The sequence below is a fragment of the Canis aureus genome, chromosome 33 (assembly GCF_053574225.1).
Source record: "Canis aureus isolate CA01 chromosome 33, VMU_Caureus_v.1.0, whole genome shotgun sequence".
NCBI classification, from domain to species: Eukaryota; Metazoa; Chordata; class Mammalia; order Carnivora; family Canidae; genus Canis; species Canis aureus.
In genome coordinates this window covers 36976084-37048172 of record NC_135643.1, presented here as the reverse complement: position 1 = coordinate 37048172, position 72089 = coordinate 36976084, and the positions used below count along the sequence as shown (strand labels likewise).

The window sequence follows — 72089 nt, the reverse complement described above, 5'->3', positions numbered from 1 at the left end:
CCCCACAGGGAGCCTGCTTCTCCCTCTACCTATGTCTCTGACTCTTTCTCTCTGTGTCTCTCATGGATAAATAAATAAAATCTTAAAAAGTGTTTGGAATCGAAGGGACTTATATTTCAAATAATTAGCTTTGGCACTTGTTGCTTTGACAACCAAATTATTTAAACTCACTATTGGCTCTGGTTTTCTTGTATGCAAAATGGAAATGTAGATATTACCTTGTGAGTAACATAAGGCATGTTACCCTTAGTATAATGCTTGGCTTATAGGAGACACTGTCCACCTTGTGCCCATCTCTCATGTTTTCTTTTCAGTATATCTGCATCTTTTGTCCACCCACATAGCAGGCCAGAGGTGCTGAGGAATTATGACCCTGGTGAGAAGCCATAGCCTCATAACCAGTGACATACTAGAGTAGATGTATAAAAACCTCAATGTTCTCACCCCTGAGTTGGGACAATTCTGAGGATTGCATCCCACACTGGCTCCCAGAGATTTCCTAGCAGATTAAACTCCTGTCACCCACAATAGATATTGGCTTGATAAGCTGCCTTCTTTCCCCTATTTCTTTATCCCACTGTCCTACCTACCAGTATTTCTTTTCTAGATAAACATCTGAACACTTGTCTCAGGTACTATTTCTGTGAAGCCTAAAATAAGAGATTAATGAATAAGTGATTCTAAGCATTTTTGCTTTTAGGTTGTTATCATTACCAAGAGTTATTTTATTAATTGGTTTATTAGTTATATTTACAACTCCAGTCAGGTTGGCTTTTAAGACCTATTAACGTTTTATATTCATGCTAATCCTGTTGTATCTTCTTACCTGTTTTACACACAAATGAAATTGCCACTCTTTCTTTAGGTCATACCTCAAGTCCTATGCCCCTAAATAAAATATTTGATGATTTCAGCCCTCTACTAGACTTCATAACGTACTGTATTGCATCTTAATTCCTCCAGCTCAACTATACTTCTGTGTCACTTTTCAGATTAGAAACTGGATTTTTTTCATATTTCTTCCAGTGTAAAATTCAGACTATAGTGTAATAAGAACTTTCTTGATAGAATAAGACAAAGGTTGAGAGATAATTTCAGGATGTTCAACAGATGCATGAGTATGTGGCTCAGTGCTCTATGAACGTGGTTCTGGGTAGAGGAGTTGAGTGTTTGAATAGGTCTTCCACCCAATGCAGATATAGCCTCATTTGAGTCAATGCCTCACCCACTACCTCAGGTGCCTCATGTTGTAGAAGTCTTGCACCAAACATGTTATAGGGTGTGTCACTTCATCAAGAACAGAAGAAAACCGAGGACACCTGGATGTTTGAGTTACACAGACTTTCTGCCCTAAAACAGACACAGAGAGCTTTGAATAAAATTCCCTGAGAGATTACTGGGAGTCCCCAGAATAAATTTAAGTAAAATTCAAACTACTAAAAATTTTATTCTGTTGAGAATTATTAGGCATCCTTTAATAACATAATGAAACAGTCTATGGTATTTGTGTATTTGCTTTATTGTGCCTGCCAAGGATACACACAGGATTGTTTACATAGTCACACCATAATTTTATTAGATGTTTATTGTTTTTGCTCCTTTTTTCTTTACACATAATTTAAATTTTCCTCTTTTAAAAAGATTTTATTTATGTATTTATTTCAGAGAGAGAGAGAGAGAATGAAGAGGGATAGGGGCAGAGGGAGATAGATAACCAGGCTTACTGCTGAGCAAGGAGCCTAATATGGGGCTCATCCCAGGACCCCTGGATCATGACCTGAGCCGAAGGCAGATGCTTAACCTCCTGAGCCACCCAGGTGCCCCTTAATTTTTTTTATTTTAACAAACTTTTTTCACGTATGTATTATAATCACATTCACTGAAGTATTTTTTAAAGCATATTATATAAAAGTTGGGAAGAGAGGAAGAAAGTGGATAGAAAGAAGAAAAGAGATGCGAACAGCTTACTGTTTTTAGGTTTTCTCTTAGTTCTTGGGAATCTTGGTATGTAAAATATGGTCTTTCTCTTAAAAAAAAAAAAGAAAAATTTCTCTTAAATTGACAAAGGTCAATAGGAAGTATTTTTAAATTCAAACTTTATGTGCATCGTACATTGTGTGTGTGTATATATACGCATATGTATATGTATATATATACATAGCATGCATGCATAAATATAAAACGTGTATATACATATATACAAACATACAGGGCAGCCCCGGTGGCTCAGCAGTTTAGCGCCGCCTGCAGCTCAGGGCGTGATCCTGGGTACCCGGGATCGAGTCCCGCGTCGGGCTCCCTGTATGGCGCCTGCTTCTCCCTCTGCCTGTGTCTCTGCCTCTCTCTCTCCTCTCTGTGTATTCTCATGAATAAATAAATAAAATCTTAAAAAAATTAAAAAAAATGTTTATACAAGCATACACACACACAAACAGGGAGGAAAAGGTTAATATACCACCTTACTCACTACTAAATACCTCATGTCAAGAATTTGGGTGAGCTAGCTTAGGTAATGTTTCCACCCTTTGGACCAGTCATTGTGCACATAGACTCTTTTGGAAATTAGAAAGGGGCATTATTCTAAAAGAAGATGAGAATTATTTCCAGAAAAAAATAGAGAAAAAGTACCATGCAGATAAAAACAATGAATCATTGGCTGGAAATTTATTATTTTATTGAGGGGCAGATAATATTTTAGGTTTTATAGGCTATAAGGACTCTGTCTTAATTATTCATGTCTGCCTCTAGTGTAAAATATCTAAACAAATAGCTTTTATGTTCCAATAAAATTGTATTTATGAAACAGGTGAGTACCTGAATTTGGCCCACTGGCTATAGTTTTCTGACCCCAGAGATAGGTCTTCATAATCTGTACATAAACACAATATGGTATGATAAGTTATATAATTGATTCTAAACAGCTCTGAAGGCAAAGGGAAAAAAAAATCTCAGTGAATGAGTAGGATGCTACAGAGATAGTAAGCTTTGAGTTCAATGAAAAAGTAGATGGAGTATTCCAGCAATAAATGGAAAGAGCTGTTCTAAGCAGAAAAAAAGAATATGAAAATATATAAAGCCATGAAAGAGTACCAACATATTTATGAAATAAGAAATGCTTTATGATAGAAAAAAAATTGGAGGATTATAGTTTGGATATTTGTGATTGTAAGGAAGTTGTGGCCAGATTGCTGTGGCATTTTATGCTATCAGGGTAACATGACATCTTTTTTTGCCAAAAGAGAACAGGGGAAGTCAATAACTAGTATTTTTCAATTTTCCTACCATCCCATCTTTCACATTCAATTCTAGAATTTGAGGCCTTTCTCTTGTATCATGAGCTCTATTATCAATCTTAAATTATAACATAAGCTCCTTATAGAAAATTGTGAATATACAAAAAAGACATAAAAGTAAAACTGAAATAAACTACTGTCAAAGAATATAAAGCCAATATCATTGTATATCATGAAATGTGTATCAGATTTCAATCATAAAAAACCCTTTCTTTAATGATTTTTAAAACTATAAAAATATTTTGAATAAAAGTTATTTTTAGTAATTGGAATTTTAATGTGCAAGATCTACTTAACAAGAAGTATAGTTATTTACAGAACGATATCCTGGAAACAATAGAGATGAGCTCTGTAGACTTCAGAAGCCAAGAATAAGGACAGTAAGGATATAAGCCTATCAGACAGAAAATGATGTTGGAATAACAAATAGCAGTAGATAGTCCAATATTGAGTGGTATGTTATAGATTAAAAGTCTTAGGGAAATTATTGTTGCCAGCTAAAAAAATGAAATGTTTTGAAAATGTGTCATTTCTGTCAAGTATGTCAGCTAGATATTTATTCATTAAACAAATGAATACTTACAATGTGACTGGAGCTTTTGGAGGTACCACACCTAGGAATTCAGTGGTGAATGAGAAAGAGGAGTCCCTTTCCATCTTGGTGCTTACATCCTATTGTGGAAGCAGTTGCTAAACAAGCAAACATACAATACAATTTCAGAAAGTTATATGAGCTTTAAGGAAAATAGAGAAATGTAAACAAGATGAAAGTCTGTAGTGAAGGCAGCCTTTTGCAGACTATTCCAGGAAGAAGTCTCCTCAGAGGTTATATTCAAAGGAGACAGATAGTAAGGGGAGCAAATATTTCAGGTAGTGAGAAGCAAAATTACAGCATCCCAGGTGGAGGGACTTCACTGTGTATTCAAAAATTTGGCTCATGTTTGTCATTCATTCCTCCAAGGAAATCCTTGAAATTTCTCACGATGGGAGTGTGTTATTCACAGTGAGTCCCTTAGTTTATAATAATGAAATAACTCAGGTGGAGTCTAACCACTCCAGAAAAGCCAACTATGTGATTAGAGGAGTGGGACTTTGGCCCAGATGCTAGCAGGTTTCCTGGGAGAGGAGAACTGGGAGTTGAACTTCATCACTGGCCAATGAGTTCATCAGCCATACCTATGTAATGAAACTCCAGTAAAAATTCAATAAAAACAGCAAGGCTTGAGTGAGGCTTCCTGATTGGTGATATGCATCGATGTACTAGAAGAATGATGATACTGAGGACAGGGAAGCTCCATGTTATATACTCTCCCATCCTCACTCTATGTGTCTCTTCACTTGGCTGGTCTTGATCTGCATCCTTCATAATAAAATTGCACTTATAATTAAAGTGCTCTCCTGAGTTCTGTGAGTCATCCTAGCAAATTATGAAATCTGAGAAGGCATTGAGAGCCACTGGGTTTGTAGCCAATTAGTCAGTTATGCAGGAGGCTGGTGAACTCATTGGCCATGATGAAGTTGTAGTTGGTGTAGGGTTTTTTTGGAGATTGAGCCCTCAACCTGAGAAGTCCACATTAACTCCAGGTAGTTAGCATTTGAATTACACTGCAGAATTTAAGATAAAGGAAGAATAGAAAGAAGACAAATTTGTATTTGGAAAAAAGCAAGAGAGAAAGATAAACATAGGCCAAATTCTGAGGTGAAGGTACAAAATATGAAGTTCAGATGTTTTCCTAAGTGCTATGGAAGCTTGTAAAGTACTTTTAGCAGATGAGTAATGGAAATAGAATTATGGCTAAACATTATCCTAGATGCTATGTGGAAACATGGAGACTGATCTGAGGCTAAAACGATTCTCCTAGTGAAGATAATCCAGGCATTGTGACAGTGTAAATGGAGATGTTGTGATTTATTTTGCCGTTAGAGATGACAGGGCTTGCTGTTGCATTACATATGGAGGAGAAGGACTGGGATAAATGAATTTTTCTTAGGTATTGGCCTTAAAGTAGTAATTATTCACATGAAGAATGATGGGAGAGGAACTGATCTATTAAGAGGGATAGAGTGAATTGTGTGTATCTTACTTGCTTTGTATAGTAGCAGAATAATGACTCCTCTAAAGATGCCTACATCCTGATCACTGACACCTATGTATATGTTACCTGACACAGCAGAGAGGAATTAAGGTTGTGGTTTCCAGATGCTGGAAAAGTCAAGCAAATGGGTTCTTTCATAGCACCTCCAGAATGGAATCCCATCCTTCTGACACCTTGATTTTAACCCCAAGGATGCCTGTGACATAGTTCTAATCTACAGAAATGTATTATAATAAATTTGTATGGTTTTCAACCAGTAAATTTGTGGCAGTTTGTTAACAGTAGCAATGAGAAAATAATAAACCTATTAATCATCCAGGTTCAGGTTTTCAGAAAGAAGGTAATTTATAAATCTATAGTTCAGAGAAGAGGTTGGATATAGAGATGTAGGTCTGAGGGTCAAGGACACATTAACAAAGGACAGATATGCAAGAAGAAGTCAGATATCATCAATGTGCTGGGATAGATACAGTCTTGCCTTGCGGATGTCTAATATCACATAATTACTTTGCAGGATCATAGGTGAATTACCTGGCTGGGTGTCAAGAGATGCGTGTAAAACTTTTTTTTAATGCCTGGCATATCTTTTATATTGTGAATAATTTTGTTTAAAATTGTTCAAAGCAATACTTATACAGATTTTATATTTTTCATTTAGTACATTTTTAACACTTCAAACCTGGTATAAAAAATTAATATGTATGCAGGACACAACGGAAATTTTTAAAAGATGTAGTCAGTCTATAGTGGGAAGGTTGGAAGGTTTTCTTTGTTTTCTTTCTCCTTTACATATAATTTCATGCTTCTTGACAACTGCTGAGGAAATTCCAAGACAGCTCTGATGAAGTACAAGGAGAAGCAATTTTCTCTTTGCCAAGCAATGACTACTATCTCTCAAAGGATCACAAAATGAATATTAATTAATATTTTTAACAGTTCTAGACTCTGCCAGGCCAATTGCTTTGAGAGATGATCAAAGTTATTCCACATAAATTGTCAGCAATTAGAGTCTGTTCCCCTTTGTGTAACACATGTATATCATACGTTATCCTAGAGCAACATTATATTAACTAGTCAAATTGTCATTGTCGAACCACTTGTAGCATGAGAGTTACTGCCCCTGCCATCAGCAGTATTTCCTTGAGACAATAATGAATTCTGTGGAACCAATCTTATTCTGTCCAGTTGAAAAAACTTTGCTATTTATCATGAGTAGAAAAGGGCCATTTTTTCCTTGAAAAAGTAAATGAAAGTGAAGTGAAAAAGAAGCATTGCTGGGGCATACATCTTGAGAAAGCTGCTTCGTGAGAAAAAATAAAGCAAGCGGTAAGAAGAAGCTGGCCCTTTACAGTCAGGTGATGGCTTTCACTGGCAGCAGTTAAGTTTAAAGACACCATGAAATTGTGTGACATTGCATTGAAAAGCTTTTAGACCTCTCTTTGGATACAAAATGCAGGTTTCATGTAACTTTTATCTCTCCAAGCTAGTGGAGAGGAGGGCAATGATATTTGTACTTTAGAGCACACTGAATTACTGTTACAGAATCTAAATGCAGCCATATATATAAGAATTGGTTACAACTTATTTTATATTTTTTTAAACTGTAGTACTTCAAAGACTGGTGTTTCTTTATACTAAGAATTGGCTGCTATATAAATATTTTACCTGAACCCAGTTGCATTATTTATGTTCTATAAAAATAAAAAAAAATTACTGCTCCAATTACAGTCCTTCCAGCATTTGCAAAAAAAAAAAAAATTGCAACTTTATATTAGGGAGATTTGACCAAACTATGAGTATAACTCTGGCAACACTTGTTTGTAATAAGAAGTCTGCTTTGATGAAAAATGAACACTCATTGTGTATTATTCAGGGTTCTAGATGTCTTCAAGCACTGTGAAAGTAAACCACATTTCTCTCCTTCCTGAAGAGTTGAGGAGTTTGCCTTCATTTGTCTTCTGGACAGAGGTCATTATCTGTTGATTTTTATTTGATGATAATATGAAATTTGAAGTATATTCTTAAAGTGTACAATTTGAAAGGCTTAGATATGTGTATACATTTCTTGATCCATCACCACAATCAAAATGATGAGCATATCCATTATTACCTAAAGTTTCCTCCTGCTTTTTTGCAATGCCTCCTTCTGGCCCCCACACCTCAGCCCCAGACAACTGATCTGCTTTATCAAAATGGGTCACTTCACATGATTTTGAATTTTATATAAAAGAAATCTCAGAGCATAGATGCTTTATTTTAGTCTCATTTTTTTTTCACTCAAAATAATTATTTTGAGATCCATTATATTGCAGAGTGTATCAATGGTTAATTTGTTTTTACTGCTGTGTAGTATTCTATTGTATGGAAACCCTACAATTCGTATGTTTATTTACATATTGAAGGATATTAAAAATAAAGTCATTCTGTGATTATAACTTGCATTTGCCCAATGTTAATGATGTCAAACATGCTTTCAAGGGTTTGTTGGTTATCTATCTTCTTCCAAATCTTATGCCCTTAAAAAATTGTATTGTATGATTCATAATAAACCTTATTAAGAGTTTGAGTTTTTAGGGCTTTATCTAAAGAACTTATTCACTGTGCCTAGGTGGCTCCTTCAGTTGAGCCTCTGACTTTTGATTTTGACTCAGATCATAGTCTTGGGGTCCTGAGATCGAGCCCAATCTCAGGCTGTGGGCTCAGCATGGAGTCTGCTTATCCTTTCCCTCTTCTCCTCTCTCTCTCAAATAAGTAAATAAATAACATCTCAAAAAATAACATATTTTGGACACAAGCTCTTTATGAAACACATGATGTGCAAATATTTTCTCCCAGTTAGTAGTTGCCTTTTCATTCAGACATGAAGGAAGAAAAAATGTGCCAAATATCTTTTTCTTGTCTGACCAAGAAATTTTACAAGTATGCATGCTTCACAGAAATACTCAGGAGTCAATAATAATATTATATCAAGCAAACACTATAATTGTAGAATTTGGATAGTTAGAAGCCATAAATTGTTTAACAACAGAGCACGCTTCAATCTCTGAAATTTAGGTATCTTAAAAGATTTATTTCCAAGGAGAATTTCGCAGTAACAGAAAGTAGAATAGGATTGTACTTTTTTATATATAAACCTCTATATTTGACAAGAAATAAACCAGTATTTTGGGAATATTCTCAATACTTTATCAACTCTAACTTTATGAATTTCAACTATTTTTGCACCTGTGTAGTTGTGAGAAACAATATATTTTTTTCTTTGATATTATTTTTCATCATCATCATTCTCAAGGCTGAGCACTGTAATTCCACAGTTAACACCAAGGCCTAAAACACTTAAACTTACATTATAGGAAAACAAAATGGCAAAAAAGATTGTGTTACCAAATAGAATATAAGACATTTAATATTTGGCTAATATATTGGGAATCATTTGTTTGAAACAAACAGAAATATATCCAAATGAGCCTAAGTAAGCTGAAACATATTTTGGGACTTATGAGCAAAAACCACAGCAAGGCCTTATAAAAAAACAGAAAGTATACACCTCCAGAAGAATTGATGCATCATTTCTTCTTTTCTCCTACTCTTTAGGGTCAAATGATCTATTTCCTATTCGAATTGATCATTTGTTTATTCATTTCTTGTTTCTGCTGGTAAACTCCTTCTTCATGGTTTGATCAGTACGTACCCAATGTTGCAACTCCAGTGTAGCAATCTTAACACTGGGTCAGCCTATATTTTAGGACTGGGCCTCATGTATAACCGAAAGAGGTCTCTCCATATCCCAATTCCAATTTCCTGAGACTGAGTGGTTGGTAGAACCTTATAGGGCAAATATCCATCTTGATGGTATTAATGATAAACAAAGTAGGTGGTGCTGGAGGGAATTTGGACATATTGTTTTGTCTGTACACCATATTGTGAGAGCTGACTCTCGATGGATGAGAAATGAGTATTCTTCAGATCCGTGAATCAGTGATAAGTTCAGTGCGAGACTCCAAGAACTACTGACTACACAAGTAGGGTCAGAAATGTTCAAATGTACTAAAGTATTCTCCCAGATTGAATTTACAAAAATTATTTACATTTTTTGTTATTTTCCAATCATTCTTTTAATCCTTTTCTACTTCTCAGTAGCCAGTTCAACTTGAAGGGAAAAGAATATATTCTATAAAAGAGTTGTCTTTTGCAAAAAATCAAAGAAACCTAATTTGGGAAGAAAAGCATAACAGTCAGTAGAAGAAAAAAATAAGAAAATCATGAGTGACCTGTGCGCATCAGCATGCTATATTGAGCTAATTGGCTAAAATTATACCCTAAAAATAATAAAATCCCATTCTTTGCATTTCTGTTTTTCTTTTAAATTCATCTCCAGAGATCCCTGGGTGGCGCAGCGGTTTAGCGCCTGCCTTTGGCCCAGGGAGCGATCCTGAAGACCCAGGATTGAATCCCATGTTAGGCTCCCTGTGCACGGAGCCTGCTTCTCCCTCTGCCTGTGTCTTTGCCTCTCTCTCTCTCTCTCTGTGTGTGTGGCTATCATAAATAAAAAAATATATAAATTCATCTCCAAATACTTTTCATTATCTAATGCACATTAATTTCTTCATATCATCTGTCAAGAAATGAAAAAAAAAAGGCTACACATAAATAAATTGAATGGTAATGAAAACTTTTTTCCTATTTAGTTATATTTATTTAAAGGTGAAAATACTTTATGAGGCAGAAAACAGTGCCTTGTTAAGTAAAAAAGTGACCTCTTCAGATTTTGTACTGTTCGCTGAAATGTAAAGCCTTCAGAAAAGTAGCTAAAGTAGAATAAGGAAAATGCATACTGATCAATGTCAGGAAACAAAGATATTCTTTTTTTGAAAGATTTATTTATTTGAGAGAAAGAGAGTGCACGTGTGTGCATGAGTGGGGCGGGGGGCAGAGGGAAGAGGGAGGTAATCTCAAGCAGACTCTTGCTGAGCACAGAGCCTGACATAGCACTCAGTTTGGAGTCCATCTCATAACCTTGAGATCATGACCTGAGCTGAAATCAGGAGTCTGACGCTCAACCAACTGAGCCACTCAGGTGTCCCAGAAAACAAAGATATTATTGATACATATATTGTTGTCAGTCTATACTAGTTCAAGTGAATATATAAATTGTCAAATCTGTAAAAACCATTTACAGATAGGAGAGTAAACGCACATTAATTCATGAAGAGTAGCTATAGTCTACTCCTATTATTGTTATATTTTTGATTCTTTTACTTCCTTGAAAGTATCTTTCTAATCTCAGTTTCCTATGATCCTATTTTTTTATATTGTAAATATAACCTTATCTCTAATGTTCAAAGACCTTTAGAATAGATTTCAGGTAAGCATGGATTAAATAACTGATTCAAAAAAATAACTGATTCATATTTTATAAAGCATTGCTTCTTTCTGCTGTAAAATAAAGGGAAATATGCTATGTATAGCAACAAATATATCAGAAAAATTCTTATTACTATTATTATACTTCTATATATGGCATAAAGAATCTCAAGTTACTGAATCAAAACAAATTGTATTAATCCAAATTATGTATCTTAATAACTTTATTCCAAATAAATTGATCAAATCTCATGATTTTTCAAATGTCACAAAGATTACAAATTAGTTATGAATTTAATAAGATTAAAATATTTTCATTTAAAAGTTTTAACAAATTCTAAAAACTGCTAGTATAGTATAGTGGTATAGTGCATGATCTCTGGATCAAAAGCTTGGTCTGTGTTCAAAACTTTTCTTCATCAATTTCTTGCTCCTGTGACTGAACAAAAAACACTTTAGGTCTTGAAATTTCAGTTTCCTCATCTATAATTTAGGATTAACCATCCTTCCTCACTTCAACTATATCTTTCTGATATTGGGATCAAGAATACATGACTCACAAAATCAGCTTGTAAGTTTACAGAGTATTAAGTGTTGCAAGGTTATTTTCTTTTTGCAGTGAACTGAATTATGAATTATTGTTATTGCTTTAATTGTTAATTGAGTTAATTTACTTACATTAGTTGAGCAGAAATTGTCAAGTCTTATGGAACAGATCTAGACTTGAGGAAGTATGTCAGAATGACTTTAGAAAAATATTACTTAGGTCTCGAATATGTGTGTTTTTGGTTACAAAAGAAATTGATATTAAATTAAAGGAAAATGAAACCCCAAATTGAAACCTAAAAAAGTTTCCAGATATGAAGTGTAAATAAACTTCAGGTGTTCCCAAATCACCTACTCATGTAGATACTGTGAATGAAGTGACACTTTGTGCACGAATGTGTAAAATTATTTTTAGTATTAAGGAAAGCTGTAGCTTTCCAGTATTAAGTAGCAATATAAGAAAAAAACTATTCTGTCTTTGAGTTGTCGATCCCATAAAAATTAAAATAACTGAGATAATGTAAGGGAGAGACAAATATTTTAAATATAAAACCATGCTAGGATCTTCTACTTTTGGTTAAGATGGAATAATAATATACTGCTGCCTAAAGACAAAACCAACCAAATATTAGACAGAATGTTTGAAACAACAGCACACAAGACATTAGGTATCAAGAAATGACAAAGGATAGGAAACAAGGAGGTGACTCACTTTCTAGGCTATAGCACAGGGAGGAGAAATCCACAGTCCAGCCATTTCCCTGAATTAAGGTGGTAAAGCTAGCAGCATTGGGATGCCAAGGTAGGTACAGTCTGTAGAACAGAGTAATATAGAAAAGAGAGCTATCCTGAAAAAGAATTTCAAATATATTCAGAAGGACCCGCTTGAATGCTCAGTTGATTACTAATTGCAGCATCAAGTAAAGACACTGCCTGATATCAGAGAAAGAACCACTCTAAATTTAGAGATAACAATATCTGGCATTTAAAGAAGTGTACTAATGCCTGTTCTCAACTATCAAAGTGGAAAACTTTACTAATAGGGAGGCAGTGTTTACTGCAAAAGTGGGAGAAAATTTAACTCTTAACACAGCTCTAGAATCACTTAACAAAGCTTAAGAGCAAGATTCAAAAGCATTATACTATTTCCAAAAAGCTTAACGACGTCCCAGAACAAAGGTGAAGTATATAGTAACAAAAAATAACATCCTATAACCATGAGGGAAAAATACACAATATCTGGTATCCAGGCAAAAATTTTTGGGTATGTAAAGAGGAAGGAAAATAGAAACTAATGAGGAGAAAATCAAAACTGACACAGAAAATACACAAATGATAGAAATTAAAGGTTAAATAGTAAAAAAGAACATTAAAACAGCAATTATGATAATATATTTTATGTGCGCCCTGGTTAATTTACTATTTGATAGGTCCCCCCCCCCCGCAAGTTATTAAGTTTCTCTTGATGCGTATTGTTGATGTATATTTATGACATGTTTCTAATTATGGATAAATTGTCATATTTTTAATAATCAAAATGAAAAATAAACCATATTTTCTAAAGCCTTGATATTTATTTGACTTCTAAAAACACTTAGTTGCATGCTTTCAAGCCCAGCTTGGTTTGGAAAATAAGTGAAAAAAATCTTTCCTTTTGTCCCTTTGATTTCCGCACTCTGACCTAGAGGACAAAAGTCTCTCCCTCTTGATTATCTGCACCGTATGTTACTTGATTCTGCCCACTGCTATGTTCTATCAGCTGAGCAATTGTGTGTTTGAAGTAGACTAAGTAATATGAGGGAATCAGAAGCAGTTTGGTATAGTGTAAGAACATTACCTTAAGGCTTAGGCTTCCTTTGAATTTCAGCTCTTCTCTTTACTCTTTCTTTGAGTTAAGAAGAATAACATAATCTCTCTGAGATAATTTACCAAAAAGTGAGAATCATAATACTTACTTGCTAAAGAGAAGAGATATATAGAAATGCCTCGCACATAGTAGATACTTATTAAACGCCAGCTTTTAGGGATAGTGATGATGAGGAACAGAATTGAAGTGAATACTTGAAGAAATGGAACTTGAAAATTTTAATAGGGCACTGTGTCCAAACAGAAGACATGTTATTTTTCTGATTGGCTACCATGTGGTGTGTGTGTGTGTGTGTGTGTGTAAATATATTTTTCTGTCCTTTCAGTTCTAATTTTAAAATGAGGGCTGTTTGTTGAATGTCTTAACATGGAGATATTAGTATTTGACCCTGTGTTTGGAAAGAGTACAGTAAATCTTAAAAACTTTTTAATTTTGTTATTTGGTCCATTGTTAGGAAATTCAATGAAATGTGAGTTAAAACACACTATACTATCTACAAAGCATTATATAAATATAAGCAGTTTTAACAATACTTATTATTTTCCACCAGTTTTAATTTCAATTAAAATAATTTAATAAATAATAAAATAATAAATGTATTAAAACCCCCAAATTCGAGAGGAAATATAGGCTAAATCGTAAATAAAATACAAAAGTCATGAAGACCATTTCTAAAAATTATTGAGATCAAGGAATAAATTGCATTAACCTAGGAATGGATATAATTATTTTGCTTAAAGAGTTTCCTTCCTCTAAGCTTTCAAGCCTTCACAAATTCATAAAGGATGAAATGAAATATTATCTTTAGTGCTCTACATTGGGTGATTATCTTCAACTAATCACATAATGTGAATATTTTGGCCTTTATGTTAGCCAACCTGAAATTTTAATTTATTGCATACTTTGGAGCACTGGTAATATAAGACTATTGGTAGCTAGAATGTATTTAATTTAGAAGCAAGACTATGGAGATTTAGCCATTCCTTACAACAGTTATTTAAAGGTGTCTGCTGAATAAAAAGGATTTATTTCCTCACATAAAGACTTAAAATTTTATCAAATTATTGATTGTAGTTTGGTTTTATGTAACTATGTTAAGTCATATAATATATTTAGTTAGTAGTATAGTAATTTATACTAGAAAGATCATAAGTGGGCAGGCTGGATGGCTCAGGAGTTTAGCACCAACTTTGGTCCAGGGCATGATCCTGGAGACCCAGGATCGAGTCCCATGTTGGGTTCCCAGCATGGAACCTGTTTCTCCCTCTGCCTATGTCTCTGCCTCTCTCTGTGTGTCTCTCATGAATGAATAAACCAAATCTTTTAAAAAAAAGAAAAAAGAAAGATCATAAATATCCACACTTTGGAATCAAATGCCTTTTGCTCAAGATCTCCAATTTTGTTTGTATGTATATTTTAGCAAACAATTTCTCTATAATCAAATATTCATACTAGATTTTAAATTTATAAATATTTATATTTATATTTTTATATTTGTATCTATAAATATTTATATAGAAAAAATATTGATAAATCACTCTAAGATAAATAACAGATCTAACAACAAGTTCAATGGATTACCAAAGGATGTAATTCTATGGGAAATCCTACAGGAAGTTTGGTTTGAGTTGAATGGCTTATGGGGCACTGAAGGATTATAATCAGCATTGCACAGACTAAGATTATCTATTTGGCAGTGCAGTTTAAATATTGTCTCTAGTGGAAGAACTACTGAGTGACAAAGAAGACAAGTTGATGGCAAAGAAGGAAACTGAGGAAAAAAGAGAAACAATGAAAAGATCATGAGGATAGATTAAGGGAAATAAGTGACAGCCTGAGGAAGAAAAACCTACATTTAATTGGGGTTCCCGAGGGCGCCGAAAGGGACAGAGGTCCAGAATGTGTATTTGAACAAATCATAGCTGAAAACTTTCCTAATCTGGGAAGGGAAACAGGCATTCGGATCCAGGAAATAGAGAGATTCCCCCCTAAAATCAATAAAAACCACTCAACACCTTGAAATTTAAGAGTGAAGCTTGCAAATTCCAAAGATAAAGAGAAGATCCTTAAAGCAGCAAGAGACAAGAAATCCCTAACTTTTATGGGGAGAAGTATTAGGTTAATAGCAGACCTCTCCACAGAGACCTGGCAGGCCAGAAAGGGCTGGCAGGATATATTCAGGGTCCTAAATGAGAAAAACATGCAACCAAGAATACTTTATCCAGCAAGGCTCTCATTCAGAATGGAAGGAGAGATAAAGAGCTTCCAAGACAGGCAGGAACTGAAAGAATATGTGACCTCCAAACCAGCTCTGCAAGAAATTTTAAGGAGGACTCTTAAAATTCCCCTTTAAGAAGAAGTCAAATGGAACAATCCACAGAAAGAGGGACTGAATAGATATCATGATGACACTAAACTCATATCTTTCAACTCTGGTCGTGAATGGGCTTAATGAAAAGCCCATCAAAAGGCACAGGGTGTCAGACTGGATAAAAAAGCAGGACCCATCTATTTGCTGTCTACAAGAGACTCATTTTAGACAGAAGGACACCTACAGCCTGAAAATAAAAGGTTGGAGAACCATTTACCATTCAAATGGTCCTCAAAAGAAAGCAGGGGTAGCCATCCTTATATCATATAAACTAAAATTTACCCCGAAGACTGTAGTGAGAGAAGAGAGGGATACTATACCATACTTAAAGGATCTATCCAAGAAGAGGACTTAACAATCATCAATATATATGCCCCGAATGTGGGAGCTGCCAAATATATCAATCAATTAATAACCAAAATTAACATACTTAGATAATAATACACTTATACTTGGTGACTTCAATCTAGAACTTTCTACACTCGATAGGTCTTCTAAGCACAACATCTCCAAAGAAACGAGAGCTTTAAATGATACACTGGACCAGATGGATTTCACAGATATCTACAGAACTTTACATCCAAACTCACCTGAATACACATTCTTCTCAAGTGCACATAGAACTTTCTCCAGAATAGACCACATACTGGGTCACAAATCAGGTCTGAACTGATACCAAAAGATTGAGATCGTCCCCTGCATATTCTCAGACCATTATGCCTTGAAATTAGAACTAAATCACAACAAGAAGTTTGGAAGGACTTCAAACATGTGGAGGTTAAGGACCATCTTGCTAAAAGATGAAAGGGTCAACCAGGAAATTAAGGAAGAATTAAAAAGATTCATGGAAACTAATGAGAATGAAGATACAACTGTTCAAAATCTTTGGGATGCAGCAAAAGCAGTCCTAAGGGGGAAATACATCGCAATACAAGCTTCCATTCAAAAACTGGAAAGAACTCAAATACAAAAGCTAACCATACACATAAAGGAGCTAGAGAAAAAACAGCAGATAGATCCTACACCCAGCAGAAGAGGAGAGTTAATAAAGATTCGAGCAGAACTCAACGAAATCGAGACCAGAAGAACTGTGGAACAGATCAACAAAACCAGGAGTTGGTTCTTTGAAAGAATTAATAAGATAGATAAACCATTAGCCAGCCTTATTAAAAAGAAAAGAGAGAAGACTCAAATTAATAAAATCATGAATGAGAAAGGAGAGATCACTACCAATACCAAGGAAATACAAACGATTTTAAAAACATATTCTGAACAGCCATACACCAATAAGTTAGGTAATCTAGAAGAAATGAACGCATTTCTGGAAAACCACAAACTACCAAAACTGGAACAGGAAGAAATAGAAAACCTGAACAGGCCAATAACCAGGGAAAAATTGAACCAGTCATCAAAAACCTCCCAAGACACAGAAGTCCAGGGCCAGATGGCTTCCCTGGGGAATTCTATCAAACGTTTAAAGAAACCATACCTATTCTCCTAAAGCTGTTTGGAAAGATAGAAAGAGATGGAGTACTTCCAAATTCGTTCTATGAGGCCAGCATCACCTTAATTCAAAAACCAGACAAAGCCCCCACCAAAAAGGAGAATTATAGACCGATATCCCTGATGAACATGGATGCAAAAATTCTCAACAAGATACTAGCCAATAGGATCCCAAAATACATTAAGAAAATTATTCACCATGACCAAGTAAGATTTATTCCTAGGACACAAGGCTGGTTCAACACTTGTAAAACAATCAATGTGATTCATCATATCGGCAAGAAGAAAAACAAGAACCATATGATCCTCTCATTAGATGCAGAGAAAGTATTTGACAAAATACAGCATCCATTCCTGATCAAAACTCTTCAGAGTATAGGGATAGAGGGAACATTCCTCAACATCTTAAAAACCATCTACGAAAAGCCCACAGCAAATATAATTCTCAATGGGGAAGCACTGGGAGCCTTTCCCCTAAGATCAGGAACAAGACAGGGATGTCCACTCTCACACTGCTATTCACATAGTAATAGAAGTCCTAGCCTCAGCAATCAGACAACAAAAAGACATTAAAGGCATTCAAATTGGCAAAGAAGAAGGCAAACTCTCCCTCTTCGCCGATGACATGATACTCTATATAGAAAACCCAAAAGCCTCCACTCCAAGATTGCTAGAACTCATACAGCAATTAGGCAGTGTGGCAGGATACAAAATCAATACCCAGAAGTCAGTGGCATTTCTATACACTAACAAGGAGACTGAAGAAAGAGAAATTAAGGACTCAATCCCATTTACAATTGCACCCAAAAGCATAAGATACCTAGGAATAAATCTAACTAAAGAGGTAAAGGATCTATACCCTAAAAACTATAGAACACTTCTGAAAGAAATTGAGGAAGACAAAAGAGATGGAAAAATATTCCATGCTCATGGATTGGCAGAATTAATATTGTGAAAATGTCAATGTTACCCAGGGCAATTTACACATTTAATGCAATCCCTATCAAAATTCCATGGACTTTCTTCAGAGAGTTAGAACACATTATTTTAAGATTTGTGTGGAATCAGAAAAGACCCCGAATAGCCAGGGAAATTTTAAAAAAGAAAACCATAGCTGGAGGCATCACAATGCCAGATTTCAAGTTGTACTACAAAGCTGTAGTCATCAAGACAGTGTGGTACTGGCACAAAAACAGACACATAGATCAGTGGAACAGAATAGAGAATCCAGAAGTGGACCCTCAACTTTACGGTCAACTAATATTTGACAAAGGAGGAAAGACTATCCACTGGAAGAAAGACAGTCTCTTCAATAAATGGTGCTGGGAAAAGTGGACATCCACATGCAGAAGAATGAGACTAGACCACTTTCACCATACACAAAGATAAACTCAAAATGGATGAAAGATCTTAATGTGAGACAAGATTCCATCAAAATCCTAGAGGAGAACACAGGCAACACCCTTTTTGAACTCGGCCACAATAACTTCTTGCAAGATACATCTACGAAGGCAAAAGAAACCAAGGCAAAAATGAACTATTGAGACTTCATCAAGATAAAAAGCTTTTGCACAGCAAAGGATACAGTCAACAAAACTCAAAGACAACTTACAGAATGGGAGAAGATATTTGCAAATGACATATCAGATAAAGGGCTAGTTTCCAAGATCTATAAAGAATTTATTAAACTCAACACCAAAGAAACAAACAATCCAATCATGAAATGGGCAAAAGACATGAAGAGAAATCTCACAGAGGAAGACATAGACATGGCCAACATGCACATGAGAAAATGCTCTGCATCACTTGCCATCAGGGAAATACAAATCAAAACCACAATGAGATACCACCTCACACCAGTGAGATGGGGGAAAATTAACAAGGCAGAAAACCACAAATGTTGGAGAGGTTGTGGAGAAAAGGGAACATTCTTGGACTTTTGGTGGGAATGTGAAATGGTGTAGCCACTCTGGAAAACTGTGTGGAGGTTCCTCAAAGAGTTAAAAATAGTTCTGGCCTACGGCCCAGCAATTGCACTGCTGGGGATTTACCCAAAGATACAGATGCAAAAAACGCCAGGACACCTGCACCCGGATATTTCTAGCAGCAGTGTCCACAATAGCCAAACTGTGGAAGGAGCCTCGGTGTCCATCGAAAGATGAATGGATAAAGAAGATGTGGTCTATGTATACAGTGGAATATTACTCAGCTATGAGAAACGACAAATACCCATTTGCTTCAACGTGGAACTGGAGGGTATTATGCTGAGTGAAATAAGTCAATCGGAGAAGGAGTAACATTATATGGTCTCATTCATTTGGGGAATATAAATAATCGTGAAAGGGAATAGAGGGGAAGGGATAAGAAATGGGTAGGAAATATCAGAAAGAGAGACAGAACATGGAAGACTCCTAACTGGGAAATGAACTAGGGGTGGTGGAAGGGGAAGAGGGCGGGGGGGTGGGATTACTGGGTGGCGCGCACTGAGTGGGGCACTTGACGGGATGAGCACTGGGTGTTATTCTGTACGTTGGCAAATTGAACACCAATAAAAAAAATTTATTATTAAAAATAATAAATAAATAAATAAATAAATAAATAAATAAATAAATAAATAAATATTGTCTCTAGTAAAATAAGGAATTATAGCTTCTTCTCTTTTGAAGAGTTTTAATACTCATTTTATTGTATATATGGTATACCCTGAAGTTGTCTGTAAAGATACATGAATTATTTGTTTAATGGGAAAAACTAGTTTATTCTGATATAAACTAAAAATGCCTTTCTGCAGTAAAACCACATCAAGTTATAATACAAATGCAATAAATGTGTAGGTATACATTTGTATACAAATGCTCTTTTTTAAATTTATTTTTTAATACTCATATTTTGGTATGAGACAATTTCAAAGTTTCTATTGGCTCATGCATGTTTAGATATTTAATTGAAATATAAAATTATAACATTATATAATATTGTGATTGTTCTATAATACTAAATGTGTACTGTACTAGTGTTCTAGGTCTGCACTAATGGATTACACAGACTATGTGGCTTAAAACTACAGAAGTCTGTTCTCTCACAATTCTTAAGGCTAGAAGCTCTAAATGAAGGTTTTGGTAAAGCCATAGATGGTCTCTTTGAAGTCTCTAGTGAAGCCTTTGTCAACCTTTCTAGCTTCTAGTGATTTCTATCAATTATTGGCATTTGTTGGCTTATAGGTATATCACTTCTCCATTATCATATGGTGTTAGCCATGTTTGTTGTGTCTCTGTGTCCAAATTTCTCCCTTTTGTATGGTTCCAGCTAGACATGACACAAATTTTGAGGGGGAACTATTTAAGCCAGTACTTATACATACTGAGGTTCAGATTATAATGCTAATGTGAAAGATCAGTCTTCCACGATTCTGCTGATTTTATTTTTGGATGGCCTTATGTGAGTTTGTAGGGTTTTATTAAATCAGACATAAAATTTATTGTATGCCCCTTTCACCTTGATGAGGGAGACAGAAGCAGAATCTGGGTTCTATAGCTGGCGGGTCACCTCACTGAGTGAGCCCAGAATGCTCTGGGGCACAGAAAAATACCCATGGTTTTAAAGAGCAACTAAAATATAAAGGATCCAGACCTAGAACTCTGCCAAGTGGCAGGGTAGCTGCTGTACACTACTATATGTTTAGCGGTGGTGAATTCACCGATAGGACATTAAAAAAAAAAAAGCGAGAATATGAGAACAAGAATGAGAAAGTTAAAGTATTGAAACCTATGTAATTGTGTTTATAACCTAATAAACTAGTATCTTGGAATCTTGAGAAAAAAACAAAGCAAAATAATGGAACTGTATCTCATTGTCCTTTCTAGCTTTGGAAACTGATGATAATAACAAAAGAGAAATGCTTTTTTTTTAAGTTTAAAGTAAGAAATTGTGAGGTGCTTCTAAATTATATAAGTATAATATGTAATTTAGAAAGTATAATATGTAATTTAGATAACCTACCAGTTAAGTATCCTTTTTCCTAAAATTAGCCTTTCAATAGTCACTTCATCAAAATGGGACCAGTCAGACTTTAAGATAGACATTGCACAGAGTTACTTTGTATTCATGAGATTCTTGGAAGATGCTTGTTGCAATTAGTGTTTTTAAGACAGAACTACCTCTGTCAATTATGTCAGCTATAACACATGCAGCTCTGAGATAGCTAGATGAAAGTTATTTATGTGTCTTGTAAAATACAGCAATAAAATCACTTCATATCTGAGCGATTGTTGTATGCCATTGGCAAACATTTTTTCCTCAGAGCATTTCTTTTGTGATAAATTAAAATTGTGATAGTTAATATATTCACATAAGTAATAGATATCTGTGAAATTTTAAAGTTTTTTAGTACCATTTTTTAACCATAGGGGTAATGTGTTTGAAGCTGGAGGAATAATTTTCTCCAAATGTTAAAGTTAAAATAAAAGAGCAAAAATGAAAAAAAAAGTTTTAAAATGTCTAAAAAATGACATTTATGATGTATATAATTTATAGTATTTTATACAGTTTTTGGGTTTATCTAGTATCAAATTATTTCAAAATTTTACAGCAAAGTTTAATGTGAATATAGGAAATGTGTGCATATTATAGGGAACTAATATTGTAAATGTCAAGGGTCTACAGAACTTAACTTTCTCATTTATGGTTGTTCTCCCACTGAGAATAATTTGTCAACTTGGAAAATGCAGGAAAAAAATGATCATATCAAAGACTTTGGAGACTTAAGACAGGAAATAATTAGGGATGAGATAAGGAAAAATCAGAGATGTTAAGTAAAACATTTGGGGATATTTTTCCTTTGTAGTATTCTACTGACTCAGAAAGAAGCAATTAAGAAGCCGAGAGCCTGAATGGGACTTTTCATAATCTGCTAGGGCTAGGAAGGGTTTCTCAGGCTTGGTAGTAGTAAAATCTTGCATTGAATGATGTTTTGTTTTTCTGTGCAATTTAAATGTTTTATAGCATCCCTGGTTCACACCCACTGAATACTAGTATGAACATCCTTCTTCTACCAAGTTGTGACAACCAAATTGTTCTTGGTAAATGCCAAATATCCTCAGGGGGGACAAAATTGCACCTGATAGAGAACAAATGGGACAAACTAAAGGAAGAAAAGTTTTAATTTAGGGCTTCCAAAGAGGGGTTTCCTATTAAGTGTCCCAGGCTTTTAATTGATACCCAAAAAGGTATTCTCATACTTCTAGAAGCTACAAGAATAAACTTGAAAGAAATTACCCCCAGCAGAGTCTAAAGTCAACTTCAAAATCTTGAATCCCTTAAATGGTCTGAGATAGCTAGTACACCAAATGTCCACAAGAAGCAAACGTAATATTAATATCACCCTAGACCATAAATTATGTTTACAAATTTTCATGTTTACTGAATACTATTTCATCAACCAAATCAAGCATTCAACAAAAATAGACACCATGATCAGAATTCAAGAGATGTTCTAAAACCAGGGCTTCAAATAATGGAGTTATCACAGACTTTTAAAATATAGTTAGTATATTGAACAAATAAAAGGGGAGATTGCAAACTTTCTCAGATAAATGGAAAGCATGAAAATGAAATATGTAAAAGTTCTAGAAATGGGTATGGAATCTAAAATTAGAGAGGTAGAAGTTATGGTCTAAGAAATTCTCCCAGAGACATCTAAAACAACAGAGCTGTGGAAAGTAGAAAAGAATTTAAGTAGAGACTGAATAAGGAGGATTCTGCTTCTGGTAAAGAAGGAGTTACAAGAAATGGATTATCTGTCCCTCCTCCCTGCCTGAAACAAAAGAAAACAGAAAAGAAAAATAAAGAAATCAACTATCTTAAAGACAATGAAAATCAGGCAATGAGACACACTGGTTCTTGAGAGATAGGAGATAAGTGAGGCACACCCTAAAACTTCCCTTAGTACCTTGAAAGAGTGTCCAGGCTCTGTTGCAAGCTGTGGAGTTATTGGGACTCCTGGAGTTGAGGAGATAGACTTGCAAGTCCAGGGAAACCAAGGCAGCTAGGCATCTCAGGGCAGAGTACCACAGAGAAGAGAGCTGCACAGAGAGAGCTTTGCAGCCCTCCAAATTGAGTACCAGGAGATTACTTATCAGTGAATGCATGTAAGGAAACTACTCAAGTCCCATGGAAACACCAGGCAAAAGTTTCAAGGTAACATTGCCTATACTATCACCCTCAAGCCAAACTATCCATGGGGCTCTGAGCAGACTACTCGGGAAGGTTTGACCTCAGAAGTGGGAAAGTTAGCTCTAGATCAAGCATTGCTCCAAACCAGCCTGACAGAAAGAAATGCAATACCCAGAAGAATCAAACTGCTTTCAAGAATTTTCAAGTTCTGCACCTCAGAATAAAGCACAAGAATATTTATAGACACAAAAATAGTCACCAGCAACAATGTCAATTTCATAATGTCTGCCATCTAACTAAAGTTTTCCTAGCATGCAAAAAAAAAAAAAAATCAGAGTAATATCACCATAATGAGGAGAATAATCATTCAATAAAAACTAACACCGAACCAGGACGCGGATGTTCACACATAAGGATATTAAAACTGTTTTTATTATGATTCCATATGTTCAGAAAGTTAAATAGAGCCATGGAGAATATAAAAAAGACTCAATTTAAACTTTTAGAGGTGAAATCTATGATGTCTAAGCAGGGAAGTATACCCGATACTATCATTTGGATCATTTGGATCTGGATAACTTGTCTAGTGGCAAATTACACATGGTAGGAGTGAAAAATAGGAGTGAACTTAAAGACATAGCAATAGGAAAGATACAAAATGAAACAAAGAAGGACAAAATAATTTCAAAAAATGAAAAAAGTATCATTGATCTGGGAAATAATTTATAGGCACCACATCTGTAAATTATAAAAAAGATTGCCCCTCAGGGGATAGATTCCAGTTGATCTTCCCAGTCATAGTAGTGCCATTCGCTCTCTGGACAAATGAAACAGTTCTCGTTAATGATATGGGAGAAAAAAAAATCTTTTGGAAGATGTATAGGAAGGGTTTCCTTTGTCTGAGGGAGACTGGCAGACCACCTTCCCCTTTTCTTTTATGAACATGTTGTCATGAAATGTCATTCAGAGACTATGGACATGAGGGCAGCCACCCTGAGGATGAAGCTGAAAACCAAATATTATGGAGAAAACCAAATGGAAAGAACCAGAGCAGTTGGTGTCTTCATTAAGTCATTGAATTAGCCAATCATCATCCCTTGGGACATAGACAGCGTGATAGCGACTTTCTTCATTGTTTAAGCCACTTTGAGTAGAGTCCTTCGCTATTTGTGGCTGAAAATACATTGATGTGATTGTTCAAATCCATAAAGTAATACTCAGAATTGAATCAAATCACTCCCAAAACTTCCAAAGAAGCATTCAAAGTATCTTTTAAATAGGATATTTCCTCTTTTTCAGCATCTGTGCTCCTTCCTTGACAGAAATAACTTCTAAAACCCTTAGATCTAATCACAGTGATTCTAGCCCGACATCCTTTCCCCAAATTTTCCTAAATGCAGCCCTATAATAATATAGCTAAAACACCAATGTTATCAAATCACTTCCTTATGTGAACTTCTCCAATGGTTTTGTGATAACAGAAAATTTCCTTAGCTTCTATGAAGGATGTTTCATGATATAACATGCCTCTTAGTGTCATTTTCTATTATTCTCTACCAAAAGGCTTTATTGTTAAGCTACTGACTTTAGATAATTTAATTAGTACCTTCACTTTGAGATAAATATTTGCAGTTAGGGACATTTCAAAGATTTCTGACTTAGCTCTAGTATATGCTGTACTACCTTCCTAAAATGCAATGTGTAAACCTGAGATTCTTTGTAGATGCTTCACAAAAATCTTTCTACATGATCATCAAAGTACTTTTCACTCAGCATATACTTTTTCTGTCTATAGTGTGGTACTATTATAATATTGCATTGATTGGCTCTGTCTAGGTAGATGCTCTTTTCTCCATTGAGTAGGACCTTACTGGGGGTCAATGAGAGTAAACAGGTCATCTTTTTATGTCTAAACACTAGATTAGTAATGGAAGATAATAAGTTCCTAGTTGCTTGTTCAACGAATGAATGATTTACCATAAATTTATGTAAAGTCCTATGATAAAATATTATCTGAATCTCTTGGCTTTGATGATAATAAAATATTGAGCAAAAAATTTTCTCATTTTGCATTGCAAATATTGTAGAATATAAGAAATGTATTTCAATACAGGTGGCTTTCTTTTTTTATAATAAATTTATTTTTTATTGGTGTTCAATTTGCCAACATACAGAATAACACCCAGTGCTCATCCCGTCAAGTGCCCCCCTCAGTGCCCGTCACCCATTCACCCCCACCCCTCGCCCTCCTCCCCTTCCACCACTCCTAGTTCATTTCCCAGAGTTGGAGTCTTTATGTTCTGTCTCCCTTTATGACATTTCCCACACATTTCCTCTCCCTTCCCTTATATTCCCTTTCACTATTGTTTATATTCCCCAAATGAATGAGAACATATAATGTTTGTCCTTCTCCGATTGACTTATTTCACTCAGCATAATACCCTCCAGTTCCATCCACGAAGCAAATGGTGGGTATTTGTCGTTTCTAATGGCTGAGGAATATTCCATTGTATACATAAACCACATCTTCTTTATCCATTCATCTGTCGATGGACACCGAGGCTCCTTCCACAGTTTGGCTATTGTGGCCATTGCTGCTAGAAACATCAGGGTGCAGGTGTCCCGGCGTTTCATTGCATCTGTATCTTTGGGGTAAATCCTCAACAGTGCAATTGCTGAGTTGTAGGGCAGGTCTATTTTTAACTCTTTGAGGAACCTCCACACAGTTTTCCAGAGTGGCTGCATCATTTCTACAGGTGGCTTTCTTACATCCAAGGATGATTTAAATCAATAAAGAAATAAAAGCCATTAAAAGGAATGGATAATATAAATAAAATAGTATAATGCAATTTGGATTTGCAGAGAGCACTATGTTCAATTGTTTTCATATTATGTATATAATCTTCATGCAATTACTTTAACTATTTAAACCTCAATTTCCACATGCATACAAAGACAAAATTATAATACCATATTTTAGTGGGAATATAATGACATATGTCAAACTCCTCTGTAAATGATTAGCAGCTCTGCCTAGGTTAGCTCTAAATTTATCAAATCTTAATTATCATAATCAAAATAACTTGTCATAGCCTGTCTCTGCTGTGTTAATATAGGGTATAATCTGGTATATTAATTTGAGCTACACTAGTATATTTACATAGAAGTAAGAAAATAACAATTTTCATTGACCAGATGCAAACTTTTTAAAGCTATCTGTATCCATACTGTTGTATCTCTCTAATTTTCTCCAGACACAAATTAACCCACAGCTTTTATAATTGCTAAATTATAAGGATATCATTTGCTCTTATCTGAAGCTGTATTTATATCAGATCAGAGGAATTGATATTATCTTTCTCTTGGGAAGTGGTGAACTCCCTTCTACAGAAAACAGCAAGTCGTTACTTAAGGACTGGTTCATCAGACAACTTATGAATCCTATAGGACACAGCACTGAAATGGACAGCCTTAGTGACAAAATTACATGATAATTGCCTTATGAAATGTAGTTGAAAATGTATGTAGGCTTTTTAAATTTGTACCAGGGCAGAGCTGTCCAACAGAACTTAAGCAAACATGGAAATGTACTATATGTGTGCTGTCCTGAGCACTTGGAATAAGGCCAATGTGACTAAAGCACTAGTGCTTTAATTTAATTCAATGCATTTAAGTTAATTTAAATATCACATGCTTTTAGTAGCTACTGTATTGGGCAGCAGAGATCTGGGGAATTAATTTAGAGAAAGAAAAACAAATCCTCTCAGCTTGAAAATCAGTAAGAAATCTATCATACATGCTCCACTAAGCTCTCAATGGAGAGAATTTGAAAGTCACACAAATAAGCCACCAGCCCCTTCGCTGTCTCAGAGCTGCTAATAACAAGTAGAAATGTGAATAGACCAGCCCTTAAAAATATCTTCATGTCAATGTTTGAAAACTAAAAATAGTTTTGAGAATAGAACATGTACTAAAATAAAGAGTGGAATGAAGAAAGGCTGCACAGTAAAATGCAGGAACAAGGGAGGCAGACAGAATAAAACAAAAAGAATGATGAAGCAAAACTAATTTAGACCCCTGAAGAGATCTGAGAACCATATCCACAAAGTCTTGCAATGAAAAATGGAAAACATACAGTGATAACTCGAGGTCGGGGAAAAAACTACTCCAGTGGTAATGATAACTCTATTGTAGTAGTAAGCTTGAAGGATAATAATAGGAATGGGAAGGAGGTCTCATGTTAAGTAGGAATGCTATACACAGTTGTCCAGGTTGTGGCCTGTGCAAGGCAACTGGATGAGGGCAAGTAAGGGCTGAAATTCAGCTAATCTTCTATGTACTAATCGATAAACCCTACTTTCAGATAGCATTTATCAGAAGGAGAGAGGTATTTTCTAATTTTCCATTCCAAAGTAATCTCTTTTTAATCCTTTCACATAAGGGTCCTAGTTTTGTACTCCCCCAAAGGGATAGTGTGCATTTAAGCAGAATCTTCAAAATGAATATTCTACAATTCATTACAGAAGTAACATAAGTTGCAGGTAATATCCGTGTGAAGAACTATATGTAAGGAACAAGGAGAGAAAGCTGACAGATTATTGTAATTTTTGCATCTAAGTAATTTGAAGTATTTTAGTCACATTCATTTAAAAGGAAAACAAAAACAAAATAAGAGAAAGCTAGGAGTGGAAAAGTTTACAATAATGATTTTGGTTTGATATCTATCTGTTTCATTCTGCAGGTATTCTCTGTAAGTATTCAAATTATAATCATCCCATAAGTGTGAGACAATGGTGTCTGTGCTGATCTGATGCAATTATTTTTCAGCCATTTGCACGTACTTAGAGATATATATTTCTTCTTTTACGTGACTAGATAAAAAACAAGAATAATTATCATGATTCACAACAAAAAGGATAATTATCGGAACGCCTGGGTGGCTCAGCAGTTGAGCGTCTGCCTTCGGCTCAGGGCGTGATCCGGAATTCCGGGATGGAGTCCCACATCGGGCTCCCTGCATGGAGCCTGCTTCTGCCTCTGCCTGTGTCTATGCCTCTCTCTCTGTGTCTCTCATGAATGAATAAATAAAATCTTAAAAAAAAAAGAATAAAAAAAGATAATTCTCTTAAGTGCATTAAATTTTACAAACATTTAAATACTACTTTTTACAGGGTATCCTATCTTTTGTAGATCATAAAAGCTCTCAATATAATATTAATAAATATTTATAATAAAAAATAAGAGTACCATAAAAAAGTTAAAGAGAATGATGTAGCATAGAAAAGATTGGCACATGTCTTACATACTTCAAAGAGAAAGAGAATAATTGAGGGAAAACTATGAGAAGTAAGTAATATTTGACGTCAGTGTTGAAAAATTGTCAGGGAAAATTTTGATTCCTTAGGATGGATGGAGTGTCAAATCCCAGAAGAGGTATTAGTTAAATGCATGGAGGGAAAACAAGCAAAGCCCAATGTATGGTTTCAGGCAGTTGTATTAGCTTTTTTTTTTTTGACTGGACAAAAGGTATAATAGGAGAAAGGAGGAAAAGGCTGAAAAGATATGTTGTCTCATTTTCATAAAGGGCCTTGAATAAAAACAAAATAAAACAAAGCAAAAAAGAATGCATCATTGAATCAGTGATGTGGGGTTATGGGGAATCTGATCAAAATTGCTTTGGGTAAAAGCATTTGCAGTTTATGTGGTGCTGGGCTACAGGCAGATAGCAAATTACTGAAGAAATAAAAGGAACTTCGTCCATCATAATATGAGCAATGAATTTCATATATGGAATAAACATCTTCATATACAAGGCAAAATCTAAAGGATAAATTTGGAAGTTATTTGCATGGACTTGCTGTCCATGTGTAAACACAAACCTGGTGAAATGGATGAAATAATTGAGGGATTTTTTTTCATTCTTTCCTTTATTTGATTTTTTTGAGAAACTAGCACACACACTAGAGATACAAAGAGCCCATGCAATGAGCTCATACAAAGCCCATGCAATGAGCTCATACAAAGAGCCCATACAATGAGCCCATGATGTCATTGGGAAGGCCTTTTAAGATAGGAGGTATTACTTATAATTAGTATTACTAATAATTATTACTATTACTGCATTAGTATACTGCATTTTCACATGAAGTATGTTTGGTTCTAATACATGAAAATTTATGAAAAATAAAAATAAAAAATTACAGATATTATTTAGAAATGAGGGTAAATTAAAACTAAAGTGTTCTTAAAGTTACTAAGCATTATGTTTATCAAAGCCTAAAAGATATCCCTTTGGATCTGCCTTAATATTTTCAGTGTTTCTAAGGAAAAATACAACTCTAAGTTTGAAAATATATTTCACAGTGATATTGGATCTCAATTCACTTTCATACCCCAAGGACTGTCTCAATGACATCAGAACTTTACAGAAGAATGGAATTATATTAGCAAACATAATGATATAAGGCAGCAGTAATCAACTGCTGTATATATTTCTATAAGAAGGGAATTTTAAAGTCATGTGCAATTAATCTGAATTTATATTTTACAGTTTTATGTTCTTTTTGTTCATCATTGGAAAATTGAGTTTATGAAATATAAGGCATATTATTTATTGTTTTTTTCATAATAAAAAATAGTCACAGCCTTTCGTGATTACATTATAATGTTTTTCACATAACTCTATACAGAAAAAGAAGACAAAAAAGTTATGTTTTTCTTTCTTTTAACATGGTAGCAGCATGAAATAGCAGCAAAGTTTAAGGATATTTTTCTTTAAAGAGATCACTTATTGCCCAGATTTTGAATTAAAGTCTATTCTAGCAAGTTATGTGACTATGATATAAATTTTACTAGAAAGAAATCGCCTCATCTAAATTTAACATCAGTCTCACTAGTAGTTTACTTATATCTTAGGTTTTATTTATTTATTTTTTAAATATTTTATTTATTTATTCATGAGAGACAGAGAGAGAGAGGGAGAGACTGGCAGAAGGAGCAGCAGGCTCCTTGCAGGGAGCCCAACACGGACCTCCATACGGAATCTCCAGGATCCCTCCTTGGGCTGAAGGCAGCGATAAACTGCTGAGCCACCCGGGCTGCCCCTGTTCTATTGATTTTAAATTGCTGCCAACCTTAGTTCATATTAGCATCATTTGAGTTTCAACTAATACTGGAAATCTAAAATTCTATATTTCATCCATTTGAAGACTGCCAAATTGAAATTTATAAGTGAATAATAAAGAATGTATCAGAACTCTATACATTCTTTATTTTTTAATAGATTTTTATCTACCTAAAAGACAGAGCACAAGTGGGGGGAAGGGGCAGAGGGATAGGACAAGGAGACTCCTCTATGGGTGGAGCACAACTCAGGGCTTGATCCCAGGACGGCGAGTTTATGACCTGAGCTGAACTCAGACACTGAGCAGACTGAGCTACCCAGGCTCCCTATACATTCTTTAAACATATTTTATTTTGGGGTACCTGGGTGGCTCAGTGGTTGGTTGAGTGTCTGCTTTGACTCAGAGAGAGATCCGGTAGTTCAGGGAATCGAGTCTTGCATGGGGCTTCTCCCAAGAAGCCTGCTTCTCCCTCTGCCTGGGTCTGTGCCTCTCTGTGTGTCTCTCATGAATTTAAAAAAATTATTTCATATTACACTTGAGGTAATATTTAATGTTTAGATTAAGAATGTATATGGAAAGAGTTATCTTACTTTATCATATGTCGTTATCTATGTAAACCATGCTAAACATGTGAAGGAGAAGAAAACTAGCTAGGCAATTATGAAGTTGAATAATGGTTATTTAACAGTTTTCTTCTTCATATTATTGATCATATTTGAAGATTAAATTGTTAATGAGGTCTAATTTCTTACATGTATCAATCATAAAAAAAAAATGCTGCTAATGATCTTGGCTGGGTGCAGCACCTCAGCAGGTGATTCACCAGCGAATGCTTGAAGCCACTGCAAACCGCACCTCTGCTGTCAGCCTGCACATCTGCTACTGCCAGAGGGGAAAAATGGCTTTATCCTTCCTGCCTTTGGAAGCTTTTGTGAGCATCTCTCTTTAAGAGCAAGCTAACTGGAAACCAACTGCAGGATATTCTGGCAAATATTATCCTCACACTTTCAAGAGTGAGGGAAAATGTAGAAAAGGTCAGAACGATGCTAGAATGACAAGCTGGCTGCACATTGGCGGTCACGAGATGAAAGGAGAGACAGTAAGAGGCATTTGGATAATCACATTTAAGGGAGAAGGGAAATATTTAAATTCTAATTTATCAAATCACACAAGCATATGAAATCTGAGATGTCATTGTGGAATCCTGAAAACAAAGAGGTTGAGTTTATAGCAGAGTCAGTGAGAAATTCCGCAAGTGTCCTGCTCCCCAGCTCACTCTTCTACCCCATTTCCACACTTCTCAGTTTTGTTGGCACCCTTTTCATTTTGAAGGTAAATTGTGACTAACATGAAAACAATGCATCCTAACCAAGGGAGAGGTGGGGGGAGAGAGGACTGTAATAAAGACTAGGCAAGGGCAGCCCGGGTAGCTCAGTGGTTTAGCACTGCCTTCAGCCCAGGGCCTGATCCTGGGGACCCGGGATCAAGTCCCTCCTCAGGCTCCCTGCCTGGAGTCTGCTTCTCCCTGTGTCTCTGCCCACCCCCCTCTCTGTGTGTCTCCCATGAATAAATAAATAAAATCTTAAAAAAAAAAGACTAGGCAAAGGATTATATTTCAGAAGAATTATGTAAGAAAAAAAGTGTAATTAAGAAAATAGCAATTGCTTCAAATAAAATAAACATCAAGCAGTATGTCACTGCACAGGATCTGAGCCTTATTTTACTTGGGGCAACACGGACTCCAGCAGGGTTCAAGAAAGCACGCCACGGGAGGACGGTTCCTTGTCCACCTGCGGCTGTCCCTCCACCTCGTGGAGGTGGCACCCGCGGTGACAGCAGTAGCCCCTGTCCTAGGATCTTGGGCGTGGCATTGGTTGGGGTGCAGGTAAATTGGTTTCCTTTGGTTCTTTCTCACTTTCTAAACCAGATTACTAAATTTTCCTCTTGATTCTGAGTCATCTACATTGTTCCCAGTAAATTCATTTTTTTTTAAAGATTTGTTGATTTACTTCAGAGAGAGAGAGAGAGCACGCATAGTATTAGTAACAGGGGCAGAGAGAGAGGAAGAAATGATCTCCAGCGGACTGCCCTGAGCACCCAAATCCATGTGGGGCTGGATCCTAGGAGCTTGAGATCATGACCTGACAGAAACCAAGACTGATGCTTGAAGGACTGCACTACTCAGGTGCCCCAGTAAATTCATTTCTTTTTTTCTTTATGTATATTTTTTGTTGGAGTTTGATTTGCCAACATATAGTATAATACCCAGTGTTCATCCCATTAGGTGCCCCCCTCAGTGCTCATTACCCAGTTACCCTATCCCCCGCCACCTACCTCCTTTTCCACTACCCCATGTTCGTTTCCTAGTTAGGAGTCTCTCATGTTTTGTTACCCTCTCTGATTTTTCCCACTCATTTTCTCTCCTTTCCCCTATAATCCCTTTCATCATTTTTTTATGCTTCCCATATAAGTGACATTTCTTATTTAAGTTAAGAGTCCAGGTTTCTGGCTGATAGGAAAATTGGGCCCCTGGAGTGAATTTCAGGCAAGTGGCCCTGAGGGACACTGGGCTAATCTGAACTGGGTTATCAGCACACTTTGGGCTGATGGCAGTGCAAATGCAGCTGTATTAAGAGTAAAGGAAATAGCAGTTCATGGTATGTAAGGATGAAACAGCTCATTGCTTTAGCACCTATTGATACTGGAATAAACAGTCCTTTGTGGGGAGGGTCTTAAGGGAGCCAAGAACCTTTGGTGTCTAATTAGCATAAAGATGTTGAGGGATTCTATCTATGTTGCTACACTGGCAGAGATTTGTGATTCTTGGAAAATTAGCTCAGAACAGAAGAGAGGAGAAGTCTCCAGTTTTGAAAGGTAAAATTTTTTAAAAAGATTTTATTTATTTATTCATGAGAGACTCAGAGAGAGAGGCAGAGGCACAGGCAGAGGGAGAAGCAGGCTCCACGCAGGGAGCCTGATGTGGGATTCAATCCTGGGTCTCCAGGATCAGGCCCTGGGCTGAAGGCAGTGCTAAACCGCTGAGACACCCAGGCTGCCCTGAAATGTAAATTCTATTTCCATATTCCATTATGTGAGAACTACTGAAAAATCATCACTTCAATAGAGAGAAGTTGATAGAATATATCTTACCCTGCCTGGAGTCTTTCTTTCTTTCTTTTTTTTTTTTTAAGATTTTATTTATTTATTCATGATAGACACACACACACACAGAGAGAGAGAGAGAGAGGCAGAGAGGCAGAGACACAGGCAGAGGGAGAAGAAGCAGGCTCCATACAGGTAGCCCGACGTAGGACTCGATCCCAGGATTCCAGGATCATGCCCTGGGATGAAGGCAGGCGCTCAAACCACTGAGCCACCCAGGCTGCCCTGCCTGGAGTCGTTCAAGGAAGATTTTTTTTTTTTCCTTCAAACTACAGGTAGTTACCTATTTATTAGTAAGTCATGAAATCAGTTTGAAAATTTTTAGTGAAATAAAATGCAGTAAAATAGAATAAAACCAAAAAAGAAAATGAGTGAATGTACATTACATATTAAAAGTAGGAAAAGCAGGGATCCCTGGGTGGCTCAGCAGTTTAGCACTTACCTGCCTTTGGCCCGGTGCACGATCCAGGAGTCCCGGGATGGAGTCCTGCATCGGGCTCCTGGCATGGAGCCTGCTTCTCCCTCCACCTATGTCTCTGCCTCTCTCTCTCTCTCTCTCTCTCTCTCTCATAAATAAATAAATCTTTTTAAAAAATAAAAAAATAATTAAAGTAGGAAAAGCGTTACTTTTGGGAATGTGTGTTTCAGTTACATATGTACATGATATGAGTATTTCTGAGTACTTATATTTGCCTGTATCAGGTTGTGATGAAAGATGTGCTTCTAAAAGGATCTTGGCCAAAACCTTAAAAATCTTAATGGAGCAGCAGGGGTAGAGATAAAATGGAGTCAGGAGATTTTTAACATTGCTGTTAAAACCTTTAATAATGATGCTTATGTGCTATCAAAAATTTTAAATATGTATTTTCCTTATCATATGTACTTTCCTTATCAGATAAGAAGTTGGACTAATCCATGTAATGTTTCCCCAGGACAGGAGAAAGAATTAGAAGAATTCAAGTTAAGGCAACATTGCTTTTTTTCTTTTTTTCTTAAGGGTTTTATTTATTTATTCATGAGAGACAGGGAGAGAGAGGCAGAGACACGGACAGAAGGATAAGCAGGCTCCATTCAGGGAGCCCGACGTGGGACTCGATCCCAGGACCCCAGGATCACGACCTGAGCCAAAGGCAGATGCGCTCAACAGCTGAGCCACCCAGGCATCCCACTAGGGCAACATTGCCCAGGAGAAACAACCCATAAACAAATGTCTGACAGAAGAGTTGCTCTTCATAAGTGACCATGGCCCCATAAGAGCTATTAAAATATTATAATTAGTTTGGCATATGTATTATTTTCAAACCTTTATTGGGAAACTTAAACACTCTATAGGAAGGTTTTTATTATAAAACTAGGGAACAATTTCTTAACTAGACTGTTCACTTAGACTATAGAAGCAATTACTAAAATGTTTCTAAATATTAAATTTAACATTCTGTAGTAGGTAAGATGATCCCTCAAAGATCTTTATGTAATCTTTGCAGTGTGTGAATATATAATAATAAAAAGCAAAAACATTTGTATTTATTTAGGGTCATCTGCTTTAGAATTGAAAGATTGTCCTGAGTTATCAAATATGGTACAGTCTTACCACATGAGCTCTTAAAAGCAGAAAATTTTCTCCAGCTGGAGGCAGAAAAAAAGGCAGCAGAGGAGAAATGAGAGATTAGAGGTTACATTAGTGCTGTTGCTGGTTTGAGGAAGGGACTAAGTGACAAGAAAAGCAGGTGGCCAAAAATAGCTGAAAGAAGCTGGCAGGGATCCCCGGGTGGCGCAGCGGTTTGGCGCCTGCCTTTGGCCCGGGGCGTGATCCTGGAGACCCAGGATCGAATCCCACGTCGGGCTCCCGGTGCATGGAGCCTGCTTCTCCCTCTGCCTGTGTCTCTGCCTCTCTCTCTCTCTCTCTCTCTCTGTGACTATCATAAATAAATAAAAATTAAAAAAAAAAAAAAAAAAGAAGCTGGCAGCCCCTGCTGGCAATCTGCAAGGAAATGGGGAGCTCAGTACTCCGTACTTCCTACTACCACAAGGAAATGGGGAGCCACAAGGAATAATTGAAGCCTGCCTATAACCTGCAGGAGCCAGAAGAAAAATCCTCGAGGGCCTCCAGATAAGAGCTCTGGCCATGGACACCTTGACTTTGGCCCTCGGAGGCCCTGAGTAGAGGACCAGCTGCATCTTGATAGAATCCTAACTCTATGGGACTGTGAGACAACGCATTTGTGTGGTTTTAAACTGTCAACTTTGTGGTAATTTGTTATGGTGGCAATGGAAAACTAATACACATTTTTAGCTTAAATGTTTATTCTCCATACACTAAAGTGATTGCAGAACTACATAGTGACAGCTACTCAATGAAAATAAATATTGTTCTGACAAGACTTTTTTCAGTCTTTATAGTACTCCAAAAGTGAGTTGGACTTTGCTATAAGTAATCAATGGCGTTATATGGAAATGCTAAGACTAATATTTTGTGCTTAAAACTTTTAAAGTGATGAATAATTGAATATTTGCTCCTTGGTGATTTCTTTCTTTGATGATTGTGGGAAATTTTTTCCACTTTAAAAAATGGCCAATCTGGAAACATTGATTTCTTGTAAAATGAATTATTTTTGAGATATTTCTCAATGCTGGGCAAGCATGGAAAAAAGGATCATCTATAATGAAGAGTAAGCACACAAAATAGTTTTTTTCTGAGTCATTCATTTTAAGGTTGCATGAGATAATAAGAGCAAAGAAGAAAAATTTGCAGTGGCTTTTTTTCAATATGTGCTTTGACCTTAAAAATATTTAATACCATGCTTTCCAGCTTAATAGGAAATTTATAAATACATATCTTTTTTTTCTGGCTCAGTTAACTTTTTTCCCTGCTATAAATTAATATATTTTCTTTTTCCTGTGCTTAAAATGAAAGAAGTAGCATTTAAATAAGATATCAAAAAAATAAGTGTGCATTTCTTACAGAAAAACTCTTATGTATCACAAGGGCTTATTTTAATCTTTACTCATGTCCTCATTGAACACAAAGTACAGAAATACCCTAAATTTTTCCTCTGAGCTCTCAAACCTTCAGATTTGCTATGATCCTTTATGTTCAGTATTCATTCTTTCCTTTGTCTATATAGAGAAATGTGTGCACACACACGCAATATACACACATCTGTGCACACATGCATACTTACAGAAACTAGTTACTATGATTTTGAGAAAAGGAAAAATTTCCTTTGGATCTCATGAAAGAAATAGGTGAAAAGTGGGTAGAGTGCAACACAGGGGAAAAGCAGACTGGGAGCCTGGTGGAAGCTGTGCTCAGAGATTGGGAGTGGATATAAGGTGAGTTGAACCTGATGGATCCTCCAGCCCTGCATCCCAAGCTTTGAGGCGTTTTTGAAATATCTGCATCATTTTTAATAATAAATAGAAATTTAGGTTGAGAAATAGGTCAAACTAATTTGGGAAAATGAGAAAGTGGTTAGCTTTTCCACCTACACTAAGGTACTGCCTGGAGCCCCATGATGCAGGAAAAAAAAATTCCTTAAAAATGTGTAAGTGGATTGAAACTAGGTATATATGTCACTTAAATATAAGAGAATTGAAAAGAATGATTTTTTTTTAGTTCTGTGGTTATTTTTGACAATGTATGACAAAATAATTTAATCCACAATATTTATTTAATGTGTTTCCTTCTTATTTAGTCTGAGATCTACTTTTGACCTTTATATATCCCTTATTTCCTGTTTGCATATTTGAATTACCTATCTTATAGCTTATTCATGTTTTGGAGCTAATAAATGTTACATGTAAGTAATATGCACGTAACAATGAATTAATATACAATTGGGAGCATTTGATACATTTTTTAATCTTTAGAATATTTGATATATTCAAGTAAAACAATTTTCTAAAATCAATAAAAAGTCAAAAACAGAAATGCAATGCTTGCATGCAAAATACCTATAAATATAAGTATAAATATAAGAAATTGGTAACAAAAAGAAAATCATAATTAGTATAAACAATGAATTATGTACACTCCAAACCACTCTGCTGAATGACTAAGTGAGAGAAAAAATGATTTCTTCTCATCACAATGTATTGTTAAAGGCAATGCCGTTATAAAGACTGAAACCACAGGGGCACAATGTCAAAAAATGGCTTTGTCTAAACCCTAGCATCATTTCTCACAGGCTGATACTCTTGGGCAGAAGGGTCAGTGGGTGAATGTATCATCCTCTAGTCATCCTGCAAGAAGGCATGCTTGGGCCAGGACTCAGATGAATGTACTGTCAGGCTTTGTTCCTTGTAAAGGATCTCATCCTCAGCTTTCCCATTTATATGGGGTGAGCTTGATATTAGCCCTACCAGTAAAGAACACATTTTTTTTCTTGGATCCAACTGTTTACAGAGATGCTGGGAACAAGTTTCTGAGATGAAGCTGGAATTTTGTGTAACACCTCCCCTTGATTCTGTGGAAAACAGAGTTCAGGGCAGCTAATCTTAATGGGATGGAAATCTCACTTCCTATTTTTATATTTTCCAGGTAATCTGAAGAGAACTCCCTGAAACATTTGCCGTGTACAACTCTACTTTCCCTATACGTAGGACAATGTAGGTTTATTTTTTGCTTCAGTAAAGATCCAGCCAGCTGTGACACAGTTGTATGGAAGTGCTGACATATCCAACCTGTGGTTTTCATTAGAGTGTGAGGATCTACATCTACCTAGAAAATAAGATAAAAGATAAAGATTTACACAAGAGATTTTTATAAACAACACCCCTAAAGTATAGCCCATCCCTTCCTCCTGCATTTAATTGGCCAAACATCACTCATATGCTTATGCTTAACAGCAAGGAAGGTATAGCTAGTTTGTCTAAGGAAACGGACATGGGTTCAGTGAATAACTAGACAGTTTGTGCTACAGTGGTAAGTAAGATATCCCTTACAAAGTTGTTTTATTTCCTTCTCAGATTATTCTCATTTCAAATTGGCTGTCGTGACATTTCCTTGAAGAATAACAGTGTCTTACCCAACAGAATTTCTTTAATCTACAGGCTGGAAAGTGGTAAATATGAGTGATGGTGTTACTTGTTGTGAAGAAGTGTTTGCACATGTAACACTTGATTTGCATGTGGTGTTCTTTGAAACTAAAACAGTACAGATCTTTTGATCTCCTAAAGATTAGCGTTTCAAGTTAAATTCAAATTATGGAATATTTTATATAATTATCTTCAAAAGCCACATTAGTATGAAAAGCAAATTTCAGCTGATAGTTCTTTGGGTACACCCCCCCTTTAGACCTATTCTGTATAAGAAATGACACACACAAAATTTTACTTTAGAGCCTAAAACCTTTAGAAAGACTTTTGTTTTTAAATAATATGCAGTTTTTGAAATAATAAAAATCATGCTGCGATATTTTATAATGCTACTTAATAGCAACGAAAGTACAATTTAAAAAGAAAAACATAATGAGAAATCCGCTAACAACTAACAATAATATATAAGAAATCAAGAAAGAAGTTAATCTTAAATTTAATTATATAGAGTACTTGATAACGTTCATATACTGTCAGTTATCTACTTAAATTTGCATCATAATATTCCTTAGTGATCAAAAATTATTTCCAAAACTTATTACTTCTAGAAATATGGGGGTTTTAATTTTGATGGGTAAGATGGTTACTTGTAATTTAAGAGAAATTTAAAGAGACATGCACTTCAACATTCTAAAAGGTAAAAGGGATAACAGAGAAGTTTTGCCACTTGAAATCTCTGCTTTAAAATTACTGAAATGCTAATATTATAGATTTTAAAATGCAATAAAAATTACTAAATATGCCAAAAAAATTACTAAATATGCCAAGAAGTAGGACAATGTAATTCATGATGTGGAGGGAGTCAGTCAAATTAAAATGACCAAGAATAACACAAATGTTGAAATTAGTGTAAAGGACAAGTTCTTATAATAGTATTCCGTATGTTCAAAAGTTAGAGACAGTTATTTTTTTAAATTTTTATTTATTTATTCATGAGAGACACACAGAGAGAGAGGTAGAGACATGGGCAGAGGAAGAAGTCAGCTCCATGCAGGCAGTCTGATGTGGGACTCGAACCCAGGATCCCGGGATCACACCCTGAGCTGAAGGCAGATGCTCAACCGTTGAGCCACCCAGGCATCCCGAGACATTTTCAAGTTTTAAAAACAAACTTATTCTCAGACCATACTTTTGTTCTATACCAAACCTAGAACCTGAAATCTGTCTTGATGGTCTAGAGACATTTTATTCAAAGTCTATGCTTACAGGAGAATATTGGTGTCAATTTTTTACACTTAATCTGAAACAATCTAAATAAGATAGGTGCAAATATGATAAATCATTGTTTACCTTGATCCTCTGGCTATCAAATAAATTTAATTTTATTCTCTAATTCCTAATACAAATTTAAAATAGAATATTACATACCTTCATAAATGTGAACAATAAATGCATCAAAATGAAATCATTACTGGCATAATACCATGCTGTTTCTTCTGTGTCACATGTGATTTTTCTGTGTCACATGTAACATATTACATTTTATTGATTGTAAACTATTTTCAATTCTCGAAAAGTTTTTTTTCACACTTATTTTGTTATCACATATGGCCGAAAATAAATGGTCCTCTTATAGCTGGATAGACCTCCAATTTCTAGAGTGTCTGTATTACCACTGCTCTTATAAATGTGAGGTTCATTATTTCAGGGAATGAAAAAACCCTTCTGTCCATGTTAATAATCTCCAATGATGGTTGCTGATAAATACTTCCTAACTCCTCTCATCAGGTTGTAATACATTATTAAGAAAACAACTTTAAAATATTTTGATTTCAAGAACACATAGAACTTTCTCAAATAGCTCATATTTGAATAAATAACCAATCCTTTTAAATCTTTGAGTTAACTGAAATACTTAAATTTGTTTTTAGTTTGAAAGTTCTACAGTAGAATTCAAAAATGTTGTAAATATAAGAAAAAATATTTTTTTATTTTTAAATTTCTAGTATTTTCACAACTTTTTTGGTATTAGATCAGTTTTGTAGATCCTTAAGAAATTTAAAAAAAAATCAGTGACTGCCAGTGGATCATACTATCTCTTCTGTGAGGATTAGGAATGGGAGCTCAGGAAGGTGAGGTGATTCATACAGAGCACTACTTTTCAAACTGTGCTTCAGGATTGTCTGGGGGATCCTGTTATACATTCAAATGTCGATTGCACTCCAGTCCTACTCACACAATCCCTGACAATGAATCTAGCATGAATAATTTTAACCAGCTTCTTAGGCAATTCTAAATTACTTAGGCTGTATCACTGGCCCAGATATTAAAAAAGAAAAATCAATTCTAGGACTGAAGCTGCATATACATCAAGTAAAATATAAACCAATTGTGCTTAAAGAATGTCTTGAGATTTTGAATGTAAACACTAGAATTTTCTAGAAATAAAGTTCCCATAGTTCAACATACTTCTGCTTAATATTGAGCTCTGTTAGAGTATTATCCTAAGTGAAATAAGTTAGATGGAGAGAGAGAAATACCAAATAATTTCACTCATGTATGGAATTTAAGAAAAAACAAACAAACAAAAAACAAACAGATGAACATAGGGAGAAAAACAAGAGAGGCAAACCACTCTTAACTACAGAGAACAAACCGAGGGTTGATCAGGGGAGGTGACTACATGGGTGATGGGTATTAAGGAAGGTATTTGTTATGAGCACTGGGTGTTGTATGAAAGTGATGAATCAGTAAATTGTACACCTGAAACTAATATTACACTGTATGTTAACTAACTGTAATTTAAATAAAAACCTGAAAAAGAAAAAAACCCTGAGCTTTTGAATTTGTTTATGCAAACTAAAATGCTCTGCTTTCAGGTATCATTGCACACATCTGGGGATTTTATGAGTATCATATGTTCTTTTCCTGTTTCAGTCATGAAGGTACAGACACTTAGAGTAAATGTATTTTCAGAATTATATGGCTGGTAAATGATATGCTAAAGATTTGCATTTACAATATTTGATTTTACTTGTAATATTTTATTTAGTGTAACATCTTATCACATCATAATCAGGTGAGAAAAAACTAATTATTTTTTGAGGTAACAAAAATTAAAAATAAAATTTTAATTTTTAGTTTTGGTGAGGGCTGTGAGTGCAGTAGTGAGTGAGTGAGTGAGTGCACTTTGAGATGTTATAGCTACCCATAGCGAATTATTTGAGTCACCTACTATCTGAATGAGACATTATTCTATTCCTCTGTGCCTCAGTGTCACTTAGAGTGACTTACCATTTAGAGGAATAATAACAACCCATCAAGGAAATATAAGCTTTACAAAAGATTTCCAGAAAGGAAAAAATGCATAAAGATTAAGCTACCTGTTCAGCATGCATTCTATTCTTTAGTATTAAAATTGCAAATTAGAAAACTCTATGATAGTATATAAGAATAAAATGAGTATAATTTGATAAATAATGCTCTATAATAGAGATGTACTCACTGGAAATGAGTATACTTCACACTGAAGTGTGTATAGAATGGAATCAACAATCAAATTGTGTCAAAAAATAAAGAGGAATCATGGGCTGTAAAAAATAGACCTGGTGAAATGTCTGATGAAGCCACCCTGTGAATAAAATGAAAGGAAGGACAGGGCCAGCACCTCAGGAGGAAAATAATAACAATAGAGGAGAAGTCATGATAATATCAGTGGAACTATTTACAATCAAGCTATATGAGAAAATGAGGGAAAATAGTTCAGAATATCTTTTGATTTGCTGATGAGAGAACCTCTCTCATGGGCACTCTAGTGTAATATAAACTTATTGGTAATATTATCAAAATAATGTATTTGTTTTGGTTAATGCAAAGTTGGAGAGAAGTAAGAGTCTTGTCATAGCATGGCTGATTTAATGATATTAGTAACTTTATGTAAGTTATTTTCATGGCTAATTCTTTTGTATCCAAACATGAACAGAAATAACAAGCAAAACAGGTCTCTCTTCTGTCTGGTGTGTGTGTGTGTGTGTGTGTGTGTGTGTGTGTGTGTGAAAATATGAGAAAAGAATGTTCGTTTTCTTTCACTTAATAAATACACAAAAAGTTATAATTGAAACTAACATCCAACCAACACCTTGACATTATGTCATAGTGAACAACAAAATAATCATAGTGGTGAAAAGAGGTAACAGGAGAGATATTAACTGAATTCGAACCTAGAGATTCTTCATGTGAGAATGGAGAAAATCCTTTGTCTTTTGAGATTGAGTTCTATCTATTTTTGTTCTGCTTTATGTATATTTTGTTTTGTTTTGCTTTTAAGATGAGGAATCACTGCAAATACTTACCCTGAATTTTTTCAAAGGATGATTCCTTGTGAAAATAGTGGGATGAGTAAGACCTTCTCTGTGATAAACATCATATGATGATACTTTGCATCACACTTTTTCTTACCCGCAACAAAAACCTGAAATGTTCAGTCAACGAAAGTGTTAGTAATGATATTCTATGTCAATTTACCATTTCTGTCAGCAAACTTCGTTATAAAAGAGAAAGTGAGAGAAAGTAAGAAAGATGAACCCACACACAAACACAAACAAATGAAAAGATTGAGATATAGTGAGCTTATCTAAAACCGGGTATATTTGACCAGATTCTGAGAAATAAAGATAGAAAATTGATCTTGCAAGTAACAAATATATATATATAGTATTTATAATATATTTTATAAGTAATTATATATATTTATAATTATGAACAGATGCATAATATGACATTCTAAAAGATACCACACATTTTTTTACGTTGCTTTTTAGAGACAAAGCAATCTTAAAGATTGGACATGTTGTGCCCCTCGAAAGGTTGGCTGTAACTGAAACCCAATCTCAATTTCATTCCCTTCTTTCCAATATACTACGGAGAATAATTTCTAAATTCTAATATCCATCCATAATTATGTAGCTTTGTGGATACTGATTTAACTTTCTAGAAAAACATCCATCATTTATTTTCCTTTCAAACATCTACTCACTTCTCCAGACTTAGATAATCTGTTATTTCTTTTTCACAATCAGCTTCCACAACCAGAATTTATGTTAAGTGTATTTACTCTAATTAAAGAAAAACACAAAATAATACAAAACATAATGTTTCCCAATATCACATTTTAAATTTCTCATTCTCCACTGCCTCTACATTCAACTCTATTCCTTTCTCCTCCTGCCTCATCATCAGCTTACTTAATCAATTGCTTTGTTCCAGTTAAGCTAATTTTATTCAATGTTCAGGGCATTTCATGGTCTTTATTGCCTGTAATTTATCTCACACAGCTATTATTTCTGCTTCAAACTCCTTTTTCTTTTAAATCTATCCCATGTTGATTCCTCTACCTCTTATCTTATCATCTACTTCTTAGCATAAATGTCCATTTTCTCCAGGAAGTATTAGAAAATTCTCCTTCCCCTTACATAATTCTGAAAAAAAAATCATAATTACTTGTCTCAGTGACTAATGTCCCCAACTAGACTCTTAACTCTTGCAAAATAATGTCTCCCATATTATGTACGGACTTCCTCGCACAATGCCTGACCCAATTATATTTGCTAACTACGTCTTATAGAAAGCCTTCCAGATACACATACGTCAGTTCACTAATGCAAAAATGATCTATGAGGAGCACCTGGAAGGCCCAGTGGTTGAGCATCTGCCTTTGGCTCAGGTCGTGATCCCTCAGTCCTAGGATGGAGTTCCATACCAGACTCCCTGGAGGGAGCCTGCTTCTCCCTCTGCCTATGTCTCTGCCTTTCTTTGTGTGTCTCTCATGAATAGATAAAATCTTAAAAAAAAAAAGTGACCTATGAAATTAAATAACAGAAGCATTTGGTTAAAAAGTATTTTAGTAAATCATTTACATGTATATGTCTTAGAATAATACTGCCTGGTTTTGGATCCTAGGTCCACTATATATACAATATATTGCTCAGCAACTTATTTATTTTACCTGTTTCTCTTCCATCATAGATAAAATGGTATAAATATAGTATCAACATTGTGAGGATATTAATTTTATTATTTTAAAGATTTTATGTACGTATGTATGTATGTATGTATTTGAGAGCATGAACATGTGCATAGGTGAGCAAAGGGAGAGACATAGGCAGAGGGAGAGAGAATCTTCAGCAGACTCTGTACCTAGCATGGAGCCCTACCTAGGGCTCACTCCCATGATATCCTGAGGTCATGACTTGAGCCAAAACCAAGAGTTGGAAGCCTAAATGAGTAAGCCATCAAGGCACTCCTCAACATCATAAGGATATTTTAAAGATTAAAATGAGATAATACATGAGATAGCCACTTAGAAAAAAAGTCTGTAGACACATAAAATATTATGATTATATACCAAACAATAAAATGGGCATAAAAAGATTTAAAATTACAGTTCTACTAAGTTTTCTGGAGCTCAAAATAAATAAAGGAAAAAGAGGTACATGAAAAAAATCTTATATAAGCAATATTACAGTACTACACAAAATGTATAAATTACATTTTATATAAAATTAAAACAAGGGCATCTGGGTGGCTCAATTGGTTAAGCGTCTCCCTTTGGCTCAGGTCATGATCTCAGGGTCCTGGGATTGAGCCCTGCCTTGGGCTCCTTGCTCAGTGGGGAATCTGCTTCTCCCTCTCTCTATCCTTCTGTGTGTTCCTTGTCACTCTCTCTCCCTCTAAATGAGTAAATAAACATTTTTTAAAAAGAAAAAGAAAAGAGAGGAATTCAAGAAGATGCTTTGGACATGACAGAGTCAGCACATTTTCAAAAAAGTATATACATAACAAATTTTATATGTTGATTATGCCTCAAAAAATTGAAATTGGAAGAAAAAATAAATAAATAATGTCTAACATATTTGTGGAAGTGGGATTATTAAGTAAAGTGACATGCTTAAATTAAGACCAGGATCCCATAAAAGTCCATGTAATACTCAAAGGAGGCAGAGCCCACACATAGTGAACTGGGTACAGAGTGGATGGATGGAGACACATCTGAAGTTTAATCTGGATAGATAAGAACAAACTGTAGAAGGTTTACAATTCTAGGCTGAGAATGAAGCTTTCATTCTGGATTTCATAGTATGTCTATAAAATTACGATCAAGCAGATAACATATTCCATTACATATCTATAATTCATAAATATTACAATAGAAAAAATTAGTAAGAAATAAAATTTATTAAAATGACATTTAATGTATTATTATTCTAAGTAATTCTTGTTACTCTTTTCACCATTAACATAGATTTGAATCTGATTATTTGGATAGAGAGCAGAGGAATGTAACCTAGAAAAAAAAGCAGTTCAATTTCGTTAAGAAATGTGACGATTAATAATAACATTTTTGATTTACAGAACTTTTGCTTCTTCTCCCAACAAGCAAAGACTACAGAATTTAATACAAGCATGATGGACTAGATTATAAAATTCAAAACGTTTTATAATTAAGTATAGGTGTGCTCCAAGAGTAGAGAAGGGAAGATGTGCTCTAAGAGTTTTCCTACCATGAGAGCAATGAAACTCATTAAACCCAAGATTTGGAGATGATGAGACTCATGTTAGGATGTCATCTGTATCCCTGAGGAGTTACTCAATTATCTAGACATTTGAGCTTTCTGTGGTGCAAGTCAATAGCCAGAATTTGAATATGGGCCATGTGTTCTGCTGTGGAATCACGTGCTTCTCTAATCCCAGGCAGGCAAACGGTGTTAAAGGCTCCAGACATCCCTGGGCCTTACAGAGGCAGGTAGAGACATGTTTGAGAGGCCAGTGTGCAGGAGGATGTTTGGGTTTCAAGTGATCAGGGCACAGATTAAAAGGTCCTTATGACTCCAGCATGTGGCAGTTTTGGGTTCCTCTACAGAACCAAAAGCAAGTAAGACAAGCACCATGTATGAAGCACCAAGTATGAAGTCTAGTAAAAAACGTGATATGAGGCAATACAGAAAGGTTTGAAAACTTCAGTGTCCAAATGTAACCCAAGTAAAAATGAAGGGCACAGGTATTTTTGGAAAATAATTATGTCTAAAAACAGAAGAAACAGACTAGCAGTAGTAAATTTTTATTTGTTTTCCTGGAAAAATTGGGGTCTCACATATAAGTTTATCATTATTATTATTCATACATATGTACATTTATTTATTTTTATAATTTGGTGAATTTTTTCAGCTTTATTGAGATAATATATGTATATTAACATTCTGTAAGTTTAACGTTTACAAAGTGTTGATTTGTTGCATTTACGTATTGCAAAATGATTACCACCAAGAATTAGCTAACATCTGCATCATGACCCATCATTACCATTTCTCTTCTGTGGGGAGAATATTTAAGATCTACTTTAACCAACTTTCAAGTATATAATGCAATATTATTAAATATAATTATTATATTATCACTAAATCTCTAATATTTACTCATCTTCTAACTGGATGTTTGTGCTCTGTGACCAACATCTCCCCCTTTTCCCTCACCTTCCACCTCTGGTAACCACCAAGTTCTCTGATAGATATTTAGGGGAAGTTTCATTTATATATAACTAAGTTGTAAGGTATAGATTGTAAGCCTGTGATGTAATATTATAGTGACCATCTGTAGACTATATTGACCATATGCAGTAATGGGGAACAATGAAAATCTAACAACTTCCCCTGCTTATCCTGGCAGTCTAGTTGGAAATTTCTCCTGTTACAAACTAGTGAAGTTGCCTTAGTCTGAAATGCTAGTTGGGAAGGGATCACAAAGGGGTTACAAATGGGATAGGGCACCTTGGTGTTTGTAAGAGGTCAGAAGACTAGAGAATTCTATGTACAATATTGCACCATTAAGGAGGATACAGCATCTTTGTTTTTTTTTTTTTGTTTTTTTTTTTGTTTTTTTTGTTTTTTTTTTTTAAAGATTTTATTTATTTATTCATGATAGTCACAGAGAGAGAGAGAGAGAGAGACAGAGACATAGGCAGAGGGAGAAGCAGGCTCCATGCAGGGAGCCTGACGTGGGATTCGATCCCCGGCCTCCAGGATCGTGCCCTGGGCCAAAGGCAGGTGCTAAACCGCTGCGCCACCCAGGGATCCTTTGTTTTTTTTTTTTTTTTTTTCTTTTTTCTTTTTACATTGGTAAGGAAAGACTTTATTAGAAAAAACAAACATATTAAGTTTTTATTTAACTTCCAGTTAGTTAATATATAGTGTAATATTGGTTTCAGGTATACAATATAGTGATTCAACACTTCCACATCCTTGATTTTTGAATTAACTCAAACTATTTTTTTTAATTTTATTTTTTATTTTTTATTTATGATAGTCACACAGAGAGAGAGAGAGAGAGAGAGAGAGAGAGGCAGAGACACCTCTGAGGCAGAGGGAGAAGCAGGCTCCATGCACAGGGAGCCCGACGTGGGACTCGATCCCAGGTCTCCAGGATCGCGCCCTGGGCCAAAGGCAGGCGCCAAACCACTGCGCCACCCAGGGATCCCCAAACTTTTTTTTTTTTTTTTTTTTTTACAGAGAATAAGATACTCTTGTTTGTTTAAATTAAATTTTACCTTTTTAGCTTCTTTTCAAGTTTTTCAAGTTTTTTATTTAACTTTCAAATAGTTAACATAAGACATAATATTAGTTTCAGGTATACAATATAGCAATTCAACACTTGCATACAACACCTGCTGCTCATCATATTACCTGCACTCTTTAATCTCCATCATCTATTTCACCCATCCCCCACCCACTTCCCCTTTGATAACCATATGTTTAATCTCTACAGTTGAGTCTGTTTCTAGGTTTGCCTCTTACTCATTCTCTCTTTTTTTGTTTTTGTTTATTTTACTTTATGCTTGTTTGTTTTGTTTCTTAAATTCCACATATGATTGAAATCATATGGTATTTGTGTTTCTCTGACTGGCTTATTTTGCTAAGGATAATACTTTCTAGCTCCATCCACATCATTGCAAATGATAAGACTTCGTTCTTTTTAATGTCTGAGTAATATTCTTTTGTATATATACCACATCTTTTTTTTAAAAAAAGATTTTATTTATTTATTTATGAGAGATACAGAGAGAGAGGCAGAGGGAGAAGCAGGGTCCCTGTGAGTAGTCTGATGCAGGATTTGATTCCAGGATCCTGGGATCATACCCTGAGCCAAAGACAGACACTCAACCACTGAGCCACCTAGGTGTCCGTATATCAGATCTTAATCCATTCATCAGGTGATGGACATTTGAGCTGTTTCCATAATTTGGCTATTGTAGATAATGCTTCTACAAACATTCAAATGCATGTATCTCTTTAAATTATTAGTATTTTTGTATTACTTGAGTAAATATCTAGCAAAAGATGCTAAATAGTCAAAGCAACCTTGGAAAAGAAAAGTAAAGCTGGAGGCATCACAATTCCAGACTTCAAGCTATATTACAAAGCTGTAATCATTAAGACAGTATGGTACTGGCACAAAACAAAACAAAACAAAAAACAAAACAAACAAACAAAAAAAAAAACAGATACATGGAACAGATCAATGGAACAGAATAGAAAATCCAGAGATGAACCCACAACTCTATGGTCAATTGCTCTTCTACAATGCAGGGAAGAATACCAAATGGAAAAAAAGTCTCTTCAACAAATGGTGTTGTGGAATGGGGCAGCAACATGCAAAAGAGTAACACTGGATCTCTTCCTTACTCCACACACAAAAATACATTCAAAATGAATGAAATACCTAAATGTGAGACAGGAAACCATTCAAATCCTGGAGGACACAGGCAATAGCCTGTTCCACATCGGGTGTAGCAACTTCTTACTAAATATACCTACTGAGGCAAGGGAAGCAAAAGCAAAAATAAACAGTTGGTTCTTCATCAAGATCAAAAGCTTCTGACAGTGAAGGAAACAATCAACAAAACTGAAAGGTGGCTTAAGAATGGGAGAAGATATTTGCAAAAGTTATATTTGGTAAAGGGTTCATATCCAGAATATATAAGGAACTTATAAAATTCAAGACCTCAAAAATGAATAATCCAATTACAAATGGTCAAAAGACATGAATAGACATTTTTCCAAAGAAGACTTACAGATGGCCAACAGATACATGAAACGATGCTCAAAATCACTCATCATCAGGGAAATGCAAATCAAAACTACCGTGAGATGTCACCTCACACCTGTCAGAATGGCTGTCAACAACACAAGAAACAACAAAGATATGGAAAAAGGAGAACACCCCTGAACTGTTGGTGGAAATGCAAACTGGTGCAGCCACTCTGGAAAAGAGTATGGAGGTTCCTCAGAAAGTTAAAAATAGAAATACCCTATGATCCAGCAATTTAACTACTAGGTATTTACCCAGAAAATAATATCCTTTTTATGTCCCCATGTGCCTGTGTGGTCATGAAATCTCATTTATCTTCTATCTATGTTCATAGTATCTATTTATGCACTTCATGACAACATTTTCTCAGAAGTCGATATTAGCACTCTATGCTGCAAAACTCCCCAATAACTTTTAAATCCAATAGCTTATACTGTTATTTAGGTCAAAACATCTATATTACTCCAGATAAAAACATTTCCACTCATTGTATTCTAACACTATTCTTTTGTGTTAGAATTATGCATATAATGAACTAAATACCAATATTTTTTCTAAGTTATGGACCTGTCTTAATGGTCTAAATTGCCCTGCAGAAGACCTCATCCTTCTCAAAACATGCAAATGCATTTAACTACCTGTATTAAATAATTATATTTTGAAAACATTATAAAATTAAATTTGAATTTAAAATTAAAAATAGGGATGCCTAGGTGGCTCAGTGGTTAAGCATCTGCCTTTGGCTTAGGGCATGAACCTGGAGTCCTGGGATCAAGTCCCACATCAGGCTTCTGCATGGAGCCTGCTTCTCCCTCTGCCTATGTCTCTGCCTCTCTCTCTGTGTCTCCCATGAATAAATAACTAAAATCTTTTTTAAAAATAAAAATAAAATGCAAGTATGTGCTTTGCATTCTCATACGCATTTACATTTGGAATAGGCTCTATAGACCATAGAAATTATATTTTGTAATGAAAAATATATTGAAGGCTGGGAAAGCTTTAGCATATTTAATAATCAGTACCAAAAAACGCAAACTCCAGTGTGGAAAAATAAGATAAGCAAATAAAAAAGTAATTCAGTAAAGAATAAAGTACTGTAAAGCAAATTTAAAAACTCAGTCAAATTCACATCGTAAATTACTGGCAATACTTTAGAATGAAGATTCTCTGTCTTTCTGTCTAGATTTCTTCCCATTATATTTTATTCTCACTTGTGTAATTATTCTATCTGCTTGTGGTGGGAAGCAATAAACTCAGTACCTAGGAATGTTTACATATGATTTTTAAGTTATTTTTACTCTTTTGGAAAATTATTTTAATTCAGCAAAGAGATATTTACCAACTCTAAAGAAATGGTTGGTTCATACATATTATGCAATATACCATAAATTCATGGAATTCAAAGGTCTATACAATTTCTTATATTATTCAAAATGATAGAATATTGTTCTATAAAGTACAGATATTAAAATAATTAACTGATTAATCTATATTCTATACATTTTTTGTGTTGTAGTATTCTCATGCTCAAAATTGTTACATTCTGATAATTATGCATTTAATCAATTTTATTATAATGCATAAACCATTCAAAATTAAATTATAATTATGTTTATTAAATGTTAATTTCATATGTCAAGTTCATCTGTTAAGTGTAAAGTACAGTGCTCTCTCTTTTATTTTTATTTTTTTTTATTTTTTTTAATTTTTTTTTACAGTGCTCTCTCTTAAAGAAGTGAATTCCATTCCATACTGATATTTTAATTCCATACATAAAATTATAACAAATGATCATCTTTAACGCAAATGCATATACATAGTAAGTTGCTGTTCTTTATTATTTTTTTTTATTTTTTGAGCTAGTTCTACTGTGCCAAAAAACCTTACATGTATATAAAGTCAGTATTCTCTTTTAAGAAGTAATCAATTATTTAAAATATTAGTTTGTCTATAATATACTCAAGGACTCAAAATATGATTGATAAAAAGGTTTTCAGAAAATGATACATATAATCATCTATCAAAGTTGATTCTTACATGTAATTAATTTTGAGTCTATCTTTAGGTACTTAACATCCCAAACTAACTTTTAAAAAATTATTTTAACATATATTTTTAAAAGGAACAACATTTACAATGTGTTTAGTTTATATTAACATGCTTATTATTATAATACTTAATCCATATATATTTTATAATAATTAAGTATTCTAAGTGCCTAAACATTTATTATTCTTTCCATCTCAGAAAATTTATCTCTAATATAATCCACTCATTATATTTAAACAATATGTTTCTAGTCATGTAATTACCCATATATTTACAAAGAGCTAGAGAGTTACACAGTTCAGAAGAAAGAGAGCTAAGAGTGGACATAGTGCTTTGACAAGACCAGTAATATAAGATATCATGGAAAATCCTGTATGTCCTGGGAAAAAAATGAACATCTACAATTTTTTCAATTTACTGAAGTAGATTGAATTTAAGGAAGGAATTGAATCTTTAACTTAGAAAATTATTGATCACTAGGGCACCTGAGTGGCACATCTCGGACACATAGTTTCAGCTCAGGTCATGATCTCAGGGTTGTGAGATCCAGCACTGTGTAGAGCTCTGTACTGAGCATAGAGTCTGATGAAATTTCTCTCCCTCTGCCCCTCCCTGTCTCTCTCTCTCTCTCTCTCTCAAATAAACAAATAAATCTTTCTTAAAAAGAAAACTATTGATCATTATGGAATAAATTATTAAAAAGTCATGTCCACTGGAATTTAGTGATGAGAACTAAACTTGTGAGAAGAAATGTAGAAGAGAATTCAGTTTTCCCTCCTGTAAGCTCCTCTCCAGTAAGTGCATTATTGCCCTCCTTCACCTGAAGCTGGAAACTACATTCTAACATGAAAAGAGATGGAGAAAATAAGTACATTTTGTATGTTTGAGGTTTAGAAATAATACAACGTGAGGTAGTACAAAGCTGATGGAAATGATAAAATGAAGAGCTCCTCATGGTTCTTTAGAATGTATTTGAAAGCATGCTATCATTCTTATCTAATTAAAATAGGATGCAAGAAATACTTATATTAGAACATTAAAAATCTTCAACTGCTAATTTTTATAAAACACAGAATAGAAAAGTTCATATATGGCACCACTTCTGATTTTCTCTACCTTGCTACATAAATAAAATTTTTATTATAATTATAAAATGAAAGATGGAGCAAAAAACCCTATTAAAATAGTAAGACAAAAAATTTTATCAAATCAAAAGGATTCAAAACTAAAACATATATGTATATAAAACTAAACCGAGGACTGCAATCAATTTTTCCTGACAAATTCCCCAAAATACATTGCTGATACTTACATTTTACTGGGATTTGAAATATGGTCATAAGGAATTCAAAGTTCCAAGGGCTGCCATCAGGAGACCTGCATTGTAGGCCCAACACCATCACATAGGAGCTGTAAGCTTCAGCAAACTATATAGACTCTCAGTTCCTCTCTTGCTTTATCAAAACTAGTAATAAGTTTAGTAAGCTTGGGTTCCTGTGAGGATGGAATAAGATAATATGTGTGAAGTTTTAATTTCATAATATTTTCACTTCCTTAATTTTCAATAGTAGTACTTACTTCATAGAGTTTCATGAAGATTCCTAAATAACTGTTATTGTAGGTTTAGTTATTATACCAACTGGCTTGTCTTGCATGATTAGTCTGGATTCTAGATTCAATGTTATATGCATTATATCATTTAACCTTCACAACAACTCTATGAGCTCAAAACCATATGTTCAATATTTAGAGTTGAAAGAACATATGTAACATCTTCCAGTTTTAATAGCTAACAAGGCTCAATTTCTAGTATACCTGAAGCAAAAGATTGTACTTTTAACTATCACTCTATATTGAGACAATATGAATGATCTAATGAGCAAACTTATGTAGAAATATCCTCTCTGCTACACCATAAAAAATATGTCCTTCCTAAATTAATCCCTAGATATTTATTATAAAGAATCTGTAAATGGGCAAGGACAATCTGTAAATAAAGAGCTGGGAGAGAAGAAATTAGATGCTAAGTGGACTTAGGGTGAATAAGCAGAGTTTGAGGCACTGATGAGTGAAGTTCAAGAAAAGGAATGTGTGGGGAATTAGGGAGAAGATTCTGAGGTCAGAAATTGGATCCCATATAACACCCTATGAAAGGATATTTCCTTGTTGTTGTTGTTGTCTGTTAAATGCAGGTTTTTTTTTTAATATTTTATTTATTTATCGATGAGAGACACAAAGAGAGAGGCAGAGGGAGAAGAAGGCTCCCTAAGGGGAGCCTGATGTGTGACTCCATCGGGACCGGGATTACCACCTGAGCCAAAGGCAGATGCTCAACCACTGATCCACCCTGGATTCCTAAATGGGGATTCTTAAATAAAATACACTCTTGTACTGAACTGTGCTGGACAGGACTTCAAATGGATTACATTTCAGGAAGTATCATCAGGATTTATATATTCTAAATTAGAGCACACAGCCATGGGCTAAATTAAATCTTTCTTGTAGTCCTATAACCCTAAACCAGGAATATTTTTTTATTGTTTTCTTCTTCCCTTCCCTTCTTAACTTCCCTTCCTCTCTTCCCTCCTTCCTTTCTTTCCAACTTCTCTCATTCATTCCATCTAAATCAGGAATACTAAAGTGTTGCAATATTGTGGTAAATGAAGAGGATTAAGTTCATTTAAAACATGATAACGGGGATCCCTGAGTGGCTCAGTGGTTTAGCACCTGCCTTCGGCCCAGGGCGTGATCCTAGAGTCCCGGGATCAGGTCCCACATTGGGCTCCCTGCATGGAACCTACTTCTCCCTCTGCCTGTGTCTCTGCCTCTCTCTCTCTGTGTCTCTCATGAATAAATAAATAAAAAATCTTCAAAAAAATAAAATAAAATAAATAAAAGATGATAAATATTGTAGTAATGCTAAGAACACCAACCAAACAAGCAATCAGAGAGATATTACTAAAACTGGAGTTGTAATTCCTGGACGATAGTCTTTTCAAAGTTTTATGTTCTCTTCAGAGAACCAAATCAATGCAGCCCTCTGTGAATTAGCTAAATTAAACAAGTAAAATTAAAAAAAAAAAGTCTTAATGAAATAGCAACTTGGAAATTAGTTTTAATTACAACTTTCACATAAGAAAACATTTTTCCTTTTGGATATTGAGGATGATAGATGCCAACCCTGAAATAAAATACTATTGCTCAGCTTTTCCAACTGTGACTTAAAGTCTAGGTCATCTTGTGCTTACCAATCTAAAAATTCAGGATTTTAAAGCACTATTTTTTTTTTTAAATGTGGGCAGTGCTGCATCTGCAGTGTCTATCATACAAATTCTACAAGAAAAATCAAGGCCAGATGGGGAGGGTTGCTGCTTTGTGTGTGGAAGTTTTCCAGATCCTACCTCAAAGGACATTTCTGTATAGTATTGGGCCATTTTTCTAGAATCAGCATATGGCCAGGTGCATAGTGATTGCATTCATAGGCTAAATTCCAAGTAATAATGAAGCAACACCAAGAAAGTCTAGAAAATCTATTACTGTAAGTAACAGTAGAGAGGAGAATGAGAGACAGTGGTACTTAATCTGGGATTCATGGTTCTAAGAAGGCCCCATATATGAGCTTAAAGCTTAAATCCTAGAATTTAGATGAATTTTTGTGTGGAAGTGCATCTGTGCATCTTGTGTGTGTGGGGACTTCTCCAGAAAAATATGTAATCAAATATTTTTAAAGCAATACTGGTGGCTTAAAAACACATTCTCTTTATATAGGTTTGACATTTAGTAATAATAATCAGATTTTTTAATTTTTGAGAAGACCCAGATACTAGGTCTTATCAGATTAAAGCATGGGATCTTATCAGACTAAAAAGAAAAAAAAATGTGAATATGTGGCAGGTGGTAAAATTTGCATTCAACATACTGGGGCAGACCTAGGGAGCTGAAATAATACAGGTACAAATTGGCCTAATGACGATAGAGCTCTGCAGAGGCTGGGGTGAAAGCTGCAGCCAGGCAAATCATCCAGTCTCCCATCAGGTGATGTGACATGCAGATGCAGTTTTAGGCTGGTGGGGAGACTGAACCCTACATTTCCTTCCAGTGATTTGAAGTGAATTCTCACTGGGTCCATTACAGCCATTCCTTTATCTTCTGGTGTTTCTTAAACAGCAAGATACATGAGTTTAACCAAAAATATTTGAAAGATTGGAATATCTTTGTGAGTGTTCAATTGCAGCAAAAGGAGAGAACTAGTGGGCTTTTTGCCTGAAAGCTCCTCTCACCTTTACAGACTGAAAACATTAGGTGAATCTTAATTAGGGAAGCTTTTAATGATGAATTCTTTTTCTTTTTCTTTTTTTTAAGTATAGCCACATGCTCCATTTTCTTCTTTTTTTTTTAAATTTTTATTTATTTATGATAGACACACAGTGAGAGAGAGAGAGGCAGAGACATAGGCAGAGGGAGAAGCAGGCTCCATGCACCGGGAGCCCGATGTGGTCTCCAGGATCGCGCCCTGGGCCAAAGGCAGGCGCTAAACAGCTGCGCCACCCAGGGATCCCTGAATTATTTTTCTAATGATGAAGATTGATGTTGCACTATTTCCTTGCTCAAAACATGTCCCTTTCTACTAAGATTTGATAGAAAATTGTCTGATTTACCTGGGATGAATTACATATTTTGAGAAGAAAAATGAGAAAATGTAAGCAATGAAATGCAAATAAGAGGAGGTACTTAGGATACATTTAAATATTGCAAATGACTTATTGGTATGTACAAAAATAGATCAGGTTACGCGATCATATAACATTGACTGATGTGGGCATATTATGAAGTTTCTCTCCATCATTAAATACAATAAGTCTATCCCCCCAAAAAATATAAGAAAGAAAAAAATCCTATAATCTCCAATCTATGTTTCTTGTTGAGTTATATATGGAGATACATCACCTGGATCACTTTTCAAAGAACCCTCTTATGTGTCAGAGAGAAATGTAGTCAAAAGTGACCAATTTGCTTAAGACCTCAATAAGCTTATGTTTAAAAAATTCAGAGAAATGGGTGAAGGGGGTCAGAAGATATATAAACAAAGAAAAATTAAAAAATAAAAATATCTCTCAGGCTGTATTTATGTACATTCATGGGGACCTTACCACATAGTCACTCAGTAAGTATTTAATGAAAGAATAAAGAAACATCATTAAAAGAGAACAAAAAAGTTGTAAAATAAGTGTAAGTGATAACTAAAAAAAGAGAGAAAAAAAACAGCACAATATCTGGCAATTCTAACTACAGATAAATAGGAGTCATTCTTTCCCCCAAGTGACCTAACACAAGTACAGATTCTATAATAAACCCCTTCTTACTGTCTTTTATTGAGCTACCTTACTGCTCCTCATGGAGTGTGATCTCTATTGCCGCAAGTATTATTATTATTATTATTATTATTAATATTAATATTATATATAATTATGCATTATATAATAATATTATTATTACAGGTATGTTTCTGATTGTCTTTAATGAATGAAAATACACAGTTTTATCATAGTTTTTACGTGTTTTCCTCTTATCAAAACTTTGTGCCACCACAAAGTAAGGTCAGTAAATCCTTCCTTGAACACTTATATTACATTCATATATTCAATACAACAAAAATCACACTATATTTTAATTCTTCATTTGAATGTCTTCCTCTTCACTGGACTAAATCTATTCTTTTTTATTCTTTCATCCTCAGAAGCTACCTGGAACAGTGTAATCACTCTACACAATTTGTAACTGAATGAATGTTCTCAAATTACCTCTCAAGATTTAATGGTTATGTGCTAGAGAAAGTGTGGTAATAAAAGATTATTTTAGAGAACTATGAGAGAATATAAGATATTTGTTATTATTCATTAATTTTCCTGTAAGCATAGTCCATTGCTTGTACTTTTCTGAGGTTAAAATGTATATTCCCTGAGAAAATAATATTGAAAACTTTTTAAAGATAATTTATTTATTTGAGAGAGAGTGAGAGAAAAAGAAAGCATGGTGGGGTGGGGGGTTGAGAAGTAGAGGGAAAAGCAGATTCCTTGTTGAGCAGGGAGCCCAGCCTGATGCAGGGCTCCATCCCAGGATCTGACCTGAGCGGAAGGAAGATGCTTAACCGACTGAGCCACCCAGGTGCCCATGAATTTTAATTCTATAGTATACCCATATGGAAAGGATAATTTTTTATGTTGTATGTGTATAAGTGGACAGAAAGAGATAGTGGAGGGAGAGACATGAAGGGAGAGAGAGAGAGAGAGAGAGAGAGAGAGAGAGATGAGTAGATAGGAAGACATTGAGACTGAAACAAAGAATTCAATAAAATACAATGACTGAGTGACTAGAAGATTGCGAAATCACAGCTGAGGGTGAAGGTTTTAATGCCATACACAGACAACATGGGAGTTTGAACAAAGGCCATAGGGAGTTAAAAGATAAGCACTACAATAAATGGATATTCTTGGGAAAGAGGAAATTTCTCTTAAGGCAAGGAATTTGGGGTGGATCCTGTAAAGATCACAAGAATATATAATTCATTTTCTTTTGGTCACCACAGAATGGATCTTCAGAGTGCAAGAGAGAGGATGGAGAAGTGAAGGTCAGAATTGGGATAACTCAATGGATAACATTTAATCAATATATAAATTACAGTATTTGAAAGATCATGTCACTGGAGAATATTTTGTTTGTGGGTAGAATGGTGGAGATTAATGGAATTGTGCAATCAATGAGTGTTAATGTTTCATCTGCATAAACATACGGCCAGATAATGTTGAAGAACAGATGTGATTAACAAGCCTGCAATGTCTGCTAATGGTAGCAAATAGAATCATAATGCAAAGTGTCTTTATTTTCCCTGAAGGAATTTCTCCCCAGATGGTTTAGATGAGGTTCAAAATAGATCTTAAAATTAACTCATGCTGATATAAACTGCATCACTTTTTAGGTTCTCATTTAGGTAATATCTTCTACTGCAAACCTTTACTAAGAAAAATGTTCAGATGATATGTTTTATTTTTATTTACCTTCCACTATTTCAATCTAGAAAAGTATTTAGAAAAACTAGATATTTAAGACACATTTATATCAACACAAATGCATTACTACTAATGCTGATCTTATATATCTTGACAATTAACCTGTGAATGTTATTTTATTTTATTTTTCTCCATATTTCTAAGTTAAATAAGTTAATCTGAGAAATCAGATACCACATGATTACAATTGTATGACATTCATGAAAAGACAAACATAATAAACATTAGGCTGGGTTTGGGGTTGGGGTGGGGAGAGGTGAATAAGTAAGATAGAATTTTTTAGGACAATACAGGTATTGTGTTTGATATATAATGGTGAGCAAAAGACATTGTTTTTCAAAACCCATAGAATCTTATAGCACAAAGAGTAAACCTTAATGTATGCAAATTAAAAAGAAATTAAGTAGTCAGGGGATCCCAGGAGGGAAGTCAGAAATCTTAAATGAGTTTCACAGGGTTAAAATTGAAGTGTCAGCTGGGCTTCACTCCTTCTGGAGGCTTGAGGGGAAAATCCATTCCCTTGTAGTTTTTAGCTTCTAGAAACTATCTGAATATCTTGTTTCATGGCCTCTTTCTTGAACTTCAAAGCCAGAAGTGTAGCATCTTTCAATCACTCTCTGACTCTGACCCTTCCACCAATCTCTTATTAGAACTCATTGTATTAGGTCCACTTTAATTATGCAGGATAATGTCCACAGACCAAGATCTTTAACTTCATCAGATTTTCAAAGCCCTTTTGCCACGTAAGATAACATATTCACAGGTGTCACAAATTATAACATGGAGATCTTGGAGGTGGCTGTTACTCTGTTTACCACAGTGAATAAAATAAGTTAAATCTGGCAAAATATTAAAATTAAATGAAGTAGAGGAATATATATTCATGGGTGTTCGTGATAATATTCTTTCCAAATATTTGGAATATACAATAGTAATTATTAAGTAAATAAAAAATTAGACCCTGGTTGTATTAGAAAACAATTCTTGGAGGCTATGCATCTGCATTGTCTAGACCTTCTGAGCAAAGGGTATTGAAAGAATGCTCACATAACAGACAGCAGAGCATTAGAAACTGGAGAGAGTTTATCTAAATTGAAATAGTGTCTCTAAAATATCTTCAATATAAAGAGCCACAGAGTGATTGGGAAATATAAAATCCTCTTCCTCTTTTCCTTGGAAACATTTGCTTACATTCCAGGGTAATGAACTTAGCAGTGCTTTTTCCCTGTCCATCAGAGAATATATATTTAATGGGGAATCTTTCTCTTTGGAGGGAAGGTTGGACAGATATCCCTGCCACCCCCTTATGAGCTCTAGATCTTGTAATTTGGGGGATCTTTCCCTTTGGTATAACCCATTGATAAACATTTGGCTTTCATTGTGTTGTTCTTTGGGGAGATGGGAAGTAGGCAACCCACAAAAGCTGTGAGATAACACTTCAAATCCTTTAGTTTCAAGGTTAGCATTTAGATCTCTATCATAGTCATAGATATTATCTTTGTTGTATTTTCTTGCCATGCAATGACAACAAATAAAGATCCTCATTCTGTAATATTATTCCACAGACTTTTTTTTATTCCTCAGAATTGCATATTTTTAACTGTATATAAACATTTACATATAGAAAAACATGGTCATAAAAATAATAAAATCTGATTAGTGTTGGAATAGTGGAAGTTTATATGTTGTGTGTAGTTGCAGTCACTTTTTAGGCCATGAACTCCCAGTTTTCCATCTGCACCTAATTTTTTGCTCTTCACATAAAGTTAAAAACCTCAGTGAGATTTCTGGCTTGTTAAAAAGAAGGTCAGTTAGTTCTTTTCCCAGCCAGTTACTTACAATTTAGAATATATATATTTAAAAGTGCCTCAGACATTATAAAATCTAAAAATAAAGTAAAAATGGAGTTGTATTTATGCTTCAACAATAACTCTGAATAAAATATTCTTCAGCTTAACCGCAAACATGGTCAAGTTCACATTCCAATTCCTGTTTTTATTAACATTAACATTGAGTATTTTTCATGTATCTATAATTTATCTATCAATCTCTATTGATCTATTATCTATCTGTATTTATCTATACTAATGTGAATATATCATTTTATCTCTATTACAAAATGATCGTTTTGCTTTATATTTTTAAGATTGTATTTATTTCAGAGAGAGAGCATGAGTCAGGGTTGCAGAGGGAGAAAGAGAACTAGACACTCCACTGAGCAGGGAGCCCAGTGCAGGGCTCAATCCTGGGACCCTGAGATCATGACCTGAGCTGAAGGCAGATACTTAACTGACTGAGCCACTCAGGTGCCCCTAATTTTGTTTTAGTTATGTAGATATTTTGAAATGCCAAATAAAATTAGAGAATGATATTTTAGTATTTTAAAAAGAGATGAGTGACAAACTATTTTATTTTATTTATTTTATTTTATTTATTTTATTTTATTTTATTTATTTTATTTTATTATTTTATTTTATTTTATTTTATTTTATTTTATTTTATTTTATTTATTATTTTATTTATTTTTTTAGAGGAAGAGAAAGAGAAAGTGTGAGTGGGGAGTAGCGGAGGGAAAGAGAAAATCCCAAGCCAGTTGTATGCTCAATGCAGAGCCCCACACAGGGCTTGATCTCAACACTCTGAGATGATGACCTGAACTGAAACCAACAGTCAGCCACATAACCAACTGAGCCACCCAGGTACCCCACAGTTTTCATATGCATTCATAATTACTACTTATAGTATCCCATTTCTCTACTTCCATTACTACTTGATGTATTCAAACTCCATAACATTTATTCTAATAAATGGCAACATTCTCCATCTGGTATCCTAGCTTCTGGTCTTAACTCATTAAATTTATTTCCCACCTAGCTACAAAATGATCTTTTTAAAGAAACAATTGTTATCATTTAATCTCTTCACCAAAATAATTATAGGCTCACAGGATAAAGTTCAAGGTCTTTTTCTTTATACACACAAAATGGCACCCATTTATATCTCAAGCTTAGTTGTTTTCCCTAACTACTTCATTAATGACAGCAAAACATTGCTTATAAATTTTCCTTAATTCACAGTGTTTTCTTTTCTTTGCTTTTATTTGTGACAGGTCATGTGACTAAACAACACTGTCTTGTTTCTGTTTCTAGAAAGTGTAGTTCAATTCATCTGTCATGTTTTTTTCTACCATCATACTCACTCAAACATTAAATCTCTGTCACTAGAGTCTAAACTCTGAAGAAAAAAAAGTTGATTTGTCTTATATATCTGTAACACACATGCAAATATATATACACACACGGACTGTATAGATATATATAAACATACATATATTGTATATTTACATATAATATACATAAATACATACATACATATATATGCATAAAATATACATATTTGTAGTGAAAAAACATAAGATATATTATACAGTCTATTTGAAAAGAGAAATTTTCTTTTCAAATTTTTTTTCCTCTTAAGGTATCCTTAAAACAAAAAAAAAATCAATACTTTATCAAGGTTATAAAGTATGATGCTATAATTTATACCGACTTCAACTGAAATCATTTATTTTTAATTTTTTTTATTTTTCAATTTTTAAGAAAATCTTTATAGTAGTATCTATTTCTTGTCAGGCAGTATCTCAACAGGAAAATTCAATATCCAATTACTAAGTATTTTAAATATGTAATGCACAGTCAAGAATATTTTAGAATAAGAAAGAGAAGGTTTTCAAAGAATAAAATGGCATATTGGTATAGTTTAGTATAATTTATATTTTTTCAGTAAAAACATGGCCATTTATTTAATCATTTAATACTTTATGGAAGCAAAGAATGTATATTCTTTTCTGAAAATATAAGCCATTTCTTTTTTTCTTTTTTCTTCTTTTTTTTTTATTGGAGTTTGATTTGCCAACATTTAACACCCCGTGCTCATCCTGTCAAGTACCCTCCTCAGTTACCCTCACCCAGTCACCCCATCCCCCTGCACACCTCCCCTTCCACCACCCCTTGTTCGTTGCTCAAGTTAGGAGTCTCATGTTCTGTCACCCTCTCTGATTTTTCCCACTCATTTTCTCTCCTTTCCTCTATAATCCCTTTCACTAATTTTTATATTCCTTGCATGAGTGAAACCATATGTTTGTCCTCCAATCAACTTACTTCATTCAACATAATACCCTCCAGTTCCATCCATGTTGAAGCAATTGTTGAGTATTTGTCATTTCTAATGGCTGAGTAATCTTCCATTGTATACATATACCACATCTTAATCCATTCATCTGTTGAAGGACATCAAGTCTCCTTCCACAGTGTGGCTATTGTGGACATTGCTGCTATAAACATCGGGGTGCAGGTGTACTGGCATTTCACTGCATCTGTATCTTTGGGGTAAATCCCCAGCAGTGCAATTGCTGGGTCACAGGGCAGTTCTATTTTTAACTCTTTGAGGAACCTCCACACAGTTTTCCAGAAGGGCTGTACCAGTTCACATTCCTACCAACAGTGCAAGAGGGTTCCCCTTTCTCCACATCTTCTCCAACATTTGTTGTTTCCCGTCTTGTTAATTTTCACCATTCTCACTGGTGTAAGGTGGTATCTCATTGCGGTTTTGATTTGTATTTCTGTGATGGCAAGTGATGTGGGACATTTTCTCATGTGCTTGTTGGCCATGTGTATGTCTTCTTTGGTGAAATTTGTGTTCATGTCTTCTACCCATTTCATTATTGGGTTGCTGTTGAGTTTAATAAGTTCTTTATAGATCTTGGAAACTAGCCCTTTATCTGATACATCATTTGCAAATATCTTCTCCCATTCTGTAGGTTGTCTTTGAGTTTTGTTGACTGTTTCTTTTGCTGTGCAGAAGTTTATTATCGTAAGTCCCAACAATTCATTTTTGCTTTTGTTTCCCTTGCCTTCATAGATGTTATCTTGCAAGAAGTTTCTGTGGCCAAGTTCAAAAAGGGTGTTGCCTGTGTTCTCCTCTAGGATTTTGATGGAATCTTGTCTCACATTTAGATCTTTCATCCATTTTGAGTTTATCTTTGTGTCTGGTGTAAGAGAATGGTCTAGTTTCATTCTTCTGCACATGGCTGTCCAATTTTCCCAGCACCATTTATTGAAGAGACTGTCCTTTTTCCAGTGGATAGTCCTTCCTGCTTTGTCAAATATTAGTTGACCATAGAGTTGAGGGCCCATTTCTGGGTTCTTCTCTATTCTGTTCCATTGATGTGTCTGCTTTTGTGCCAGTACCACACTGTCTTGATGACCACAGCTTTGTAGTACAACCTGAAATCTGGCATTGTGATGCCTCCAGCTATGGTTTTCTTTTTTAAAATTCCCCTGGCTATTTGGGGTCTTTTCTGATTCCACACAAATCTTAAGACGATTTGTTCCAACTCTCTGAAGAACGTCCATGGTATTTTGATAGGGATTGCATTAAATGTGTAAATTTCCCTGGGTAGCATAGACATTTTCACAATATTCTTCCAATCCATGAGCATGGAATATTTTTTCCATATCTTTGTGTCTTCCTCAATTTCTTTCAGTAGTGTTCTGTAGTTTTTAGGGTATAGATCCTTTACCTCTTTGGTTAGGTTTATTTCTAGGTATCTTAGGCTTTTGGGTGCAATTGTAAATGGGATTGACTCCTTAATTTTTCTTTCTTTGGTCTCATTGTTAGAGTAAAGAAATGCCACTGATTTCTGGGCATTGATTTTTGTATGCTGCCACACTGCTGAACTGCTGTATGAGTTCTAGCAATCTTGGGGTTGGAGTCTTTTGGGTTTTCTACATACAGTATCACGTCATCTGCAAAGAGGGAGAGTTTGACTTCTTTCCCAATTTGAATGCCTTTTATTTCTTTTTGTTGTCTGATTGCTGAGGCTAGGACTTCCAGTACTATGTCAATTAGCAGTGGTGAGAGTGGAGATCCCTGTCGTGTTTGTGATCTTAGGGGAAAGGCTCTCAGATTTTCCCATTGAGAATGATGTTTACTGTCGGCTTTTCATATACAGCTTTTAAGGTGCTGAGGAATATTCCCTGTATCCCTACACTCTGAAGAGTTTTGATCAGGAATGGATGCTGTATTTTGTCAAATGCTTTCTCTGCATCTATTGAGGGGATCATATGGTTCTTGGTTTTTCTCTTGTTGATATAATCTATCACATTGATTGTTTTACGAGTGTTGAACCAGCCTTGCATCCCGGGGATAAATCCCACTTAGTCATGGTGAATAGTCTTCATTATGTACTATTGGATCCTATTGGCTAGTATCTTGTTGAGAATACTTTTTGCATCCGAGTTCATCAGGGATATTTGTCTATTATTCTCTTTTTTGGTGGGGTCTTTGTCCGGTTTTGGAATTAAGGTGATGCTGGCCTCATAAAATGAGTTTGGAAGTATTCCATCCCTTTCTATCTTTTGGAACAGCTTTAGTAGAATAGGTATGGTTTCTTCTTTAGACATTTGATAGAACTCCCCTGGGAAGCCATCTGGCCCTGGACTTTTGTGTCCTGGGAGGTTTTTGTCCTGTTTCAATTTTCACTGGTTATTGGCCTGTTCAGGTTTTCTAATTCTTCCTGTTCCAGTTTTGGTGATTTTTAGCTTTCCATAAATGCATTTATTTCTTCTAGATTACCTAATCTATTGGCATATAGCTGCTCATAATATGTTTTTAAAATGATTTGTATTTCCTTGGTATTGATTGTAATCTCTCCTCTTTCATTCATGATTTTATTAATTCGAGTCTTTTTTTCTTTTTAATAAGGCCATCTAGGGGTTTATATATCTTATTAATTCTTTCAAAGAACCAACTCCTTTTTTTTTTTTTTTAATCTGTTCTACTTTTCTTTTGGTCTCTATTTCATTGAGTTCTACTCAGATCTTTATTAACTCTCTTCTTCTGCTGGGTGTAGGTTTTATTTGCTGTTCTTTCTCCAGTTCCTTTAGGTGCAAGTTTAGCTTGTGTATTTGAGTTTTTTCCAATTTTTTTAGGGATGCTTTTGCAATGTATTTCCCTATCAGGATTGCTTTTGCTGTATCACAAAAACTGAAAAGTTGTATCTCATTCTCATTAGTTTCCATGATTCTTTTTAATTCTTGTCTAATTTCCTGGTTGACCCTTTCATCTTTTGGCAGGATGGTCTTTAACCTCCATGTGTTTGAGTTTATTCCAAGTTTCTTCTTGTGATTGAGTTCAAATTTCAAAGCCTTGTGTCCTGAAAATATGCAGGGGACAATCCCAATCTTTTGGTATTGGTTGAGACCTGATTTGTGACCCAATGTGTGGCTATGCTGGAGAAAGTTCCATGTGCACTTGAGAAGAATGTGTACTCAGTTGCATTTGGATGCAAAGTTCTGTAAATATCTGTGAAATCCATCTGGTCCAGTGTATCATTTAAAGCTCTTATTTCTTTGGTGATGTTGTGCTTAAAAAATCTGTCATTTGCAGAAAGTGCCGTGTTGAAGTCTCCTACTATTAGTGTATTATTATCTAAATATGTCTTTATTTTGGTTATTAATCGATTCATATACTTTGCAGCTCCCACAGTAAGGGCATAAATATTCATTATTATTAGGTCTTCTTGTTGGACAGACCCTTTAAGTATGATATAGTGTCACTCTTCATCTCTTACTACAGTCTTTGGGATAAACTTTATGTGATATGAGGGATGGCTACCCCTGCTTTCTTTTGAGGACCATTTGAATGGTAAATGGTTCCCCAACCTTTTTTTTTTTTTTTTTTTTCAGGCTACAGGTGTTTTTAGGTCTAAAATGAGTCTCTGTAGACAGCAAATAGATGTGTCTTGCTTTTTTATCCAGTCTGAAACCCTGCACCTTTTGATGGGATCATTAAGCCCATTCACATTCAGAGTTACTATTGAAAGATATGAATTTAGTGTTATCATGCTACCTATTTAGTCCCTGTTTTTGTGGATTGTTTTCTTGGACTTCCTCTTTCTTTTACGGAGTCCTCTTTAATATTTCTTGCAGAGCCGGTTTGGTGGTCACATATTCTTTCAGTTTCTGCCTATCTTGGAAGCTCTTTATCTCTCCTATTCTGAATGAGAGCCCTGCTGTATAAAGTATTCTTGGCTGCAGGTTATTCTCATTTAGGACCCTGAATATATCCTGCCAGCCCTTTCTGGCCTGCCAGGTCTCTGTGGAGAGGTCTGCTGTTATCCTAATGCTTCTCCCTGTAAAGGTTAGGGATTTCTTGTCTCTTGCTGCTTTAAAGATCTTCTCTTTATCTTTGGAATGTGCAAGTTTCCCTATTAAATGTCAGGGTGTTGAATGGTTTTTATTGATTTTAGGGGGAATCTCTCTCTCTCCTGGATCTGAATGCCTGTTTCCCTTTCCAAGTTAGGGAAGTTCTCAGCTATGATTTGTTCAAATACACTTTCTGGACCTCTGTCCCTTTTGGCGCCCTTGGGAACCCCAATTAAACATAGATTTTTCCTTCTGAGGCTGTCATTTATTTCCCTTAACCTTTCCTAATGATCTTTTAATTGTTTTTCTCTTTTTTCCTCAGCTTCCCTCCTTGCCATCAACTTGTCTTCTATGTCACTCACTGGTTTTCTACCTCGTCAGCCCTCATCCTTAGGACCTCCAGTTTGGATTGCATCTCATTTCATTGATTTTTAATTTTGGCTTGATTAGATCTAAATTCTGTAGTCATGAAGTCTCTTGAACCTTTATGCTTTTTTCCAGAGCCACTAGTAGCTTCATAATGGTGCTTCTGAATTGGCTTTCTGACATCAAATTATAATCCAAATTGTGTAACTCTGTGGGAGAGAGGACTGTTTCTGATTCTTTTGAGGTGAGTTCTTCCTTCTAGTCATTTTGCTCAGTGCAGCATGGTTGTATGAGTGGGCTGAGTCAAGAATATCAACCATGACCTAAATAAATTTCACCCTAGATGATTCTGATGAAGTCAGAAACCAGAAATTGAAAACAAAGATCAGAATGAAATAAAACAAAAGGACCACTAAAGTGAAAGACAAATTTTAAAACAAAGTAGTAAAAAATAAAAGGCCACGAATCCCAAAGGAGAAGAAAAAAAAGAAAAAGAGAAAAAAAGAAGAGAAAAAAGCAAAAGTCAAGTGGAAAAAAGAAGAAAAGAAGGGGGCTGGGAGATGGTGGTGGTGATAAAGTTGTAGTGGAGGGAGAATGTAGTGTACCTGAGGGGTCCTAGAAGGTGATCCTCTTCATTCTGGGTATATTAAGTTCTGTACATTAGAAGATGCTCAGTCCCAAATTTATATAAACCAGAAATACTTGTAGAGGCCCCCAACATTGACCACCAAAACATAAATGAGACAAAAGAGGGGGGCAGAATGGGAATGAGGAATCTCACAGAATGAACCAGCATGGTATACCACTTGGTTCTGGGTGCATGCTGCTCATATTCAGAAAATATTAACTTCCACCATTGTAGAACAAAATGAGGCAGATAAAACAAAAAACACAAAACAAAAAAATATATCTTGTATATCTTCCAAAATTAAGTTGAGTATGTTGAAGGGAATGTAGAAGTGGAAAATACATCTAAGACATGTAATTGTAGAAATATGAAAGTAAAAAAGGATGAATCTTAAAAATGAAAAGGTAAAATATTGTAGTTAAGGTGGGAAAAGAGAAAGAATGTTGGAAATTTATAGTCTGATATAAAAATGAGTTGTCCTGGAAAAAGGAAGGAAAAAAAAAGGAGGGGTACCCTCTGGTTTTATATACTGTAAGTCCCTCGACTTCCAGTGCTGCTTGGTCAAGAACTTGCTTTTCCCCTGTTCTTCCAGCTGGTCTTCTAGGGGAGCAGCCTGCTGTGCTGATTCTCAAGTGTGTGCACCTGGGGCGCTGCTAAGCCCCCTGCCAGGTGCACGGTTCAGTGGGAGCTGTTTATCCTGTGACACCCCTGCTCCCTGGTGGCGCCAATCCATCCCAGGCACAAGGTGACACCAGGAGGGACAGCAACAGTGGCGGCGGCCAGCTCTGGAGCCCTGGAGTCAGCCCCCGCAGTAACTCCCGAGCTCTCCGTCTGCAGGGCCTGGAGGCTCCGGGCGGGGCCGCTGATCTGCTCAGCTGGGGCAGGAGCGTCCTCGCTGTCCTGGGCCCTCCCGGCCTCTGCCTGTCCCGGGGGAGGCCGGATCCTGGGCTGTGTCCCGGCGCCCTGTGCTCCGGAGCCTGCGCTGGTGGATTCGCGCTCCCGGGCCGCGCAGCCCCCTCCGCGGAGCCGCCCCCGAGCCCCCCGAGCTGCTCCCGCCCCGCAGCCCCCTCCGCGGAGCCACCCCCAAGCCCCCCGAGCTGCTCCCGCCCCGCAGCCCCCTCCGCGGAGCTGCCTCGAGCGCCCGGAGCTGCTCCCCAGGCCGAGGGGCAGGCGTTCCAGCCCTTTCCTGCTCGGCGGGCGGTGTGTGGCGCACTCCTGCCCGGGGCGCAGTTCCTCTGTCAGTGGCCCCGGGAACCGGGGGCTCCACTGCCCCTCCTGGGATCCTGCTCCAACTCCCTGCGAGCGCCTTTCCGACCGGGAGGAATCGGGGCAGATTTTTAAAGTTCCCGCTTCTCCGGAGCTGGGCTCTCCTGTCCTGGGGGCTCTTGCCGGGGGCCTTAGTCTGCTCCTCGTGGGACCCCTCCCCCACTGCATTCTTTTTTATTTTATTTTTTTCCACCTTCCTACCTTGTTAGAAATGCAAGCCCTTCTCTCTGTAGCTTCCGGCTGTTCTCTCTTTAAATCTCAGGCCAATTGGTAGGTGTTCAGGATGGTTTGAAAGTCATCTAGGTCAGCTGCGGGCGGGGTCAGGTGAGGCCCCTCCTCCTCCGCCAGCTTGCCCCGCCCCATTTTGTTTTCAACTCAGTGTTCAAAGTGCCCTCTCACCTTCAAATCAGAATAAATACATTTATTTGTTAATATGACTAATTCTTCCTCCTATTTGCATCATCTTCAAGTTCATTTGTTAGTATTACAATCATAGAATGCCTGAAAATTTACTGTTTCTTATATGTCCTTGAGTGGTCAGACTCACCTGTATGAAAATATAAGTCGAATAATTGTAACAATTTTTAAAGGGGAAATCAATTAACTCTTCTTTTCACATTGTCAGGTTTTCTCCCATCTGTGCAAAAAAAATGAATTGGTGTCATAAATCTAGAGGCAGCCAAAAATACAAGCCCACATATAACATCCTACTTATGCAAATAATGCATCTGCTGCTGTACTAGCAGGCCAAAGACTATTTCCAACTAGACTTATACACACCCACAATACTGTGAGGATTAAATCAATCAAAACCATATTCTACTAGAATTATATAAAAAAAACCCTAATATATTCATGCAATATAATTATGTACAACTGGCTTATGAAGTGTTTTAATTACCCAGCACATCTGAATGCCAACTCATATTTTGACTACCATTAACCAATTGTTCACAAAAAAATAACTTTTCTTCTACATTTCTATTAGTGGAATTTTTATTTATTTAGAAAATTTTAAACATATTAAATACATTAACTTTTTAAAAAATTTTCTAACCATACTAAAACTCCTCCATTACTTAATTATCTAATTAGGAAATTAAATCAGGAGTAGCAAAATGTGAGATTTTTCTTATATTTAAATATTTTATAGATTCAACTTGTGCTTTTTGTATGAAGAAAATTTTGGTTATAGGTGTACTATGCTTTATTTTAATTTTTTAAACATTAAAATAAAGTTCATGATTAAATGTAAATATTTAATTGTTTTAAAATGTATTTTACATGTGTTATTGAAAATAAGTCTCACAACCACTGTATGAAGAAAATAGATTCACTTACTTTTTTTTTTTTCACTTACTTTTTTTTAACCACTTGTCAAATGGTAAACATGCTCTTTCAGCAAATGATGTCCTCTAAGTGAATTCAGAAACAATCATTTAAACTATGCTGCATGAAGCACTAGGTTTGCCCAACATTGTATGTAAATTTGTTATGTGCTGACTTAATAACTACAAGTTAGTTAATGTCTATTAGTTAACCATAAGTAATTATTAAATTATTCATAGAATAAATTATTCATAGGAGAAAAAGATTCTAGTGCTTCCTTTCGTCATGGACATTGTTCAGTAACAAACTATGTTAATGATCACTAGATTATACAATTTATAAAAATTTCATTAATGTTGACTTCCCATTAAATTGATTTTTATTTTATCCCTACAAATTTATAAAACTACCTACTTCATTTCTTTACCTAAAAGCATAACATTTTTATATCAATAACCTACAAGAGACTCAATAGAAGTACAGTAATTTTAAAAAAAATTATACTTTGTAATAAAAATATATATATACACTTTGATAAATAGATGTGTGATCTTCCCCTTCATCTCCAGCTAGGATATTCAGCCATATATTGTCTCCAACACTCAAAATCACTTCTCTAAATGAAACTGCAACTAAATAGTGAAAACATGTCTCTACCCATGCCAAACATTCATAACTATTTTTCTCAGGTTTTATAATTTTTACATTTTCATTGTATATATGTATCTTTTACATAGATAACATTTTTCAGGTTTCAAAATTTGAAAGTTGCACAATAGTATTCCATAGAAAGTCTTTCTCCCACTTAAGTTCTCCAGATATCTTAGTACTTACAATATTGAGAATATTTTTCTTTTTTATAACCTGACATTTATCTTAGGGATCAATTGATGTCAATATACACATTCCTATTTTTTTTCAGATTTACTGAAGTTCTATGGGTGTATCATTCTAGAAGTTGTCTTTAGTATGTGCCACTATTACTCACTTAGTTACAGAACCCAGAATCAAAGCCAGTTCAAACAATCTTTTAACTTAGCTGTTCAAATAGAGTCTATTTTCTTCATCCTTGCTCCCTAGAAAGTTTATTCTTTTCCCTAAAAGTAATTGTTTAGAACCCTAAGACAATCATGTCACTTCTATGTTTCAAATCATATCATGGCTTTCATTGTTCTTACTTACACTTTCCACTGTGTTACCTATTTTTCTCATACTTTGTCTAGGCTGCAGCCACAATACTATACTTAACTGTTGTTTACTGAGCAGCTGCTAATACATCGTGCTCTGTTTTAGGTGCTGGGAATACCAAAGGGAACCAAAAAAAGTTCCACTTTTCATAATCCCTATGTCCACATGAGGGAAAGAACATATGGCAGGTGATGAAAAGTGCACATGAGGATAAAGAAGATCCAGGACAAGAAGTGATGAGAGGCGCAGTGTTTTTTTATAGGTTGGCAGGAGGAATTTGTGTAGGTAACTGAGGCACAGCAATTCTGTGCTGAAA

General features: G+C 35.2%; 2 long non-coding RNA genes across 2 annotated transcripts in view; both read right to left on the bottom strand.

Moving 5' to 3' along the window:
• Window positions 1-12127, bottom strand: part of LOC144304293 (uncharacterized) — an 18451-nt gene extending 6324 nt beyond the window's left edge. Inside the window, exons 1-2 of the long non-coding RNA XR_013371213.1 lie at window positions 12012-12127; window positions 3877-3983 (exon numbers count right to left, since the gene is read on the bottom strand). This is a non-coding gene — a long non-coding RNA (uncharacterized LOC144304293). The remainder of the gene's footprint in view (window positions 1-3876; window positions 3984-12011) is intronic.
• A 25361-nt stretch (window positions 12128-37488) lies between these two features.
• LOC144304273 (uncharacterized) lies at window positions 37489-69895 on the bottom strand. The gene is made up of 4 exons (XR_013371195.1): window positions 69804-69895; window positions 53035-53216; window positions 42887-43005; window positions 37489-38217 (listed from the first exon to the last, which is right to left on the bottom strand). It is a non-coding gene; the product is annotated as an uncharacterized LOC144304273 (long non-coding RNA).
• Window positions 69896-72089: the final 2194 nt, after the last annotated feature.